The sequence below is a fragment of the Crinia signifera genome, chromosome 9, assembly GCF_055691185.1.
Source record: "Crinia signifera chromosome 9, ASM5569118v1, whole genome shotgun sequence".
NCBI classification, from domain to species: Eukaryota; Metazoa; Chordata; class Amphibia; order Anura; family Myobatrachidae; genus Crinia; species Crinia signifera.
The window spans coordinates 13922410-13994498 of NC_139225.1; the positions used below are offsets into that span (position 1 = coordinate 13922410).

At 51.1% G+C, this 72089-nt stretch overlaps 2 protein-coding genes across 4 annotated transcripts in view; both read right to left on the bottom strand.

The window, feature by feature from the left end:
• FAM50A (family with sequence similarity 50 member A) overlaps window positions 1–19067 on the bottom strand; it is a 21214-nt gene extending 2147 nt beyond the window's left edge. Inside the window, exons 1-11 of the mRNA XM_083161066.1 lie at window positions 18856–19067; window positions 16513–16597; window positions 15163–15262; window positions 13298–13473; window positions 12118–12194; window positions 11591–11657; window positions 11453–11514; window positions 10777–10853; window positions 3190–3244; window positions 3061–3109; window positions 2628–2698 (exon numbers count right to left, since the gene is read on the bottom strand). Of these exons, the coding sequence (XP_083017192.1) occupies window positions 2628–2698; window positions 3061–3109; window positions 3190–3244; window positions 10777–10853; window positions 11453–11514; window positions 11591–11657; window positions 12118–12194; window positions 13298–13473; window positions 15163–15262; window positions 16513–16597; window positions 18856–18966 (930 nt within the window). The 5' untranslated portion in view covers window positions 18967–19067. The remainder of the gene's footprint in view (window positions 1–2627; window positions 2699–3060; window positions 3110–3189; window positions 3245–10776; window positions 10854–11452; window positions 11515–11590; window positions 11658–12117; window positions 12195–13297; window positions 13474–15162; window positions 15263–16512; window positions 16598–18855) is intronic.
• A 15581-nt stretch (window positions 19068–34648) lies between these two features.
• Window positions 34649–60388, bottom strand: GDI1 (GDP dissociation inhibitor 1). Of its 3 annotated transcripts, none has more exons than XR_014460988.1 (12): window positions 60100–60388; window positions 51191–51298; window positions 49146–49245; window positions 45853–45987; window positions 45498–45696; window positions 43592–43723; window positions 42238–42337; window positions 40973–41144; window positions 40747–40891; window positions 39717–39771; window positions 35189–37709; window positions 34649–35026 (listed from the first exon to the last, which is right to left on the bottom strand). XR_014460988.1 is itself a non-coding variant. In XM_083161067.1 (11 exons), exons 1-11 carry the CDS (start codon window positions 60142–60144, stop codon window positions 37557–37559), a joined length of 1344 nt encoding a protein of 447 aa, XP_083017193.1. In that variant the 5' UTR covers window positions 60145–60388; the 3' UTR covers window positions 34649–37556. The 3 variants fall into 3 exon arrangements, 1 of the variants encoding a protein (XP_083017193.1); XR_014460987.1 differs by having other exon boundaries at window positions 35181–37709; XM_083161067.1 differs by having other exon boundaries at window positions 34649–37709.
• Between the last annotated feature and the right edge of the window lie 11701 nt (window positions 60389–72089).

The following is a 72089-nucleotide window of genomic DNA, read 5'->3' on the forward strand; positions in this document are numbered from 1 at the left end:
CCCCCACGTTCCACGCCGCTCCCCACGCTTCAGGTTGGCGTGGATAGTGGGGCAACGCTGCGCTTGCAACGCTATGGGGTGGTATGGATAATAGGGGGGTACCTACAATAGAAGGGATTAAATTATTTAGTAATATTGTATCGCATTACACGTTTTAGGGGGGTATTCAATGTCAGGGGCACGGCTGTCGAGCTAGCGTGACAGCCGTGCCCCTGTCCCGTTCTCGTTTTGCTCGCCTGGAGCTCGGCAGTCGGGATTCAATGTCCCGGCTGCCGAGCAGCGAGAAGGGGGCGTGGCCGCGAGTTGAGGACGGAAATGGACGAGCTCCGGCCGGGAGCTCAGCTATTTCCGGCTTTTCTCGGCAGAACGAGCCCGACAGCTTGTGATGTTGGGCTCGTTCTGCGGAGAACCCCTGTTCAATGCGGTCAGGGAAAACAGCATTAAATAGGGCCCCGCAGCCATCTCCCGATGGGAAGCACGACCAACATTGCATACCCCCCCCCCCCCCCTTAGGGTCATAAAATGTGTGCTGAACGATGCGATGATAGCAGGAAAAATAAGACCGGCAAAAAAAAACATTAATTAGTAATATCGCATCGCACGCATAGAGTGACACTAAAAGTGCACATGCGATTTCCTTACGCTGAATAGCCCACTAAGCAAATAGCTTAGTGGGCGCATAACTAACATATAAGTACCGGATGCCTCTATTTGTATATTTCCAAATTCGCAGCTAAGTAACTAACTTACTGACCAAACTTCCTCCTTCTGAAAATTGGTGTTTGGACGATATGCTGTCTACCCTACTGTGTCTTTCACCACTTCATTGCTTTATGGTTACATTCCGCATAAGATAGACTTGGCCTCGGAAACAGCTGGTATTAGTAAATAGAACGTTACGTTCCCTATCATATATATGACCAAAATTCTTAAATCATTTATAAAAAAAACCTTAAAATTGATTTCTGCATCATACACAGAAATGCAGTATAAACTATTGCACCATGAAAATTATAATCCTAAAAATTGAGATTACTAGGGTCTCTGCAAACTCCTGTTACAAACTCACAAACCGTTGCAGACTTTTAGCATGTTGCTGAAAACCCCGTCCAAAAACCCTTTAGCTCTCAACAGGGAGGTTTCAAATCAAAGCTAGACAGGGCAGGCCCGGGTGGAGGCATGGACCTGACTGAGAAGGTCCGACCGCTGAGGAAGCCGGATCAGAGCATCTTTGACGAGGTGGAGGAGGTCTGCATACCAGACCTGTCTCGACCAATCATCAGTCCACCCTCCGCTTTCAACTTGCAGTATTCAGGGGAGGAGTGAGATCAGCAGAAAGGCATACATCAGGCGGAATGGCCAAGGCCGACAGAGTGCCCATGAGGCAGATGCCCGGGTCTCTGGTCCAAGACCAGTACAAGGAGACCTTGAAGCTGTGGGGAGATGCCAATAAGTTCACCTCAGTAATACCCCATAAACGTCCTAGCCTTTAAAACACGACCTTATGTAGAGCCCACTCGCAGGCATGAATTGTTTGGTGGCTGATAAAGTCCGCCTCCCAATACAGCACTCCTGGTATAAAGGCTGCCAACAAGGCTGGAATGTTCCTTTCTGCCCACTGGAAGATGCAGCTAGCCTCTGCCATGTCCCTCTGGTTGTGAATGCCGTCCTGGTGATTTATGTAGGTGACGGTCGTCGCATTGTCAGACTGTACCTGAACAGGGCAGCCCTTAAGCAACGGCCGAGCCGGACAATGGGCCCAAAACACAGGCTGTAGTTCCAGAAGATTTATGGAAAAGTGACTCTCGAAGTGTCCATAGGCCCTGTAAGAAATGCCGATAAGGGACTACACCCCACCAGTGCAAACTCGCATCTGTGGTGGGGAGCACCCACCCCAGAATCCAGAAGGGACGGCCTTCCTGCAAGATCAGATCCAGAAGCCACCAAGAGAGGCAACTTCCAGATAGAGAATGATCAGCTGGGTATGAAGGCAGAAATGGGATACTGACTACTGAAATGAAGCTGAGCACGACTGAGAAGTTGTTCCCTGATCTGTACCTACAGAGTCCCCTGGAGGCACAGCGTGGCACACCGAAAAAATAAATAAAAAAATCAAATAAATAAATTAAAGGCTGCATAAAGGTGCACTGGCTGCCTGGGGGTGGAGGAGCCAGAGGCAAAAGTTTTAACCTGTTTGGTGCCAGGACCTACATACAACCTATACCCAGTGTCAGCCCTGTGGAGTAATGAATAAACACCCAATGGGCAACATGGCAGCCAACAGGAGCAATCCAATAGTCCATGGGATGAAAGGGAACGGGATAAACCAAGTCTACATGAGAGCAGGGGTGGGATGGGAAGAACAGAAGTCCATGAGAGTGCAGGGGGGGACGAAATCATGTCTATGAGAGAGCAGGGGAGGGGGGGGGGGGGGAATACCAGGGTCTACGAGAGTGCAGGGTTGAGAGGGATAAGAAGAAACCAAGTCTATCAGAGTGTAGGGGTGGAAGGGATTGGAAGAAACCATGTCTACCAGAGTGTAGGGGTAAGAGGAGTGGAATACAATAGAATAGATGGATACAGACAATATATCAGGCATCAGTTTATGAGAGACACTCAGCTCACACCTCATCTTTCTCCACTGTGGCATCGCTCAGCAGACGGACATCTTCATGCACATCAAAGTTGAACAGAGGACCTATGGAAAAATGAAGGGTGGTAATTGTATTTATGAAGACGAGAGTTGAAGACACAGCAAAACCTATTAGAATAATACAGTATGTTACATGGCCGCCTGTGTAGCCACACTCAGTCCTTATTTCATGGTGAGCGGTCAGCTCATTGATATATCAGATTGGGTTGGATTAGCCAGACCACAAAGCCACATGGCAGAGAGGCGGCTGCACTTAGTACTCAGGGTTATAGGATGGCCTCAATCCCCCGCCGCTTTTACCACTGGCCTCACTTCCCTGCAACTCTTGCCCCTGGCCTCACTCACTTACCGCTCTTGCCCCTAGCCTCACTCACTTACCGCTCTTGCCCCTGGCCTCACTCACTTACCGCTCTTGCCCCTGGCCTTTGTCACAATAAAATCATAGAAGCTGTGATGCTGGAAGAGAGAAGAGGAGAGGGGTCACAGTGCTGTACACGCACATACGGAGAGATCACACAGACACTCATTCTACTTACATGTGGGATGATCAGATCTTCCTTAATGTACATCAGCTGCTCAACACCTGCTGACCTGTGGGAATTATAGACATACATCAATACAGTCCATGTAATAAAGGGATACAAAGTGCAGTGCGTGTTATACATCATACATATACAGTAACCCGGTATATGCGGCAGTAGTGCCAGCCATACATAGCGCAGTGTGTAATACATCAGACATATACAGTGATCACAGTAACCCGGTATATGCGGCAGTAGTGACAGCCATACATAGCGCAGTGTGTAATACATCAGACATATACAGTGATCACAGTAACCTGGTATATGCGGCAGTAGTGCCAACCATACATAGTGCAGTGTGTGTAATACATCAGACATATGCAGTGATCACAGTAACCCGGTATATGCAGCAGTAGTGACAGCCATACATAGTGCAGTGTGTAATACATCAGACATATGCAGTGATCACAGTAACCCAGTATATGCAGCAGTAGTGACAGCCATACATAGTGCAGTGTGTAATACATCAGACATATGCAGTGATCACAGTAACCCGGTATATGCAGCAGTAGTGCCAGCCATACATAGTGCAGTGTGTAATACATCAGACATATGCAGTGATCACAGTAACCCGGTATATGCGGCAGTAGTGCCAGCCGTACATAGTGCAGTGTGTAATACATCAGACATATACAGTAACCCGGTATATGCGGCAGTAGTGCCAGCCATACATAGTGCAGTGTGTAATACATCAGACATATGCAGTGATCACAGTAACCCGGTATATGCAGCAGTAGTGCCAGCCATACATAGTGCAGTGTGTAATACATCAGACATATGCAGTGATCACAGTAACCCGGTATATGCGGCAGTAGTGCCAGCCGTACATAGTGCAGTGTGTAATACATCAGACATATACAGTAACCCGGTATATGCGGCAGTAGTGCCAGCCATACATAGTGCAGTGTGTGTAATACATCAGACATATGCAGTGATCACAGTAACCCGGTATATGCGGCAGTAGTGCCAGCCGTACATAGTGCAGTGTGTAATACATCAGACATATACAGTAACCCGGTATATGCGGCAGTAGTGCTAGCCATACATAGTGCAGTGTGTAATACATCAGACATATACAGTGATCACAGTAACCCGGTATATGCAGCAGTAGTGCCAGCCGTACATAGTGCAGTGTGTGTAATACATCAGACATATGCAGTGATCACAGTAACCCAGTATATGCGGCAGTAGTGCCAGCCATACATAATGCAGTGTGTGTAATACATCAGACATATACAGTGATCACAGTAACCCGGTATATGCGGCAGTAGTGCCAGCCATACATAGTGCAGTGTGTGTAATACATCAGACATATGCAGTGATCACAGTAACCCGGTATATGCGGCAGTAGTGCCAGCCATACATAGTGCCGTGTGTGTAATACATCAGACGTATACAGTGATCACAGTAACCCGGTATATGCGGCAGTAGTGCCAGCCATACATAGTGCAGTGTGTGTAATACATCAGACATATGCAGTGATCACAGTAACCCGGTATATGCGGCAGTAGTGCCAGCCATACATAATGCAGTGTGTGTAATACATCAGACATATACAGTGATCACAGTAACCCGGTATATGCGGCAGTAGTGCCAGCCATACATAGTGCAGTGTGTGTAATACATCAGACATATACAGTGATCACAGTAACCCGGTATATGCAGCAGTAGTGCCAGCCATACATAGTGCAGTGTGTGTGATACATCAGACATATACAGTGATCACAGTAACCCGGTATATGCGGCAGTAGTGCCAGCCATACATAGTGCAGTGTGTAATACATCAGACATATACAGTAACCCGGTATATGAGGCAGTAGTGCCAGTCATACATAGTGCAGTGTGTGTAATACATCAGACATATACAGTGATCACAGTAACCCGGTATATGCAGCAGTAGTGCCAGCCATACATAGTGCAGTGTGTGTAATACATCAGACATATACAGTGATCACAGTAACCCGGTATATATGCGGCAGTAGCGCCAGCCATACATAGTGCAGTGTGTGTAGTACATCAGACATATACAGTAACCCGGTATATGCGGCAGTAGTGCCAGCCATACATAGTGCAGTGTGTGTAATACATCAGACATATACAGTGATCACAGTAACCCGGTATATGAGGCAAAAGTGCCAGCCATACAAAGTGCAGTGTGTGTAATACATCAGACATATACAGTGATCACAGGTGCCCGGTATATGCAGCAGTAGTGCCAGCCATACATAGTGCAGTGTGTGTAATACATCAGATATATACAGTGATCACAGTAACCCGGTATATGCGGCAGTAGTGCCAGCCTTACATAGTGCAGTGTGTGTAATACATCAGACATATACAGCGATCCCAGTAACCCGGTATATGCGGCAGTAGTGCCAGCCATACATAGTGCAGTGTGTGTAATACATCAGATATATACAGTGATCACAGTAACCTGGTATATGCGGCAGTAGTGCCAGCCATACATAGTGCAGTGTGTAATACATCAGACATATACAGTAACCCGGTATATGCGGCAGTAGTGCCAGCCATACATAGTGCAGTGTGTGTAATACATCAGACATATACAGTGATCACAGTAACCCGGTATATGCGGCAGTAGTGCCAGCCATACATAGTGCAGTGTGTGTAATACATCAGACATATGCAGTGATCACAGTAACCCGGTATATGCAGCAGTAGTGACAGCCATACATAGTGCAGTGTGTGTAATACATCAGACATATGCAGTGATCACAGTAACCCGGTATATGCAGCAGTAGTGACAGCCATACATAGTGCAGTGTGTAATACATCAGACATATGCAGTGATCACAGTAACCCGGTATATGCGGCAGTAGTGCCAGCCGTACATAGTGCAGTGTGTAATACATCAGACATATACAGTAACCCGGTATATGCGGCAGTAGTGCCAGCCATACATAGTGCAGTGTGTGTAATACATCAGACATATACAGTGATCACAGTAACCCGGTATATGCGGCAGTAGTGCCAGCCGTACATAGTGCAGTGTGTGTGTAATACATCAGACATATACAGTGATCACAGTAACCCGGTATATGCAGCAGTAGTGCCAGCCATACATAGTGCAGTGTGTGTAATACATCAGACATATGCAGTGATCACAGTAACCCGGTATATGCGGCAGTAGTGCCAGCCATACATAGTGCAGTGTGTAATACATCAGACATATACAGTAACCTGGTATATGCAGCAGTAGTGCCAGCCATACATAGTGCAGTGTGTGTAATACATCAGACATATACAGTGATCACAGTAACCCGGTATATGCAGCAGTAGTGCCAGCCATACATAGTGCAGTGTGTGTAATACATCAGACATATATAGTGATCACAGTAACCCGGTATATGCAGCAGTAGTGCCAGCCATACATAGTGCAGTGTGTGTAATACATCAGACATATGCAGTGATCACAGTAACCCGGTATATGCAGCAGTAGTGACAGCCATACATAGTGCAGTGTGTAATACGTCAGACATATACAGTGATCACAGTAACCCGGTATATGAGGCAGTAGTGCCAGCCATACATAGTGCAGTGTGTAATACATCAGACATATACAGCGATCCCAGTAACCCGGTATATGCAGCAGTAGTGCCAGCCATACATAGTACAGTGTGTGTGTGATACATCAGACATATACAGTGGTCACAGTAACCCGGTATATGCGGCAGTAGTGCCAGCCATACATAGTGCAGAGTGTGTAATACATCAGACATATATAGTGATCACAGTAACCCGGTATATGCGGCAGTAGTGCCAGCCATACATAGTGCAGAGTGTGTAATACATCAGACATATATAGTGATCACAGTAACCCGGTATATGCGGCAGTAGTGCCAGCCATACATAGTGCAGTGTGTAATACATCAGACATATACAGTGATCACAGTAACCTGGTATATACGGCAGTAGTGCCAGCCATACATAGTGCAGTGTGTGTAATACATCAGACATATACAGTGATCACAGTAACCTGGTATATACGGCAGTAGTGCCAGCCATACATAGTGCAGTGTGTGTAATACGTCAGACATATACAGTGATCACAGTAACCTGGTATATACGGCAGTAGTGCCAGCCATACATAGTGCAGTGTGTGTAATACATCAGACATATGCAGTGATCACAGTAACCCGGTATATGCGGCAGTAGTGCCAGCCATACATAGTGCAGTGTGTGTAATACATCAGACATATGCAGTGATCACAGTAACCCGGTATATGCGGCAGTAGTGCCAGCCGTACATAGTGCAGTGTGTAATACATCAGACATATACAGTAACCCGGTATATGCGGCAGTAGTGCTAGCCATACATAGTGCAGTGTGTAATACATCAGACATATACAGTGATCACAGTAACCCGGTATATGCAGCAGTAGTGCCAGCCGTACATAGTGCAGTGTGTGTAATACATCAGACATATGCAGTGATCACAGTAACCCAGTATATGCGGCAGTAGTGCCAGCCATACATAATGCAGTGTGTGTAATACATCAGACATATACAGTGATCACAGTAACCCGGTATATGCGGCAGTAGTGCCAGCCATACATAGTGCAGTGTGTGTAATACATCAGACATATGCAGTGATCACAGTAACCCGGTATATGCGGCAGTAGTGCCAGCCATACATAGTGCCGTGTGTGTAATACATCAGACGTATACAGTGATCACAGTAACCCGGTATATGCGGCAGTAGTGCCAGCCATACATAGTGCAGTGTGTGTAATACATCAGACATATGCAGTGATCACAGTAACCCGGTATATGCGGCAGTAGTGCCAGCCATACATAATGCAGTGTGTGTAATACATCAGACATATACAGTGATCACAGTAACCCGGTATATGCGGCAGTAGTGCCAGCCATACATAGTGCAGTGTGTGTAATACATCAGACATATACAGTGATCACAGTAACCCGGTATATGCAGCAGTAGTGCCAGCCATACATAGTGCAGTGTGTGTGATACATCAGACATATACAGTGATCACAGTAACCCGGTATATGCGGCAGTAGTGCCAGCCATACATAGTGCAGTGTGTAATACATCAGACATATACAGTAACCCGGTATATGAGGCAGTAGTGCCAGTCATACATAGTGCAGTGTGTGTAATACATCAGACATATACAGTGATCACAGTAACCCGGTATATGCAGCAGTAGTGCCAGCCATACATAGTGCAGTGTGTGTAATACATCAGACATATACAGTGATCACAGTAACCCGGTATATATGCGGCAGTAGTGCCAGCCATACATAGTGCAGTGTGTGTAGTACATCAGACATATACAGTAACCCGGTATATGCGGCAGTAGTGCCAGCCATACATAGTGCAGTGTGTGTAATACATCAGACATATACAGTGATCACAGTAACCCGGTATATGAGGCAAAAGTGCCAGCCATACAAAGTGCAGTGTGTGTAATACATCAGACATATACAGTGATCACAGGTGCCCGGTATATGCAGCAGAAGTGCCAGCCATACATAGTGCAGTGTGTGTAATACATCAGATATATACAGTGATCACAGTAACCCGGTATATGCGGCAGTAGTGCCAGCCTTACATAGTGCAGTGTGTGTAATACATCAGACATATACAGCGATCCCAGTAACCCGGTATATGCGGCAGTAGTGCCAGCCATACATAGTGCAGTGTGTGTAATACATCAGATATATACAGTGATCACAGTAACCTGGTATATGCGGCAGTAGTGCCAGCCATACATAGTGCAGTGTGTAATACATCAGACATATACAGTAACCCGGTATATGCGGCAGTAGTGCCAGCCATACATAGTGCAGTGTGTGTAATACATCAGACATATACAGTGATCACAGTAACCCGGTATATGCGGCAGTAGTGCCAGCCATACATAGTGCAGTGTGTGTAATACATCAGACATATGCAGTGATCACAGTAACCCGGTATATGCAGCAGTAGTGACAGCCATACATAGTGCAGTGTGTAATACATCAGACATATGCAGTGATCACAGTAACCCGGTATATGCGGCAGTAGTGCCAGCCGTACATAGTGCAGTGTGTGTAATACATCAGACATATACAGTGATCACAGTAACCCGGTATATGCGGCAGTAGTGCCAGCCGTACATAGTGCAGTGTGTGTAATACATCAGACATATACAGTAACCCGGTATATGCGGCAGTAGTGCCAGCCATACATAGTGCAGTGTGTGTAATACATCAGACATATACAGTGATCACAGTAACCCGGTATATGCGGCAGTAGTGCCAGCCGTACATAGTGCAGTGTGTGTGTAATACATCAGACATATACAGTGATCACAGTAACCCGGTATATGCAGCAGTAGTGCCAGCCATACATAGTGCAGTGTGTGTAATACATCAGACATATGCAGTGATCACAGTAACCTGGTATATGCGGCAGTAGTGCCAGCCATACATAGTGCAGTGTGTAATACATCAGACATATACAGTAACCTGGTATATGCAGCAGTAGTGCCAGCCATACATAGTGCAGTGTGTGTAATACATCAGACATATACAGTGATCACAGTAACCCAGTATATGCAGCAGTAGTGCCAGCCATACATAGTGCAGTGTGTGTAATACATCAGACATATATAGTGATCACAGTAACCCGGTATATGCAGCAGTAGTGCCAGCCATACATAGTACAGTGTGTGTGATACATCAGACATATACAGTGATCACAGTAACCCGGTATATGACGCAGTAGTGCCAGCCATACATAGTGCAGTGTGTAATACATCAGACATATACAGCGATCCCAGTAACCCGGTATATGCAGCAGTAGTGCCAGCCATACATAGTACAGTGTGTGTGTGATACATCAGACATATACAGAGGTCACAGTAACCCGGTATATGCGGCAGTAGTGCCAGCCATACATAGTGCAGAGTGTGTAATACATCAGACATATATAGTGATCACAGTAACCCGGTATATGCGGCAGTAGTGCCAGCCATACATAGTGCAGAGTGTGTAATACATCAGACATATATAGTGATCACAGTAACCCGGTATATGCGGCAGTAGTGCCAGCCATACATAGTGCAGTGTGTGTAATACGTCAGACATATACAGTGATCACAGTAACCTGGTATATACGGCAGTAGTGCCAGCCATACATAGTGCAGTGTGTGTAATACATCAGACATATACAGTGATCACCGTAACCCGGTATATGCGGCAGTAGTGCCAGCCATACTTAGTGCAGTGTGTGTAATACATCAGACATATACAGTAACCCGGTATATGCAGCAGTAGTGCCAGCCATACATAGTGCAGTGTGTGTAATACATCAGACACATATACAGTGATCACCGTATATGCAGCAGTAGTGCATATACCGTGCCATACATTGCAGGAGCACAGGTGTAATCCCTGTTCAGTGACCAACTCCCTATGTCACATAGCAGGGGCACAGGTGTCCTCACTGCTCATTGACATTTCCGGGATCACACAGAAAGCGCACAGGGTTGTGGGTGTACATTCCGTCCTCACCTGAGCTCACTGAAGTCCTTGCGTAGAATCTCCAGAGCTTTCTGCAGGAACTGTTGCATAGTATTCCCTTTCTTCATCTACAAGGATAAAGCGTTTAGATCAGTGGTTCCCAAACTGTGTGCCTAGGCACCCTGGGGTGCCTCAGGACAATTGCAGGGGTGCCTTGGGTTGGTGGACCAGGATCAATTCATATTATTAATGGTCAATGTATGGCAAAACCAGTGGTGGTGGCTGCCAATCATAATATATGTGGACAAACAAAAGCAAATCCTGTCCCTCACCAGATAACTGTGACATATAAACACAATGCACTTCATTTAATATTTTTTTTTTTCTGAATTTCTCGATAAGAAGCATTTGGCCTAGGGGTGCCTTGAATATATTTTGATGTTCAAGGGTGCCGTGATTCAAAAAAGTTTGGGAACCACTGGTTTAGATGGAAATGATGAATGCAGATGTCCCCGTGTAGATCTAGCGAAGCTTCCGGTATTCCCAACTTCAGCATTAAATGAGAACCATGTATATGTTGGAAGTAGGGGGGGGGGGGGGACTACAGCGTTCTCTCTACACAGGAAGTGGCCATGATATAGACCAATAAGGTTTATGTCCTTGCAGAATACAATCCCGTGCGCTGGGTAAGAGCGCCGTTACTGCAGACAGAAAGGAATACTCTTACCTTGACTGTTCTGCGGTGCCCAGATCCATCCCAGTAACTGAACGTAATCTCTATCTCTTCACCTGCGCAGAGACGGACAATGTATAAATCTGTGGGCGTCGCTGCGGACAGAGCCTAATCCTCACATTTCTCTCTTACTTTTGATCTTTTCTTGCTTGCGCTCCCATTCCTGTCTCAGCTCCTCGCGCAGACGATTCTCTTCCTCCTGAGGGTGAGATGGGCGAGGTGAGTCCCATGTGCCACACACACAGGCTCAGATGCCAACGGTGATAGAGGTCCTGTACTATCGCTACAGCTGGGAACGCATCTCCTAGAGCAGGCATGTCCAAACTGTGGCCCTCCAGCTGTTGTGAAACTACACATCCCAGCATGCCTTGCCATAGTTTTAGCATTCCCAAATAGTAAAACTGTGGCAAGGCATGATGGGACTTGTAGTTTCCCAACAGCTGGAGGGACATAGTTTGGACATGCCTTTACTAGATGTGGTCACAAAACAGACGCCAGCGTCCCAACTACCGCTACGATTTTCACCCAATTTCGACTTTGATCTGAAGCATGGTCCCGTGGAGGGATTGGTTTAGCGTCAGGTTGCGGGGAGGGGGATTAGGGTCAGGCTGCATGGTGGCGGGGTTAGGTGGCAGCAGGGCATTATGTATAAACTCTACCTCCCGGTCTCTGTCCGGTAGGAAACTGGTGTCCACGTCTGGATTCTTCCCCAGCTTCTTCTTTTTCTTTGGCAGCTCTGTGAGGTGAGGAAGATACGGTCAGAGATGCAGTTCAGGACAACTCCTCTGATCTCATTATCGCAGAATGGCCCCTACCTGGGCGGCTGACAATCCTTCCCTTACACAGAAACCGCCCGACTGTCAGCCAATCAGGGGACCATGCTCGCTCTGTGTATACTGTCTGGTGACTGAACTACTGCAGGGACAGGGGCCCCAGCACAGCCAACAAGCAGGTAAGTGTGAGAGTGGCGGGAGGTTTCTGAGCTCGCCTTAGGACAGCTGTGTTATGGTGTACTGCCCAGCCAGGTTACCCACCGGCCAGAGTGGGCCCTTAATGTCTGAGCATGCTGGTGCTTCTGGTTCTCCAAGTGCTGCTATTCTAAGGCAGGCCTGCTGGGACATGTAGTTCTACTGTGAAGAACAATATTACAATCTACTTTTACACATTAACCCTGCATTCACCGCCCACAGTCCCCACTTCCCAAGGAATTCCAGACCTAGGCTGACTAGTTTGGGGGTTGGTTACGTGATGGCAGGGTCACGTAGGGTGATGTGTGCCTCTGGTACAGCCGGATGCCAGATTCCACCACATTTTCTGTACAATATGGGGCAATATGACTGAACTCGCAGACAGCTGAAACTGAAGAGTAATCAGCACAGGTGTAATAGAAATGTGTTATTCTGTTCTTGTTTATATACTCTGCGGATCCATGTGGGGCCATATAAAAATAGTGTTCATTCTAGCACCCGCCATATTTGAAAGCCCATGCAGTTCCTCTTCCCTGCCTGGGGTGTCGCTGTCTGCTGTGGTGTTTCTAGCACAGGTCTGGTTTGCATATCAGTGCTGATATACAGACCACACTGTGCTAGAAGCACTACAGCAGACAGCGTCACCCCAGGCAGGGAAGAGGAACTGCATGGGCTTTCAAATATGGCGGGTGCTAGAATGAAAGATAATAGTAATAATAATAATAAGTGATAGACTCCACGCACAGGGGAAAGGGGGCCACATCTTACAAGCCGCATGGAGGCCATCACAGACGTCGCACACCCAGCCGGCACCCCCCTATATACCAAGCACAAGTGCCTGAAAACAACAACACAGCTTTGTATTTATTACCTTCCTTCTCCATTTCTTCCTCTTCCACCTCCTCATCGTTGTCATCATCCTCCTCCTCCTCCTCATCATCATCCTCGTCATCTTCCTCTTCATCCTCCTCCAGATTAAAGGACAAGCTGGCAATTTTCCGCTTCTGCTCATTCTTTCTGTCTCGCTCTCTCTGCTTCTCCAGCTTCCTGCAGACACAGATAAGTACCCAACACGAGGTGACGCTCTCAGCCGTCTCTGCACACAGTGGGGAGGATTCGTAATCATCAATGGTTTATGGCCGATGTCAAATATTTTTGCCATCGATGGGGGAGAACCAAATGGTTGCATGGTGCCAGGACATGGAGAATACCTCCGCTCCGGACAACCCAGAAGTCAAGCACCCCCCCCCCCCCCCCCCCAACACACATATACTCTCTCATTGGCCCACGGGACAGTCAATCAAAGAGAATGGATGGCCACCGATAGCTAAGACTGTCGATGGTTATCCATGGCACAGTTTGTTACCATCGATGGCAAATGCACCGATGGCCATCCCTAGCTCACAGGTGTCTATACACTAGAGCAGTGATTTTCAACCTTTTTACCTTGCGGCACACTAAATAAGATCTTACAACTGCCAAGGCACACCATGAGATCTCCACAGGGCAAAACACATTGGTCCCCACAGAAAAAACAAACAAACAAAAAACCTATTGGCCCCCACAGGAAAAAAAAAAAACAATCGCACAGGTAACAAAAATAAAATACATTGGCCCTTTACATGAAAAGAAGACACTCGCGACCCCCCACACATGGCGCACGGAAACACTCACAGCCACCCATACGCTGCGCACAATGATATACACAGCACATGGCGACGCTCACAGCCGCCCATACGCAATGCATAGTGATATACACAGCACATGGTGACGCTCACAGCCGCCCATACGCAATGCATAGTGATGCTCACAGCCACCCATACGCTGCGCACAGTGATATACACATCACATGGTGACACTCACAGCCGCCCATACGCTGCGCAGAGTGATATACACAGCACATGGTGACGCTCACAGCCACCCATACGCTGCGCACAGTGATATACACAGCACATTGTGACGCTCACAGCCGCCCATACGTAATGCATAGTGACGCTCACAGCCACCCATACGCTGCGCACAGTGATATACACAGCACATGGTGACGCTCACAGCCGCCCATACGTAATGCATAGTGACGCTCACAGCCACCCATACGCTGCGCACAGTGATATACACATCACATGGTGACACTCACAGCCGCCCATACGCTGCGCAGAGTGATATACACAGCACATGGTGACGCTCACAGCCACCCATACGTAATGCATAGTGACGCTCACAGCCACCCATACGCTGCGCACAGTGATATACACAGCACATGGTGACGCTCACAGCCGCCCATACGCTGCGCACAGTGATATACACAGCACATGGTGACGCTCACAGCCGCCCATACGCAATGCATAGTGATATAAACAGCACATGGTGACGCTCACAGCCGCCCATACGTAATGCATAGTGACGCTCACAGCCACCCATACGCTGCGCACAGTGATATACACAGCACATGGTGACGCTCACAGCCGCCCATACGCAATGCATAGTGATATACACAGCACATGGTGACGCTCACAGCCGCCCATACGCAATGCATAGTGATATACACAGCACATGGTGACGCTCACAGCCGCCCATACGCAATGCATAGTGATATACACAGCCGCCCATACGTAATGCATAGTGATATACACAGCACATGGTGACACTCACAGCCGCCCATACGCAATGCATAGTGATGCTCACAGCCACCCATACGCTGCGCAGAGTGATATACACCGCACAGGTGATGCTCACAGCTGAAGGTCCTTAAACTGTTCCTTCTTTGCCAACTGCTTCTCTCGCTCCTTTACCAGGGCCTCCTGCTTCGCCTTCATGTCATTGAGAGTCACCAGCCCTATGGGGAGAGGGGAGACGCTTAGTTACAGTCACCTACGGGGAGACGCTTAGTTACAGTCACCTACGGGGAGACGCTTAGTTACATTCACCTACGGGGAAAGGGGAGGTACTTAGCGGCAGCCACCTACGGGGAGAGACGCTTAGCGGCAGCCACCTACGGGGAGAGACGCTTAGCGGCAGCCACCTACGGGGAGAGACGCTTAGCGGCAGCCACCTACGGGGAGAGACGCTTAGCGGCAGCCACCTACGGGGAGAGACGCTTAGCGGCAGCCACCTACGGGGAGAGACGCTCAGCGGCAGCCGCCTACGAGGGGAGAGGAGACGCTCAGCGGCAGCCGCCTACGAGGGGAGAGGAGACGCTCAGCGGGTCGCCTACGAGGGGAGGGGAGACGCTCAGCGGGTCGCCTACGAGGGGAGAGGAGGAGACGCTCAGCGGGTCGCCTACGAGGGGAGAGGAGACGCTCAGCGGGTCGCCTACGAGGGGAGAGGAGACGCTCAGCGGGTCGCCTACGAGGGGAGAGGAGACGCTCAGCGGGTCGCCTACGAGGGGAGAGGAGACGCTCAGCGGGTCGCCTACGAGTAGAGAGGAGACGCTCAGCGGGTCGCCTACGAGTAGAGAGGAGACGCTCAGCGGGTCGCCTACGAGGGGAGAGGAGGAGACGCTCAGTGGGTCACCTACGAGGGGTGAGGAGAAGACGCTCAGTGGGTCGCCTACGAGGGGAGACGCTCAGCGGGTCACCTACAAGGGGAGAGGAGACGCTCAGCGGGTCACCTATGAGGGGTGAGGAGGAGACGCTCAGCGGGTCGCCTACGATGGGAGAGGAGACGCTCAGCGGGTCGCCTATGAGGGGTCAGGAGGAGACGCTCAGCGGGTCGCCTACGAGGGGAGAGGAGACTCAGCGGGTCGCCTACGAGGGGAGGGGAGACGCTCAGCGGGCCTTCACAGACTCATTGTGTCAGCGTCTCTCACATACCATGTGCACTTCCAGGATATTCACAGCACAAGTGACCACATAGTAAGTGGCTGCTGAGCTGACCGTAAAAGGTTCCTGGTGGAATTATTATATGATAATGTTTATAGTCATCAGTCTCTCAGGCTATGGAGGAACCTTTCCCTTTATATCTATAGGTGCCACTGATAAAACAGCGTGCGCTTTGTGTTTAGCACATGTAACACAGGAGAAGAGGTGAGAGGCATGGGGGTGGGATTGGAGCCGGCGCGCCCATGTAGGGGGTCTCTATACTCACCAACAGTGCTGGATTTCAGCTCCGCTTCCACAGCATCATAATGGGCTGAGAACTTCTTGTTAATATTTGCTTTAACCACATTCTCCTGCAAAGAACACAGAGGACACAAACATCTGCTTATTGTGCAGTGTAAAGGTGTGACAGGGGCAGGATGTTGGAGCACTGGTGGGGTGCCCCCGCGCAGGGTGTAGGGTTACAGTGCAGCACAGGTGGGATGTAGTGTCACAGTACGGCACACAGGTGGGGTGGGACGCAGTGCAACACAGGTGGGGTGGGATGTAATGGACGCAGGGCAACGCAGGCGGGGTGGGACGCAGGGCAACGCAGGCGGGGTGGGACGCAGGGCAACGCAGGCGGGGTGGGACGCAGGGCAACGCAGGCGGGGTGGGACGCAGGGCAACGCAGGCGGGGTGGGACGCAGGGCAACGCAGGCGGGGTGGGACGCAGGGCAACGCAGGCGGGGTGGGACGCAGGGCAACGCAGGCGGGGTGGGACGCAGGGCAACGCAGGCGGGGTGGGACGCAGGGCAACGCAGGCGGGGTGGGACGCAGGGCAACGCAGGCGGGGTGGGATGTAGTGTCACAGAGCAGCACACAGGCGGGGTGGGATGCAGTGACACAGAACAACACACAGGCGGGGTGGGATGCAGTGACACAGAACAACACACAGGCGGGGTGGGATGCAGTGACACAGAACAACACACAGGCGGGGTGGGATGCAGTGACACAGAACACCACACAGGCGGGGTGGGATGCAGTGACACAGAACACCACACAGGCGGGGTGGGATGCAGTGACACAGAACACCACACAGGCGGGGTGGGATGCAGTGACACAGAACACCACACAGGCGGGGTGGGATGCAGTGCAACCCAGGCGGGGTGGGATGCAGTGCAACCCAGGCGGGGTGGGATGCAGTGCAACCCAGGCGGGGTGGGATGCAGTGCAACCCAGGCGGGGTGGGATGCAGTGCAACCCAGGCGGGGTGGGATGCAGTGCAACCCAGGCGGGGTGGGATGCAGTGCAACCCAGGCGGGGTGGGATGCAGTGCAACCCAGGCGGGGTGGGATGCAGTGCAACCCAGGCGGGGTGGGATGCAGTGCAACCCAGGCGGGGTGGGATGCAGTGCAACCCAGGCGGGGTGGGATGCAGTGCAACCCAGGCGGGGTGGGATGCAGTGCAACCCAGGCGGGGTGGGATGCAGTGCAACCCAGGCGGGGTGGGATGCAGTGCAACCCAGGCGGGGTGGGATGCAGTGTCATAGAGCGGCACACAGGTGGGGTGGGACGCAGTGAGGCACACAGGTGGGGTGGGATGTAGTGACACAGAACAGCACACAGGTGGGATGCAGTGCAACACAGGTGGGGTGGTACGCAGTGTCATATAGCGGCACACAGGTGGGGTGGGACGCAGTGAGGCACACAGGTGGGGTGGGATGTAGTGTCACAGAGCGGCACACAGGTGGGTGGGATGTAGTGTCACAGCGCGGCACACAGGTGGGAAGCAGTGCTGCACAGGTGGGGTGGGATGTAGTGTCACAGAGCAGCACACAGGTGGGATGTAGTGTCACAGAACAGCACACAGCTGGGGTGGGATGCAGTGCAACACAGGTGGGTGGGATGCAGTGTCACAGAGCAGCACACAGGTGGGGTGGGACGCAGTGCAACACCGGTGGGGTGGGACGCAGTGCAACACCGGTGGGGTGGGACGCAGTGCAACACCGGTGGGGTGGGACGCAGTGCAACACCGGTGGGGTGGGACGCAGTGCAACACCGGTGGGGTGGGACGCAGTGCAACACCGGTGGGGTGGGACGCAGTGCAACACCGGTGGGGTGGGACGGGACGCAGTGCAACACCGGTGGGGTGGGACGGGACGCAGTGCAACACCGGTGGGGTGGGACGCAGTGCAACACCGGTGGGGTGGGATGTAGTGTCACAGAGCGGCACACAGGTGGGGTGGGACGCAGTGCTGCACAGGTGGGGTGGGATGTAGTGACACAGAACAGCACACAGGTGGGGTGGGATGCAGTGCAACCCAGGTGGGGTGGGATGTAGTGACACAGAACAGCACACAGGTGGGGTGGGATGCAGTGCAACCCAGGTGGGGTGGGATGTAGTGTCACAGAGCGGCACACGGGTGGGGTGGGACGCAGTGAGGCACACAGGTGGGGTGGGATGTAGTGTCACAGAGCAGCACACAGGTGGGGTGGGACGCAGTGCTGCAAAGGTGGGGTGTGATGCAGTGTCACAGAGCGGCACACAGGTGGGGTAGGACGCAGAGCAGCACACAGGTGGGATGTAGTGTCACAGTGCAGCACACAGGTGGGGTGGGATGTAGTGTCACCTCCGCTATTTTCAGCTTCAACTGTTCAAGCTGCTCCCGCTGCTTCTCACGCTTCTTCATCAGCTGCATGGCTCTGCCGGCCTCGCTGGCTGCTCCCTTGTACTGCGCCATGTCTAACACCGGAGCCGACCGACTACAGACACCGGGGAGATTTGGACACCGCTACAGTGTTTATTGAGCCTGTGCTGCGTCACAAGCAAGCGCCTGCGACTCCGCCACTAGGGGGAAACCATGCGTCACTGTTGTGTCCGCACTACGCTGGCTCCGGCGCCATCTTGCCTGAGATTCGCTACCACAAACCCCTGCCCGGCCATCTCCAAGTGTATCCGGTCGACAATCATGCACTGGTTCAACCACCACAAATGGTAGACAGTGAGTAGGTCGACACCTAAAAATGGTCGACATACTTTAGGTTCATATTGACAGAATGTCAACACAACACAAGCAAAAGTTCAACATGAATGAACATAGTCGACACATGAAATAATCGACATGCATTTTTCGTGATTTCTTTTAAACCAACTTGTTCATACGTTACCATCCCCATAAACCATTGATGATTATGATTCATCTCTGGCCTATGGCCATCCCTATGGCTAAGCACCTCTACTCTGGTGACTATTGCTGTTACCGCGTAATGGGCCCTATTCAGACTGGGAGAAGAAGTGTGGAAATCGCGATCCGGAAGATGCGCAAGCCCTGAATCTGTGATCACAGGACAACACAGTTTCAATGCCACCCAGGATGGTGACTGATTGGTGATGAAGCATTTTGTGGGAGCGGTTCTGACACCATAGACATGTGTTTCGAAGCACTCACACTTTAGCGATGTGCCTGCCAAATTTTGAGGCACATGGTGGGAGGGAACCGGTGAGCAGGAGTGGCTTTGCCCGGTGAGGGGTGTCCGCCCTGCAGCCTAGCGTCGGGAGTCACAGTTTTGCAAAACTGTAACTAAGGGGTAGATTTATTATAGCAGCGAACAGTTCCTGCTTAGCCTCATTAGCGAGGCGAAGCAGGAGGGGAGACCGACAAGATTTATCAAAAATCTTATCCGCCGAAGCGGGGGAGCGCTAGCTCCCTGGAGACAGCGCATCAGTTAATACTGACGCGCTGTCTCCTTTCCCCCCGGCCAGCTGGACTGCGCATGCACGGGATCTCGCTACTCTCGCGAGATCCCCAGCGCAGCTCAGAGCCAGCAGCAGGGACAGCGCTGTCCCTGCTGTGGGCATAGGGTATCGCCGTCTGCAGCTGTCAAAGTCGATAGCTGCAGGCGGCGGAACGGTCAGCGATGCTGACCATTCATAAATTAGGCAGGAGGCAGGCACGCAGTACGAAATATTGTAGCTGCGCTATGCCTCCTGCCCCACACCGCCGCACGATAGACACTCGCTTGACGGGTGTCTTAGATCAGGGGAAGCGGTATCCCCTGCTTTAGCGCATGGAGACAGAGCAGATTCCCCTGATCGACCATTGATAAATCTACCCCTTAGTCTGAATCAGGCACATTACACCAATAACCTCATGGGGCTGATTCAGCTTCGATCGATAGTGGTAAAGTGGACCACTAAACATGGCTAAAACTGAACTTCTAATCTTCCATTCCCCGAACATCCCCTCTTCTCCCACTATCTCCATCAGCATTGGTGAAACCGAGATCACCTCCACCAACCAAAAGCGCTGCCTTGGTGTCATCATTGACTCCTCCCTCTCTTTCACCCCCCACATTCGTGCTCTCCCACAGTCTTGCCGCTTTCACCTCAACAACATCTCGCGCATCAGACCATTCCTCTCCACTGACGCGACCAAAATTCTCATTCACTCTCTTGTCATCTCCCGCCTTGACTACTGCAACATCCTTCTCTCTGGGCTACCTCCCGCCCGCCTCGCCCCTCTCCAATCCATTCTTAACGCTGCTGCTAGGCTCATCTTCCTCTCCCGCGCTCTACCTCAGCCTCCCCCCTCTGTCTATCTCTTCACTGGCTCCCCATTCCTTTCAGAGTTCTCTTTAGACTCCTCACCACCACCTACAAGGCTCTCTCCTCCTCCACCGCTCCCTACCTCTCTTCACTGATCTCTATCCACACTCCCTCCCGTCCTCTTCGCTCCATCGCTGACCGCCGACTGACCTCTCACCTAATCACCTCCTCCCACTCCCGTGTCCAAGACTTCTCTCGCGCTGCCCCCTGCACTGGAAAATCCTCCCGCCACCCATCAGGCTTTCTGATTCCCTTACCTCCTTCAAGTGCTCCCTCAAAACCCACTTATTTCGACTAGCCTATCCCTCCTCCTCCTAACCTCTTTCGCTCCTCCTATCCTAGCAAGGAAATATAACAATGATTTCACCACAGCGCAAAAATACCTTCAGCCCAGGGTGACACCAAAAAAGCTTTCACCATAAGCTTATAGATACAATAGACAGAATGATATATATAGGTGCACCCACTGGCAAAAGTGAGTAACTTACACAAAAGGATTTGACTATATTTTATCCTGTTGTAAAGTGATTTAATCTGAAATGACTCAAACAAAAAGAAAAAACCATTGTACAATATCGTCAAGTACTGGGATTTGATTAATTTTAGTCAGTCCACTCACATTGATCCACAATACATGCGCATATCACAGGGTCTTTTTAGGGAATGTTCCTCCTAAATTATCTTGTTCCTATAGGACTGGTAGGAAACTCAAATAGTGCAATATTGTCGGGTAAAAAACTTAACAATTTTATTGGTGCACTCACATAGTAAAAGATTAAAAAAGCATATCACCCATTCCGGGGTAGCAGGGTCCGGCAGGTGCGTCACAAGGATGGTACAGGTATTTTCAATGTCCACAACACAAGTGTGTCCGGACCGGTCGGGGATGACAGAAAGCTTAAGCGCGCTTTTGGGCTCCAAAAGCCCTTCTTCAGAAGAGTTGTGTCATCATTGATAAAATACAGTCAAATCTCCAGTGGGTGCACCTATATTCATTCTGCTCCTCCTATCCTGCCTACCCTACCCCTCCATCTGTTCCCATCCGTTCCTACTTATCCTATTGTTTTTCGTTCGTCCACCCACCTGCTTTTAGTCTGTTACCTCTTATGAGTAGGGCCCTCCTTCCTCACGTACTCACCCTACCTCTTTACCTCACCAGTGCTCCTGCCCTGTTCTTCCCTTCCTCTACTTCATCTTCAGTCTCCTCAACTATTTCGACACCTACTTCAGAACTGACGCTGTTTTTAGTTCTACCAGCTATACCCCTATTTATGCTGTATTTTATCATCACACCCTGTACGTTACCTTGTAATTTGTTTTTCTGCTTGCTATGTACGGCGCTGCCGACACTTTGTGGCGCCTTATAAATAAACGTACTACTACTACCACGAGGAGAAAGCCACCACCCAGATAAAAAGAGAAGAAGCCCCTGCTAAACTGCGAGAGAATTGCATATTTTTTTTATTTATTACCAGTTTCCTACATCGCACACACATATTCTGCAGCGCTGTACAGAGTATAGTTGAACAATCACATCAGTCCTTGCCCCAGTGGAGCTTACACTCTATGGGGCTCATTTATCAAGTAATATTTGCGGCTAAATCCCCCAAAACACCGCAAATATTAAGAGTCACCTAAATCTATTAAAGGGGGACCGCAGCAGGAATCTCCGATCCCTGCTGCAATCCCCCCCTGCAGCGCCGCCGGCCCCATCCCTAATAGGTTTCTATGGGGGATGCGAAGTTGCCCGATGTATCATCGGGCAGCCCGGCTTCGCACCCCTGGGCTGTTGCCATTCTGATATGGCGATAGCCCATTGTAGCCTACGGCTACACATCGCACTGCCCGAGCGGTCAGCGGGGTCGTGGGGGGGTCAGCGCGTAACCGCGCATGTGCAGACCCCCCGGCTTCCGGCTCCGGGCATCGCAGGGACAGGCTCGTTTCAGAGCCCTGTCCCTGCGCCTGCCAGATGATAAATCCCGGCGGTATTGCAGGGTACCGCAATGCGATGTCCGGCGATGTCACCGCGCCGGCATCGCGTTCTAATGATAAATGTGCCCCTATGGCCCTTATTCTGGTTAACTCAGAAGGCTGAACAATTTAGAGACTTGCGAGTCCCCCAGATGCCGCTCCTCGCCCGCATCGGGGAGAAATCCTCCGCTGATGTCAGTTGCCAACCCCCCGCACCCGCCATTTGCATGGGAATGCCCTGCAAATTATTCAGAATCACCCCCTATATTCCCTACCACATGTACACACACAATCATTTGTTGGGAGCCAATTAACCTACTGTACCACCATATTTTTGGATTGTGGGAGCAAACCAGAGCACCCGGAGGAAACCCACGCAAGCACGGGGAGAATATACAAACTTAGGGCCAAGGTGTAATTAAACCCATGACCTCAGAAGCATCTTAGTGCTGGCAGGAATTGTGTCACGTTACGCTCGCTCCACTGAGTGCTGTTTGTGGCAATGTGGGAGATATGTTCATGGATAACTGCAGTTTTTGTCTTTCTGCATCCCGCCAGCTCTGGCCCTCCTCACCCCCTGTCCTGGTAGCCTCTCAGCATGCTCCCCAAATCCAGTAACCTCTTCCTCCCTAGCAACACAGCCTACCGGGTGCAGGGAGGAGCCTGGGAGTCACTGCAGACTGCACCAGCAGGAGGTTCCTGGGGCTCGGAGGCAGAGGCCACCCACAGGCACCCTCTCACACGTAGCAACGCTTTTCGAATATATACATGTTAGTACATATGTCATTTGCTTCATTTCAATGTTTGGCGGGATGTTTTTTGCGCTCTTAATACATCCCGCGATAGGTGAGCCTGTGATAGGTGAGCCAGCCATAAGTGAGCCTGCGATAGGTGAGCCTGCGATAGGTGAGCCTGCCATAAGTGAGCCAGCGATAGATGAGCCTCCGATAGATGAGCCCGTGATAGGTGAGCCTGCCATAAGTGAGCCAGCGATAGGTGAGCCAGTGATAGGTGAGCCTGCGATAGGTGAGCCTGCCATAAGTGAGCCAGCGATAGGTGAGCCAGTGATAGGTGAGCCTGCAATAGGTGAGCCAGTGATTGGTGAGCCAGTGATAGGTGAGCCTGCAATAGGTGAGTCTGTGATAGGCAAGTCTGCAATAGGCGAATTAGCGATAGGCGAGCCAACGATGAGTGTCTGCACAGTTTTTGGCACCACTGTTGCTGTCCAGCCCATAATAAACCTACTGGATAATGAGATTTATATCTTACCTGGTAAATCTCTTTCTTCGAGGACACCAGGGGCCACAGGCTAACGCTGGATAGTAAAAGTGGGAGAGGTAGCCTCCAGCAGTGAAAAGGTTAAACTTCTTCTGCCTTCCAGGCAGACCAGGCTCCTCCCCTCCTCTACCCCACCTCCAGGCCAGGCAGCTCAGTTTTTTACAAAGCCAAGGCAGGAGACAAGGTAGAAAGAAGAGAAGCACCATACAGATACACATTCTGAACACGTTAGTTTGCACAACAGAGGAACTAAGTAACTATAACAGTAACGGTAAGTAAAGCAGGTGTGGCAGGGAGGAATCCCTGTGGCCCCTGACATCCTCAAAGAAAGAGATTTACAAGGTAAGACATGAATCTCGTTTCATTTTTCGGGACATGCCAGGGGCCACAGGCTAACGCTTGGATGTCCTAAAGCAGCCACCTAACCACCTAAGGGTGGGGACGCGCCTGTGCCGCAGCAAGTACACTCTGGCCAAAGTCTGAGTCCTAGGAGGCAAATGTATCAAATGCATAAAAGTGCAAGTAGGTATTGGCAGACGACCAAGTCGCCAGCCTGCAATTTTGCTCAGTTTTGCACCACCCCGAACAGCCCAAGACACACCCACAGACCTAGTGGAATGAGCCTGGACCTCTGCAGGAACCGGGAGAGAGGCGTCTAAATATGAACGCTGGATGACAGAGCGAATCCAGCGGCCAATCGTCTGCTTAGTAGCAGGCCAACCTCTCTTTTGAGACCCATATAGCACAAAGAGAGAGTCCAATTTCCAGAAAGACTTAGTGCGGCGCACATAGATGCGTAAGGCACGGACCACATCCAAGGAGAATTGTGTAGGAGAAGCATCCGGCCCTCAAAAGGCTTGGACCACAATCTCCTGGTTGGAGTGGAACCTGGACACCACTTTTGGGAGGTAAGAAGGAACCGTTCTAAGGACCGCCCAGTCAGAATGAAAGATCAGAAACAGTGACCGACAAGACAGAGCGGACAGATCAGACACCCTCCGGGCAGAAGCAATCGCCAACAGAAAAACAGTTTTCCAGGTGGGCCAACAAAAGTCCACAGACCGCAAGGGCCCTGAAGAGCAGTGAGTACCAGGAAAAGGTCCCATGGGGTAACTGGGGGAACAAAGGGAGGCTGGATATGCAGGAAACCCTGCATGAATGTGTGGATATCCAGCAACAACGCCAACCTTCTACAAAACAAGATGGACAAAGCCAAAACCTGTACCTTCATAGAAGATAAGCGCAATCCGGCCTCCAGGCCCTTTTGCAAGAAGGATGGAATACTGGACAAGCGGTAAATTCTGGGATTAAAACGGCGAGCACGACACCAAGCAAAGTACGCCCGCTAGATGTGATGGTAAGCAAAGGCTGAAGAAGGTTTGCGTGCCCTGAGCATGGTTCAAATTACTCTTCAGTTGAAGACTCTGGCTCTTAAAAGGGAGGTCTCAATAGCCACCCTGTCAAAGCCAGACACCCCAAATCTGGGTGTAGACCCGGGCCCTGAGAGAGTGGGTCGGGGTTTGGAGGTAGACGGATTTGAGGGGCCACTGACAAGGTCTGCAGATCTGAAAACCAGATCCATCTGTGCCTATTGGGAGCCACCAGGATCAACGTGCCGCCCTCCGCCTTCAGCTTGTGGATCACTCTGAAGAGGAGTGAAATCGGAGGGAAGGCGTACATCAGAGCAAAAGGCGGGCGTGCACCATGCAAGCCCCTGAGTTGCAAGTTGTGGACCCGTATAGGGTGACATTGTCTTTGTGGTGCATTGCCAGCAGGTCCACCTCGGGTCTGCCTCAGTGGTGTACCAGCATCTCGAACACCTCTGGAAGGGTTTATTCGCCGGCATCCAGAGTCTGTCGGCTCAGGAAATCCGCTTCCCAATTGAGAGCGGATAGCTGAGATCTTTTTCTCCGCCCATTGAAAGATGTGGAAGGTCTCTGCCATGGCAGCCCGACTGTGAGTGTTGCTCTGGTGGTTGATATAAGCCACTGTCGTTGTATTGTCCGACTGGACCTGTACTGGGCCACTTTGGAGCCAGGGATCCACGAGCAAAGGGCCAGGAAGACTGCCCTCAGTTCGAAGGACATTGATGGGTAGTCAGCATTTCTGTGAGTTCCACAGACCCTGGAAGGATCGCTGGCAAGTCACCTCTTCCCACCCAGCAGAGGCTGGCATCCGTGGTGAGGAGAGTCCACTGTTGGATCCAAAATGGTCTCCTTACTGTGAGGTTCTGGTCCAGAAGCCACCAGGAGAGTGAGAGACGAACTTCCGGGGATAATGCTATCAGCTGTGACCGGAGGCTGGAGAGGATCTCTCGCTGTAGCTGTGAGTGGAATTGTGCATATTCTGCCATGTCGAAGGTCAATACCATCAACCCTAAGAAACTCATGCAGGCATGAACCGACACCTGTCTGTGTGAGAGAAGACATCGTGGGGGAAATTTACTAATATGATTTCATAGAAAGAATTTTTTGGGTGTATTCATATTTTTGGCATTTACTATGCCAAAAATACAAATATTCGTATTCATATTGATGGGACATTCGTATTTGTATTTACAAATACGAATGCATACATCATCGATAGAATACGACAGGAATCACCATTCAAAAGAATGGTGGTTCCTGATTTACTAAGCAGCCGTATTGATAATACAGCTGCTAATTGGGGAGAAACGGCTGCGAATATACGGCAGGAAAATACACTTGATTGTCCTGTCGTATTTGCTTTAAGCCTGCACGGATCAGTCAGATCCATGCAGGCTTTAGTGATTAAAAAATTGTAAAATAAATAAATAAAAAAAACAGCGTGGGGTCCCCCCCCACAGCTGTAACCAGCACCAGGCTGAAAGAGCCGGGGGCCGGTAATAAAAAATCAGGAAACCCGACAAATAGGGGTTCCCTGATTTTTTAAAACCAGCCCCAGACTCCAGGTCCGGGGCTGGTTCCCAAAATACGGGGGACAAAATGACTAGGGGTCCCCCGCATTTTAAGAACCAGCCCCAGGCCAAACCAGCCAGCAGGGTAATGTCACAGCCGGGGGACACTTATTAGATAAGGTCCCGCGGCCAAAACATCACCCTACCGACCAGTCAGCCTGGCCAGGGGCCCTGGGGGAGTGGGGACCCCCCCAATAAAGGGGTCCGTCCCCTCCAGGACTTACCTGACCAGGCTGAAGCCTGGTGCTGTCCCCGGAAGCCCTGTGCGGTGGCCACCGGGCTGACTGAGTGTAAAAAAATAGAATTAAAAACTATTGTTTTTAACTGTGGAACTATGAGTCCCAGCAAGCCTCCCCCGCAAGCTGGGACTTGGAGAACCACAAGTCCCAGCCTGGGGGGCATTAAAGGGCCTGCTGGCACTTGTAGTTCCACAGTAAAAAAAATAGTGAAATAAACACACACTGACACACAATAAAAATAAAACTTTAATACATCCAAAGCCCATACATACTGATACTTACCTATCTTGAGCCCGTAGGTAGGTCCCTGGGTCTTAGTCCGGTGCCTTGTCCTGCTCCATGGCGGCGGTCGGCTCCATGTCAACGGCGTCTGTGTCAGCGGCGTCTGTCGGCGTCCATCCGGGTCCGAAGAAATTCATGGGGGACCTGTGGAAGGAAATCCAACTCACCCAGGTCCTCCTGTGAAGGCGGCCAATCAGGAGCAGGGCCGTCTTAACAGCAATGTGGGCTCCTGGGCAAAGCAATGTACTGGGGCCCTTACCAGTGTGCGCGCGCACACAACCCGACGAGCGTGCGCACAGACATTACAACAGAGCGCACAAAGCAGCAGTGGTCCGTTTTTGCAGTTGTGGACTCAATTAATGTGTGTTTCACCCATTAACTACATTGTGTGCTGTGTTTTGAATGTTTAAATGTTTAATATCATTTTGAAGTAAAGTTAACACATGTGCTGAACGTCATTTTCCAGTTATTTATAAGTGACGCACAAAAAATTTAAATTTCCTTCCAAAGTTGCACAGCCAAAATCTTTCGCCGCACACAGCCTTCGTAAAATTAGAGGGAACATTGGCCCTTACCCATTCTCCCCTCCTAGGGGTGGGGGGTGCTAACAGCAGCAGATTTGATGTCCCACGGGTGGCAGGGGGTGCTCTATCTTCCACTCAACATATAGGACCTGGAGGAGTAACTTCTGCTAATTACTCCTTTACTGCACAGGTGGTGGGAGGGAGAACACTAACGTGTGTGTTTTATACACAGGGAACGGTTGTATAATGGAGTGGGCTTAATATTCGTTATTTTCCGGTGGAAGGGCAGCTTGTTTGACTACAGATATCGCCATTATCTGGAAATAGATTTCTTAGCCTTCAATGGTATAAAATCCTAGAGTCCCAACTTTCAGGAGGTGCTGGGAACTTGGGGATCAGAGATCAGGAGCCAGAGCAATGCATTGACCAAAATATAAAACCGTAAACCAGATGTTTGGAGCTGGAGCAGGGACCGGCTGCTGAAAGGGAAGAGTCCCAACTTTTTGGAATATACTCTCAGTCAGAGAAAAAAAAACCCTGCGTACACATGGGGGGGGGGTGGGGGCAATTTTGTGTAATATCGCGGGAAATATGGTCGCGACCATATTGCCCGCGATGGTAGTGTGCACCGGCGATATATCGCCAGGTGCGCGCTCCCGTTTTTACCCCTGTAGTGATCGCTGGTCGCAGGAACATGCTCCTACGACCAGCTGATTTCTACCCCCGGCAGTTTCTTTTTCATCAGCGACCATCTCTGGTCGCTGATGAAAAGGAGAAACTGAGCAATATATTGCTCAGCAATATATTGCTAGCAATATATTGCTGAGCAATATATCTCACCCGTGTACGGGTCTAGTGTCAGAGAAAACCTGAGAAATATGACTGGGAAGTGCAATTAACAGGTGGGATGTGGACTGCTGCTTTGAAGTTGGATATCTCCAGTTCCCCAGGGCCGATTTTCAAAATTCTGGTATCTTTGGAAAAAGGGGATCCTCAGCTATCAGGCTAGAATCATTCTATAGAGAGGCGCGGAAGATGAAGGATCTCTGCGCCTGACAGTCCGATGTGGGGTGCCGATGGAGTCACCAGCGTGTCACAGAAGGTGACAGAAGTCCAGGACTACGGCGGATCAAGACTACAGATCTTCACAGGAGGACCTGGGTGAGTTGGATTTCCTTCCACAGGTCCCCCATGGATTTCTTCAGACCCGGATGGACGCCGACACAGACTCCACCGACATGGAGCAGGACAAGGCACCAGACCAAGACCCAGGGACCTACCTACGGGCTCAAGATAGGTAAATATCAGTATGTATGGGCTTTGGATTTATAAGTTTTATAGTGCCAGTGGGCCCTTTAATGCCCTGCAGGCTGGGACTTGTGGTTCTCCAAGTCCCAGCTTGCGGGGTAGGCTTGCTGGGACTCATAGTTCCATGGTTAAAAACAATAGTTTTTAATTCTATTTTTTTACACTCAATCAGCCCGGTGGCCACCGCACAGCACCAGGCTTCAGCCTGGTCAGGTAAGTCCTGGAGGGGGGGGGGCTTTATTGGGGGGTCCCCACTCCCCCAGGCCAGTCAGGGGGTTAATGCTTTGGCCAGGGGGACTTGTATAAAAAGTCTCCCCCCGGCTGTGGCATTACCCTGCTGGCTGGTTTGGCCTGGTTCTTATAATACGGGGGACCCCTACTTATTTTGTCCCCCGTATTTTGGGAACCAGCCCCGGACCTGGTTGTTAAAAATCAGGGAACCCCTATTTGTCGGGTTCCCTGATTTTTAATTACCGGCCCTGGCTCTGTCAGCCTGGTGCTGGTTACAGCTGTGGGGGGGGACCCCACGCTGTTTTTTATTTATGACTGACTGATCCGTGCAGACTGCCTCCACAAATTCGTATTAGCGGCCGTATATACGGCCGTTAATACGAATTTATACGCCATCGGAGGGTTACAAAGCAGTCGTATTTGACTACTTTGTAAATCCCCCTCCGGAACACGACTTAGCTTACGCCGTATGCAGTCGTAGCCATTCGTATTAAGAATACGAATGCAACTTTTTGCATTTGTATTCTTAGTAAATTTCCCCCCGTATGTGGGACTGCAGGGTCCGGCGACGGTCTTCCGACAGAGATATCCTCTGACGCACTGTATCCAACTGAGCTCCCAGATGGATCATAGTCTGTGCGAGAACTGTGGACAACTTGGGCCAATTGATAATCCAGCCATGCCTTTGCAAGATCATTAATATTATGGCAAGATGGTCCCTTGGAATCTCTGCAGACTGAGCCAGAATTAACAGGTCATCCAGATATGGGAGGATCCGGATGCCCTGGTTGTGAAGCCTGCTGTGCATCACTGCTATGACCTTCGTAAAGACGCAAGGGGCAGTAGAAAGGGGCAGAAAGTTAGCAGAGCCCGAAACTGGAAGTGACGGTCCTACAACACAAACCGCAGAAACCGTTGATGTTCCGGTCTGATCGGGATATGCAGATAAGCATCCTGGATGTCCATGGATGCCATGTACTCCCTGGGCTTAAAGGCCCAGACTATGGATCACGAGGTCTCCATCCGGAACTTCAGGACCTGAACGTATCGACTGAGTTGTTTTAAGTTGAGGATGGGACGGTAGGACCCCTTGGGCTGCTGGACTAGAAAGAGGCTGGCATGGATTCCAGAGCCTCTCTGAGACGAAGGGACCGGTACAATGACTCCCGACTGCAGGAGCTTCTGGATGGACTGCTCCAGAGCCATGGATTTTCCTAAGTGCTTTGGAGAACTTGTGGAAAAGAAGCAGTTCGGTGGACGATTCCAGAAAGTTAGGGAGTAGCCTCGGGAGATGACATCCCGAACCCACGTGTCTGTTGTGGATGCTAGCCAGATGTCTAAAAATCCCAGGTGGAGGCCCGCCCCGTCATGTGGAGGGGTTTGTCATCAGGCTTAGGGTCAGGGTGCCTGGTGGCCCAGGGATGCTTACCCTTGGGTTTGGAGGACCTGGCAACTTGGGGCTGAGTTCTAGAAAAGGAATGTCCCCTGTCCAGGAAGCAAAAGGACTGGAAGGCAACATGGGGAAGTGGTGTTGGAGTGGATGGTAGGAAAGCTGCCTTAGAAGCTACTACCATAGCCACTATTTTATCCAGTTCAGACCCAAACAAAAGGGAACCCTCAAAGGGAAGTGTCTCTAAGGTTTTCTTAGAGTCAGGGTCCGCCTTCCAAGAGAGCAGCCACACGGATCGTTGCGCTGCAACAGTGGAAGTCGACACTCTATAGGTCAGGGTAGCAGCATCAAGCGCTGCCTCCCCTAAATAGAGGATTACATGATGTACCTTAATGTAAATAGTAGGTTGAAGGTTCTCTACTGGCGGGCCTTCGGTTGCATCAGCCGCTAGAGTAGTTGCCCATTCCACCAAGGGAGGTAAACCGTCTATGTAAGGTAAACTTCCTATTTGGTACCTCCCAGGCCTCCGAGAGGATGTTTTCCAAGTTGTTGGACTTAGGGAATAAAGCAAGAGTCCGCTTAGGGCGTTGGGAAATAGGGCCAGAAGAGTTAGGCGGTTCAGCTCATTCCTCTAAACTAAGGGCCTATTTGACCGCAGTAACTAATGCCACCACAACAATGCGTGACGGGGCCCCCTAATTTCCTGAGGCGTCCTCCTCATCAGCGTCTACAGGTTCCTCCTGTTCATCCTCCCAGTCCATGTCAGAGTCATGCTGACCATAGCCCTATGCTTATCAGGTCTACCCTGTAAGGTGTTTTGTAAGCTCTGAACAAAGGCGGATAACGCGCTCACCCAAAGTGGTTCCAACACCGTGGGGGCCAATCCAGCCAGGGATGATGATGGCATCACATGCTGCTGGGGTTGTGCCTATCTACCAGCTGTGCCATCACCTTAGTAAGCGATGCTGCCCAAGCAGGCTCCTGTGAGAAGGATGAAGCTATGGGCGGTGCTTGCGCATTGTAGCAGCTTGTGCATAAGCTGTCCTGGACATAGTCCTGGGGGGACAGGCCAGCATTATAGGCTGTGCAAGACAGCAGTGCTGGGGCCCGTCTTGGCTGCCCAAGGATCCATCTCATGAAGCTGGTAAAATGGTGGGGATCCGGCGCTCGCTGGGCAGCCCCGCTACCGGCGTTGCTGTCCACACACTATTTCCCTGGTGGTCCAGCAGGACAGAGTGGCGAACCAGCTCGCCACTTGTTAACGCAGTCCCCAATGCCGGGCTGAGCAGCCACAATAGCCCCTCACGCATGCGCGCGATCATGGCGGGGAGTGGTACCTGAAAGATGTCCCGAGTCTCCCAAGTGCCCGGGGAGGGCTGCGGTCACACACAGATGCAAGGTGCTGCAGCCACCGAGCACGGGTGAAGGAGCAGCAGCGCTGTTGTCTGATAGACCCCCTGCACTGCTGCTCTGTCACTGACCAAAGTCAGGGTAGAAATAAGAATAAAAAAATCTAAATAAAAAAGAAGAAATGCTGCATACAGCAGCCCCTCTCACTGGTGCATCAGCACCGCAAAAAAACTGAACTGCCTGGAGACGGGGTAGAGGAGGGGAGGATCCTGGTCTGTCTGGGAGGCAGAAGTTGTTTAACCTTTTTTTGTGCTGGAGGCTACTTCTCCCACTCCTACTACTCAGCATTAGCCTCTGCCCCTGACATGTCCCGAAGAATAAAGAATGATCTGAAACCCATATTATCTGCTGTGATCTATTAAGATGCTCTTTGTACTGTATGGCTGTCACTGTAATGACCTTGTACTGTATTGTGGTCACTGTAATGTGCTTGTACTGTATGACGGTCACTAATGCTCTTGTACTGTATTGTGGTCACTGTGATCTCTTGTACTGTATGATGGTCACTGTAATGCCCTTGTACTGTATGGTGGTCACTGTGATGCCCTTATACTGTATTGTGGTCACTGTGATCTCTTGTACTGTATGGTGGTCACTGATCTCTTGTACTGTATGGTGGTCACTGTGATCTCTTGTACTGTATGGTGGTCACTGTGATCTCTTGTACTGTATGGTGGTCACTGTGATTTCTTGTACTGTATGGTGGTCACTGTGATCTCTTGTACTGTATGGTGGTCACTGTGATTTCTTGTACTGTATGGTGGTCACTGTGATCTCTTGTACTGTATGGTGGTCACTGTGATCTCTTGTACTGTATGGTGGTCACTGTGATCTCTTGTACTGTATGGTGGTCACTGTGATCTCTTGTAAAGTATGATGGTCACTGTGATCTATTGTACTGAATGGTATTCATTGTGATGCCCTTGTACTGTATAGTGGTCACTGTGATGCCCTTGTACTGTATAGTCGTCAGTGTGATGCCCTTGTACTATATGGCGGTCACTGTAATGCTCTTGTACTGAATGGTGGTACTGTAATGCTCTTGTACTGTATGGCGGTCACTGTAATGCCCTTGTACTGTATAGTCGTCAGTGTGCTGCCCTTGTACTGTATGGCGGTCACTGTAATGCTCTTGTACTGTATGGTGGTACTGTAATGCTCTTGTACTGTATGGCGGTCACTGTAATGCCCTTGTACTGTATAGTCATCAGTGTGCTGCCCTTGTACTGTATGGCGGTCACTGTAATGCTCTTGTACTGAATGGTGGTACTGTAATGCTCTTGTACTGTATGGTGGTCACTGTAATGCCCTTGTACTGTATAGTGGTCACTGTGATACCCTTGTACTGTATGGTGGTCACTGTGATGCTTTTGTACTGTATGATGGTCACTGTGATGCCCTTGTACTGTATGGTGGTCACTGTGATGCCCTTGTACTGTATGGTGGTCACTGTAATGCCCTTGTACTGTATGGCGGTCACTGTAATGCTCTTGTACTGAATGGTGGTACTGTAATGCTCTTGTACTGTATGGCGGTCACTGTAATGCCCTTGTACTGTATAGTGGTCACTGTGATACCCTTGTACTGTATATTGGTCACTGTGATGCCCTTGTACTGTATAGTCGTCAGTGTGCTGCCCTTGTACTGTATGATGGTCACTGTGATGCCCTTGTACTGTATAATGGTCACTGTGATGCCCTTGTACTGTATGGTGGTCACTGTAATGCCCTTGTACTGTATGGCGGTCACTGTGATACCCTTGTACTGTATGGCGGTCACTGTAATGCTCTTGTACTGAATGGTGGTACTGTAATGCTCTTGTACTGTATGGTGGTCACTGTAATGCCCTTGTACTGTATAGTGGTCACTGTGATACCCTTGTACTGTATGGCGGTCACTGTGATGCCCTTGTACTGTATGATGGTCACTTTAATACTCTTGTACTGCATGGTGGTCACTGCTTATCCTGCACACTAACAGTCCAGATTTACAGAATATCCATGCATACCTCTGTGATTTTTATCTAAGCACTTCTCCTTAAGCATACTTCCAACCTGGACTGTTGGTGTGTCCTGAGCATTGCTGGTCTAAAGTCACTGTTAATGAGTAGCAATCTGCTACATGGCTATTACACTGCTATTAGATACTCTTTTGGATGCACCAAAAAAAAAAAATGACGTTACTTAATTTTGCAACTTGAAATGTTTCAGAAATGCAGCCGCTCAACACAAAACAGGACAAAAACGTTCCCACAACATTTTTACTTGATATTGTTTTTGCCAAACACAGTAAATCAATAATATCTACTAGTAAGAAGATCATTTATAAGGGTCAGACAATGCGAAAAAGCTGATAAATAGATCGAGGCAAACAAAACAAAAGGTTCAAAAAGAAATAACACAGACTTCAAAATGGAATAAGCAGGATCCAGAAGAAGCCCATCACTCGAGAGGGGATCCATGATCTATGTGGTGGTCTTCAGAACAGCTCAGGTCTGTACCCTACCATGATCACACCAGACACATCATCGATACTGCACAGATCCCTACCATAGAGTGAATACCATATGGGACTAGATCAATAGTCTGCATGGAACCCCTAGAATTATATCATGGATGGGGAACCTTTGGCCCTCCAGCTGTTGTTGAACTATGCATCCCAGCATGCCCTGCAACCGTTTTAGCTTTGCCAAATAGAAAAACGGTAGCAGGGCATGCTGGGAGTTGTAGTTCAGCAACAGTTAGAGGGCCAAAGGTTCCCCATCCCTGGATTAGATACATGGAAACCCCTGTGTGCCAGCATCCATATGATGTCATGACCACTGAAGATCCGTAAGCTTTTGGTGACCACCACAAAGGTTTTATGCCCTAACGCAGGATTCCCCAAGTTTTTCTTATGTTTTCCAAAAGACACCATTATTTTTAGATTTTTTTTTTTTTTAGTGAAGAGGTATTTTAAATTAAAGGTGCTGTGTATGACCCAGGCTGTAAAAACCTGCTTTATAGTGACAATGGGAGACATTGTCACTATACAAACATCATATGTCACCAGAGAAGACAATATATATATATATATTCATATATGACGCTAAAAGAGAACAAACCCATACACTATATAGTGACCACCTCTGGGTGACCTGCGGTAGGATTAGAACTCCAAATGGTAAGTCCCCTACAGATATTTTATCTTAGATACATTTTGAGGGGAACCTTACGTGAGTGGAATGTAAACGTCTCCTTACTGGAATGGACCATTTCTCTGCATTGCCCATAAACATGAAATACACAGGAAATAAACAAAACAGCCTTTTAGCAAGTCCTTTAGTGTTATCCATAGTGTAGGAACCTTCTCCCAAATCTGTCTTGTATAGTGTTCGTAGTCATGGGTGATTTATTGACACTGGCCGTTTTCTGGGCTCAACCAACAGTCAATGAGATCAAAGCGAAATCCACTGAGGTGAAATGGAGGCAGCCATTTTGTTCATGAGAATGTAACCTATCAATTTACTAGAAAACAGTGACATCATGAAATCACATTCTCATGAAAACGTTCCACAAATTGGCTTCTTCCAAAATGACGGCTTTGTTTGACAAACTTAGCTTACTTTGTCATGCCAGATAGAACAATATACCTCACATCTGGTGACAGCGGAGTCAGGATACGGGTTACTAGGATCATTAAAGGCTGAGGATAATCCCGGTCTACTTTCCCCATAACGCCTGTATACTGGCTTATGGTCTGTTCTCTAATAAGTTAAATAAATTAGGATAGGGAGATAACTTTCACGTAACTTTTTAAGCCACTTCTTGGAGAAACACTTGAGATGGAGGCAACAAAGCAATGCTGGAGTAGAGGAGATGAAGTCTCAAGTCTCCAATGTAATTAGTCAAGGCCTACTGTAGATAAGGAATAACTTTGCTATAAAACACTCTACATCTGTTTAAATACATTGGGTCTATGTGTGACATATGCCTATCTAGCTAACCTCTGGAAGCCACTCGTTGGAATGCTATAACATAGGTTTCCATTTGATGGGATACCCAAGACACTTTATGACCATAGCGCATTAGCTAAGGGATGAACCTTCCTTCTGATGAGTTCTAAGTACAGACTCTATAATGCTTGCTCTAGTTTTGCTGAAGGCACTCTACGTAACTAGTCTGCCCACCTTCCTGTACATGGTACAGTGCTCTCTGGCAGTAGGACCTGGAGATGACCTAGGTCTTTAGAACCTGACGTATGAAACTCTTGTTCTGCCTATTTTCCAATGACAATCTTGGCTTCGCCACTTGTAAATCAAAATGTCCGTTTTCCTAAAGACATGAACAAATGAGTGGGGAAAGGGTCCTATACTTTTGCCGTCCACAGAAAAAACTGCACGTCACAGTAGAATCCTTGTATTTTTGTGTTTCAAATTCTGAAGCTTAGACAAAGCAACTTCTCTAAGGGACATGAACCCCACCAAGCCAGCTGGTTAAGACTTCTACGTGACACTCAGCCAGCTGACCGCAGGACTACCTGGCTGTAGGACCTGTAGGAGTCGCTGGCTGCAGGATCTGCTTATATTATGAAGATGACATGGAACCAATGAGCTCTGGAACCTTTACAACTAACTGGTTGAAGGAGCTCTTCGTTACAATGCCCAGCAACTTCAGACACTGCCCAATTTACGCGTAGTATTAGCCAGAAGGTAATATGATTAATATGATAATGTATAAATCCAAATAAAGCCCACGTCCATCACTGTAAGACTCCTCTAGGCAGTAGTAGGTTAGTGAAAAATAACAAACTGCTAATACGGGTGCCGCTCGGTGTGAGACCAGGAATGCCCGGGCAAGATGTACTATCAATATCAACTTTATATCAGCAACTATTTGGCTGTTTTCACAACTGAGATACTTTGAGAACTGGACCCTGCAATGCTCTATAGGTTGAAGCTCCACCACAGTGTTTAGCCCAAGGCTTAAAAAGTTAATTTGGAGTCATGAGGAGCAAAGGACGAATGGAAGCTATATGTTCCCACAACCTACACAACCTCCATTGTCATCACTGATACAGGATTCCACACATGCTAAAAACTTTCCTTCCCAAAAAATCCTAGATGTTTTTCAGTTACACCTGACCATTAGCCCACCCCCATATCCAACACCCTGTTCACTGGTCTTCTTCCCCATAAACGTCATTCTGCTTGCGCTTCATGTTCTCGAAGTCAAAGTCTGTTCCAGTCATTCTCTTGTAGATATCCTTGATGTCGTTGCACGTGGTCTCGAAGTGTGTGGTGGCATCATAGGAGCGTGAGCAGAAGACCTGAGACACAGAGAAGAGCATTTCCATAGATGTCCATACAGGTTTCTCTTATCACTTCACTAGTTGGGAGAGAGTTTGTAAGGGGGAGACTCAACCCTCTACAATGGAACCAAGAGCTTTAGGGAAACCCCATGGAAGAAGCGCTCGTGTTCCCTAGCACCACATAGAAGTGCGCAGGACATGTGTGTTATCAGACTACTGTAATATACAACCATCACAGCGAAGGAACTCTGAGAACTTTATCCTCAGTGATGTCACTAGGCCGCAGTGCATGAGAGGCTATAACCTAGGCATCTCAGTGATGTCACTAGGCCGCAGTACATGAGAGGCTATAACCTAGGCGCCTCAGTGATGTCACTAGGCCGCAGTGCATGAGAGGCTATAACCTATGCGCCTCAGTGATGTCACTAGGCCGCAGTGCATGAGAGGCTATAACCTAGGCACCTCAGTGATGTCACTAGGCCGCAATACATGAGAGGCTATAACCTAGGCGCCTCAGTGATGTCACTAGGCCGCAGTACATGAGAGGCTATAACCTATGCGCCTCAGTGATGTCACTAGGCCGCAATGCATGAGAAACGATAACCTAGGCACCTCAGTGATGTCATTAGGCCGCAGTACATGAGAGGCTATAACCTAGGCACCTCAGTGATGTCACTAGGCCGCAACGCATGAGAGGCTATAACCTAGGCACTTCAGTGATGTCACTAGGCCACAGTGCATGAGAGGCTATAACCTAGGCACCACAGTGATGTCACTAGGCCGCAATGCATGAGAGGCTATAACCTAGGCACCTCAGTGATGTCACTAGGTCGCAATGCATGAGAGGCTATAACCTAGGCACCTCAGTGATGTCACTAGGTCGCAGTGCATGAGAGGCTCTAACCTAGGCACCTTAGTAATGTCACTAGGCAACGGTGCATGAGATGCTATAACCTAGGCACCTCAGTGATGTCACTAGGTCGCAACACATAAGAGGCTATAACCTAGGCAACAGTGATGTCACTAGGCCTTAGTACATGAGAGGCTATAACCTAGGCACCTCAATGATGACACTAGGCCACGGTACATGAGAGGCTATAACCTAGGCACCTCTGTGATGTCACTAGGTCGCAATGCATGAGAGACTCTAACCTAGGCACCTCAGTGATGTCACTAGGCAACGGTGCATGAGAGGCTATAACCTAGGCACCTCAGTGATGTCACTAGGCCGCAGTACATGAGAGGCTATAACCTAGGCACCTCAGTGATGTCACTAGGCCGCACTGCATGAGAGGCTATAACCTAGGCGCCTCAGTGATGTCACTAGGCCGCAGTACATGAGAGGCTATAACCTAGGGTACCTCAGTGATGTCACTAGGCCACGGTGCATGAGAGGCTATAACCTAGGCACCTCAGTGATGTCACTAGGCCGCGGTGCACAAGAGGCTATAACCTAGACATCCTCAGTGATGTCACTAGGCCACGGTGCATGAGAGGCTATAACCTAGGCACCTCAGTGATGTCACTAGGTCGCAGTACATGAGAGGCTATAACCTAGGCGCCTCAGTGATGTCACTAGGTCGCAGTACATGAGAGGCTATAACCTAGGCACCTCAGTGATGTCACTAGGCCGCAATGCATGAGAGGCTATAACCTAGGCACCTCAGTGATGTCACTAGGCCGCAGTACATGAGAGGCTTTAACCTAGGCACCTCAGTGATGTCACTGGGTCGCAGTACATGAAAGGCTATAACCTAGGCACCTCAGTGATGTCACTAGGCCGCAGAGTACATGAGAGGCTATAACCTAGGCACCTCAGTGATGTCACTAGGCCGCAGTACATGAGAGGCTATAACCTAAGCAGCTTATTGATTTCTGTAATTACTTCTAAATGTTATTTTCCATTACTCATCTCTTTATATCTAACTCATTCTATTGTACTTTAAAATGAGATGAGAAAACCGTGCCTGACACATGATATGACTGGACTGTTCGTATGCCAATGTTATTGTGGCCTCTCATTACCTGGCTTTCGCTGCCATCTTCCGTTGGTTCGTACAGATCACTGATTGCGACAAATCTATAATGAGAAAATGGTGGCCATTGTCAGATGTCAGGAGAACGTTTATACTTGGCAAGCAATGAAACACTACTGCATACAAGGAAACATAGGGAAGTACCCAGCCCACAAGGTGAAAATGGCAGCCACATCGCTGAAGGAGTTAACCGTTGGGCTGTGGTGCCACAGTTGTAGAAGGACATATTTATATGTAAGGACTATACACTTCTAGAATGTATTTATTATATAAGGAATCACCTGGTTTATGACATACTATAGGAATTATCCCAAGCTAGAAGAAGTTCTGTTATCCATTTATCATTAATTGTATATTCAATGGGACCCGGGTGTGATATTAGCGCCTGCTGTAGGGGTGGTGGGTGTGAGGGGGGTGCAAATATCCAGCATGCTTCTCATTCCGGCAACTGGTAAATCTGGCAGCAGCACATCTTCCATATAAACCTATGGGGTGGGGATGGAGGGATCGCAGTTGGTATCGGTGGGATTGGCTGCGGTCCCTTCTACGTACATGCAGGGGTAGTCAATATGGCTGGGTGCCGGACGGGTTCCGACAGTCGGGATCCCGACAGTCATTTACCCGACGTCGGGACCCCGACAGTCATTTACCCGACGTCGGGATCCCGACTGTCAAAACGCAGACAGCCGGGTGCCCGACGGCCACCCGCTATTTTCCCTCGTGGGGGTCCACGACCCCCATAGATGGAGAATAGTGGCGAGCGCAGCGAGGCCGCAAGGGGCTTTTTTGCGCTCGCCATGCTGTCTGACTCCGGGCAATCGGGATCCCGATGTCGGGATAATGACTGTCAGGATCCCGACTGTCGGAGTCACATACCACACCCAAAAGGCCCTTATTCTGTCTTTTTAATGTCGCAGTCACTAGCTAGAATTTTCTCTCTCCAAGTTACTAATGATGTCACTAATTTGTGGTATGCCAACACTTAGAGGATAATGATGTCATGCTCTCAGAGTCCTTACTTCTGGTCTATAGGTTCCAGCAGCTCCAGGGCCGGCTCAATCTCCTTTTCAGGTTCAGCGGTCTCCACCGTGGTGCTGACGATAGCGATGTACTTCCCTTGTGCGGCCACGTTGTGTGCGTATGAAATCATACAGACATAAATATCTGTAATGGGCACAGACACTGATGAGATCCTCCTCCCCTGCTGAGGGTCCTCACTCACTCACATCCTCTCCTCCAGCTCACCTGATTTCCTGTTCACCTGGTTCTGTGGTATTATAATTTGGCAAGAGTTGGCATCATTGGTGTTTTTGATGGGATGGCTGAGGATGCAGATGAGACGGATCACCTGGCCAGCCTTGTGCACACGATCGGTGATATAGCTGGGGTCACAGATGAGCTGCTTGCAACGTGCTACCTGAGGCAGACAATGAGATTTATGTCCAAAACACAGGACAGGATGCACCAGTAACGGATGTTACACCCCAAAGTTTACATTCACTTTCTCACTTAATTATTTGCTTATATACATTTGCTCATGGGCTTGCCAGACACCTGGACTCTGCTCAGAGACTCACCAGACACACAGACTCTACTCAGGGACTCATCAGACACCTGGACTCTGCTCAGATACCTGGGAGGAAATTTACAAAGATGGGAGTTCTATTTCACATGGGATGTTGCTATTGGCAACCAATCAGATTTCTTCTAGAAGGTGCTAAATAAATAAGTAGAAGCGTCTGATTGGTTGGCCATAGCAACATCCAAAGTGAAATAGAACTCCCATGTTAGTAAATGTCCCCCCTGGACTCTACTCAGGCAATCACCAGACACCTGGGCTCGGAGACTCGCCGGGCACCCGGACTCTGCTCTGGTACTTGCTGGGAACCCGAACCCTGCTCGGGACTCGCCGGGCACCCAGACACTGCTCGGGGACTCACCAGACACCTGGATTCTACTCAGGTACTCACAAGACACCTGGACTCCTGCTCAGGGATTCGCCAGACACTCGAACCCTGCTTGGGGACTCACCGGGCACTTGGACTTCACTCATGGACTCTCCAGACACCTGGACTCCACTCAGAGACTCAACAGAAACCTGGACTCCACACAGGGACTCTACGGATACCCAGACTCATGGACTCGCCAGGCACCCGGACTCTGCTCGGGGACTCGCCGGGTACCAGAACCCTGCTCAGGGACTCGCTGGGCACCCGGACTCTGCTCTGGGATTCGCCAGGCACCTGGACTCTGCTCTGGGATTTGCCAGGCACCCGGACCCCGGTCGTGGACTCACCGGGCACCCGGACCCTGGTTGCAGACTCACCGGGCACCTGGACTCTGCTAAGGGACTCACCAGACACCCGGGCTCTACTCAGGGACTCACCAGACACCCAGGCTCTACACAGGGGCTCCCCGGACACCCAGGCTCTACACAGGGGCTCACCAGACACCCAGAGGGACTCATAAGACATTTCAGGCACACCAACTAATCACTCCTAAGAACTTACCTCTCCCTCTGACTTTACACCAACTACTTTTCCTTTCTCCATCACAATCTCATCGACACTCTTGTTTAACATGTACGTCCCCCCATATATGGCACTAAGCCTGTACCACAAGAGGGAGACAGAGACACCAGTTATATGTAAGTAACATTGTGTGACACAACATATGTAACTGAACAAATCTGCCTCTACTGTTCACCCTCTGCCTCTCACACACTACCTCTCCCTTTCACCCTCCTTATCAGTTACTGCTTATCAACCTCTCTGTGTCACCCTCTATCTATCCCTTTCACCCACCCTTGGTCACTCTTTGCCACTCCCTATTACCAACTGCTTCTTCAGTCACCCCGTTTGTCATCCTTTCTCCCTTTCTCTCCCCAACACCCCCTGCCTCTCCCTTTCATTCTCTACCTCCATCACCCACTATCCTGCTTGGCCACACCCTTTGCAGTAAAATTACACCCCTTTTCTGAGTGTGTGCACCCTGGCACCGCTAACCACCCCATTGCCCTATAATGTGCCCCTTCATTTTTTAATGGATCCACCCCTGCCTGGTATCAGCAAGAAACCCGTAACAACGAGCATGTATGTAAGCAGCACATGTGGCATAATATGTAATAGGCATTACAGCGTGTGGTATTATATGTAATGGGCATTACGGTGTTTGTTATAACGTGCAATGGGCATAATAAGCCCTGGTTCAGGTGTACACAGCTACCCATTTGCATCAGGTGTCCCTGCTGTACAGAATCCCTAATGGCCTAGCGTTTAAGCCCACAGCGTGCCATGCGCAGCGCCTGGGGTTCGGATACCGGTAAGGAACAAATCTTTATTTTTTTATTCCACTGTATTATTGTTTTATATTTGTACATTAAAATGTGTCTATAATGTATTTAGACTTTGCTTCCACTTGTGCACCGGGTCAGTTTCTCCAGAATGCGTTCTACTGTCTGCATGTGGACTCTGCTCCTCTGTTTCCATACTGTAGCTCTCCTCTTGCCCCCCAGACTTTACACTCTATGCTGTGCCGCTCTCAGCCCACATTGGACGCTGCACCGCTAGCTGCAATGTACAGCACCTGCGCAGCTCTACATCCTCTCACTACACAAGCCCACCCAATGAGTTTTCCTGTATAAAGAGCACACCGAAGTGGTCTCAGATCTGATTGCCAGCACTACAGCCTCTCACTAAACATGGAATTATAAATGCACATTTCTCTCTTCTGCATCTTATTAAATATCTGTATCATTTCATTTTAGCACATAGCACCAGCCCAGCAGCTCTGTTGTGCCCATGTGGTGGTGGGGTCTATACCCTTCCCCTGAAACAGGTGATGGAAGAGGAACATAAAGCCAACCTTGCAAATCCTTGTGGCAGCTCCCCCAGCCCATACAGGGGGTACAGGTATGGGCTCTTGCCGTATCTTGCCAGAGATTCGCTATACAGCTTGATACGATTGATAGTTTCCAGACATGGCTGATCCAGATACCTGAAAGAACATGGAACACGTGTAACACAAATCAACAGACATCATATAGGGAGGGAGGAGGCTGGGATGGAAGAGATAAGGAAATAGAGAAGTGAAGGCAACACAGTATAGTGATGCAGATGCTACATCAAGCAGAAGAGATTAGTACAAGAAATACTCCATACTCCTCCCCTGGCCTCAGCCTAGGGCCTGTCCTCTTCTACTCACAGCCTTCCTCTAGGCTTAGCCTGGCACCTCCTCTGGCCTCAGCCTAGTGCCTGTCCTCTTCTACTCCCAGCCATTCGCTAGCCTTGGCCTAGCGTCTGTCCTCTTCTACTCCCAGTCATCCTCTAGCCTTAGCCTGGCATCTCCTCTAGCCTCAAGCTAGCGTCTATCCTCTTCCACTCCCAGCCTTCCTCTAGCCTTGGCCTAGTGCTTGTCCTCTTCTACTCCCAGCCTTTCTCTAGCCTTAGCCTGGCACCTACTCTGGCCTTAGCCTAGCACCTGTCCTCTTCTACTCCCAGCCATCCACTAGCCTTAGCCTGGCACCTCCTGTAGCCACAGCCTGGCACCTCCTCTAACCTCAGCCTAGTGCCTGTCCTCTTCTACTCCCAGCCATGCTCTAGCCTCAGCCTGGCCTCTTCTATTGCCAGGCATCCTCTAGCCTAAGCCTGGCTCCTCCTCTAACCTCAGCCTCCCCCGTTCCTTATCTATTGCCAGCCATTCTCCAGCCTCATTCTGACCTCTCCTGTAGCCTCAGTCTGGCACCTCCTCTACCCTCAGCCTCGCCTCATCCTCTTCTATTCCCAGCCATCCTGTAGCCTCAGCCTGGCCTCTTCTCTAGCCCCAACCTGTCCTTTCCTGTAGCCCCAGCTTGGCCTCTTCTCCAGCCACAGCCTGGCCTTCCCGGTAGCCCCAGCCCAGCCTCTTCTCTAGGCCCAGTCAGACCTCTCCTCTAGCCTCAGCCTGACCTCTCCTCTAGCCTCAGCCTGACCTCTCCTGTATCCCCAGCCTAACCTCTCCTGTAGCCCCAGCCTGACCTTTCCTCTAGCCTCAGCCTGACCTCTCCTCTAGCCTCAGCCTGACCTCTCCTCTAGCGCCAGCCTGACCTCTCCTCTAGCGCCAGCCTGACCTCTCCTCTAGCCTCAGCCTGACCTCTCCTGTAGCCCCAGCCTGACCTCTAGCCTCAGCCTGACCTCTCCTGTGGCCTCAGCTCGACCTCCCTTGTAGCCCCATCCCGGCCTCTTCTCTAGCCCCAGCCTGACCTCTCTGTTAGCCTCAGCCTGACCTCTCTGTTAGCCTCAGCCTGACCTCTCCATTAGCCCCAGCTTGACCTCTTCTCTAGCCCCAGCCGCACCTCTCCTGTAGCCCCTCTCTAGACTCAGCCTCGCCTCATTTCCAGCCTCAGCCTCGCCTCCTTACACTGTACATGTCACCCCAGTTACAGTGCTGGCTTAAAAGGATAAAACACAAAAGTCCTTGTTCCCGTGTGATTAACAGACAAAGGAGCCGATTCTGGATGCAAAGCAAAATGCAGTAGGTGTCTTCACACGAGGGGGCAATTATGCGTAAAAATCTTTTTCATGCAGGGTAAATACTGGATGCTTTTGCATTTAGCCCACAAATGCAAGACTGCAGTTTACACAGATTTCAGTTTAAATCCACCCTTCCCAAATTTTTACACTCTGCACATCTTACCCCCCACCCCCCACAGCAGGTGTTACCCTGTGCAATGTTATTGATTGCTTTGCACCCCTCAGAATCACCCCTGGGCCTTCAGTGATTGTGCACCTACTCGTCAGTCCGATACAGCGCCAGTGCATGACCTGTGAAGTCAATGACATCCTGTCCTAAGTCAAACTTCTTGTATACATCCCGCATGTTGGTGCTTTTTGGATCCACCCCTTCCAAGGTCTTAGGATCATTCTCATCAAAATTGGCTACAAAGACCAGAAACTTGCGGAACCGTCGTTTCTCGAACATGCCCATGAGGTCTGTGGGAGAGAGCAATGAGCTTAGAGACTCCAGAGAGAAGCTCTTTGGCCACACAGATCAGGACACGTTACGTAGGAGAACCCCTGCACAACAGCAGCCAGAATGGTGTAAGAATAATGCTACAAAACTACTAGTAGGCCAAGAGATTCACTTACTGGAGGCCAGAGCCTCGGTTTCGGTTGACGGCACTTTGTAGATCTTTCCTCCTTTGTACACAAAGCTTCCTTCTACCACTTTGAAGTCCAGATAGCGGGTGACTTCGGTGTACAGCAGCATTTTCACCAACTGCCCTGGAAGTTACAGGGACAAATATTAAATGATAAATGTTCCTCCTGTACAAGGTGCATTCTATCATTCTATGTGTGATACTTAGCTGCGTACACAGTACACGGCCCTCCTATAGTGTGTACCCCCAATACCACCATATTCATCATTTGCAATATTGTGTGGTCACATCTTTCCAGCTGATACGCTGCACAACATACAACACGGTGTATTACATTAAGCATGTAATTATATACTGCACCATTGTACAGGGGGCCATGTAGTACAGGGCTAGTCAACTGGCAGCAGCGAATCAGAAGTCGGCTTTTGCGAGATTCTGGTCATGTGCTGTATACAAGGAAGCAGCTGCTGGGCCATAAGTGTCACCTATGAATCAGCATCAGAGCCTTTAGGCCGGGCAATTAAGGCCCTTTAGTAAATGAAGCTGGGTGTGTTCTGTGCTCACTGCGGGTGAGTTTAGTAGTTTCGCTCAGCTGACGGATGCACGAGGCTGCGATCTCGGGATTTCCTCTCCAGTTCTGAGGTATTGTCTGATTTGGTTTCCTGTTTCGGACAAGGAATGTTTTGTCATCTGTAATATTTCTAACCATCAGTACTAAAAGTATACCCCAAACGTCCACACGGTCTAGAACGGAATTGACAGGCCTGTGGATGCTATGATTCTCCTGCGCTCTCCCCGTGGATGCTATGATTCTCCTGCGCTCTCCCTATGAATGGTATGATTCTTCTGTGCTTTCCCTGTGAATGCTATGATTCTCCTGCGCTCTTCCTGTGGATGCTATGATTATCCTGCGCTCTCCCCGTGAATGGTATGATTCTCCTGCGCTCTTCCTGTGGATGCTATGATTCTCCTGTGCTCTCCCCGTGGATGCTATGATTCTCCTGCGCTCTTCCCGTGGATGCTATGATGCTCCTGCGCTCTCCCCGTGAATGCTATGATTCTCCTGCGCTCTCCCCGTGAATGCTATGATTCTCCTGCGCTCTTCCTGTGGATGCTATGATTCTCCTGTGCTCTCCCCGTGGATGCTATGATTCTCCTGCGCTCTCCCCGTGAATGCTATGATTCTCCTGCGCTCTCCCCGTGGATGCTATGATTCTCCTGCGCTCTCCCCGTGAATGCTATGATTCTCCTGCGCTCTCCCCGTGGATGCTATAATTCTCCTGCGCTCTCCCCATGGATGCTATGATTCTCCCGCACTCTCCCCGTGAATGCTATGATTCTCCTGCGCTCTCCCCGTGGATGCTATGATTCTCCTGCGCTCTCCCCGTGAATGCTATGATTCTCTGCGCTCTCCCCGTGGATGCTATGATTCTCCTGCGCTCTCCCCGTGAATGCTATGATTCTCCTGCGCTCTCCCCGTGAATGCTATGATTCTCCTGCGCTCTTCCCGTGGATGCCATGATTCTCCTGCGCTCTTCCCGTGGATGCTATGATTCTCCTGCGCTCTCCCCGTGGATGCCATGATTCTCCTGTGCTCTTCCCGTGGATGCTATGATTCTCCTGCGCTCTCCCCGTGAATGATATGATTTTCCTGTGCTCTCCCCATGAATGGTATGATTCTCATGCGCTCTCCCCGTGAATGCTATGATTCTCCTGCGCTCTCCCCGTGGATGCTATGATTCTCATGCGCTCTTCCCGTGAATGCTATGATTCTCCTGCGCTCTCCCCATGAATGGTATGATTCTCCTGCGCTCTCCCCGTGGATGCTATAATTCTCATGCGCTCTTCCCGTGAATGCTATGATTCTCCTGCGCTCTCCCCATGAATGGTATGATTCTCCAGCGCTCTCCCCGTGGATGCTATGATTCTCCTTCGCTCTCCCTGTGGATGTTATAATTCTCCTGCACTCTCCCCGTGGATGCTATGATTCTCCTGCACTCTCCCCGTGAATACTGAGATTCTTCTGCACACTCCCCCTGAATACTAAGATTCTCCTATGCTCTCCCTGTGGATGCTACGCTTCTCCTGTGGATGCTCCGTTTCTCCTGCGCTCTCCTGTGTATGCTCCATTTCTCCTGCACTTTCCCTGTGAATGCTGCACTTCTCCTGTCCTCTCACCGTGGATGCTACGCTTCTGCGCTCTCTCCAAGGATGCTATGATTCTCCTGCGCTCTCCCCGGGGATGCTGCGCTTCTCCTGCACTCTCCCCGTGGATGCTGCACTTCTCCTGTGCTCTTACCGTGGATGCTACACTTCTCCTTCACTGTCCTGTGGATGTGCTGTTTCTCCTGCGCTCTCCTGTGGATGTGTTGTGTCTCCTGCGCTCTCCCCGTGAATGCTGCACTTCTCCTGCACTCTCCCCATGGATGTTATGATTCTCCTGCGCTCTCTCCATGGATGCTATGATTCTCCTGCGCTCTTTCCATGGATGCTATGATTCTCCTGCGCTCTTTCCATGGATGCTATGATTCTCCGGCACTCTCCCCGTGAATTCTGCACTTCTCCTGCACTCTCCCCATGGATGTTATGATTCTCCTGCGTTCTCTCCATGGATGCTATGATTCTCCTGCACTCTCCCCGTGGATGCTATGATTCTCCTGCACTCTCTCCATGGATGCTATGATTCTCCTGCGCTCTTTCCATGGATGCTATGATTCTCCTGCACTCTCCACGTGGATGCTGCACTTCTCCTGCGCTCTCTCCATGGATGCTATGATTCTCCTGCACTCTCCCCGTGGATGCTGCACTTTTCATGCACAGGGGCAGCTGCAGTCCAGAACTGCTGGAACTACTGCAGCCCTGTCTCTGGCTGGGGGGCCCCTACACACCTGCTTGTGCTTTTCTTGATCTGCAGCTAGTGCTGCAGAACTAATGCACGGTCATTCTGCCAGACTGCCTCCTGCAGCCATGATGGTTGCTCATTGTTCCATACTGCCCACAACCCTTGCATGCAGAGACGTGCCGCTGCATGGAGGTACATACTCAACCTTTTCTAAAGTCTTATCTGTTGGGTGTTTATAGCGTTATGAAAATGTCGGCGATTGTGGGCTGGGTGAAATTTGCGCGTTCTGGCTACAGGTGTTTGGCTCACATCATAGTCACCGTGATCTGCAGGTCATCCTGATACTGTGAGCTCCATACTTCACATACAGACAAGTATAATAACTATATTATCACCCACACACCCACACACCCACGCAGATACCACCCTCAGAACCTCACCATTAGCCATGAGAAACTTGGGGATTAGGTCCACGTTCCAGTCTCGTCCTCTCCCCATGCTCTCAGCAGGTCCATCTGGAATCTCAAAGCGTTTATAGAGCTGTAGGAATAAAAGACGGAGTTTGGTGGGGGTGCATCTATGCAAACGGACATACAACTATTACACACAGCGGCTTGTTTGTGGAAGGTGTGTTGTGTGCTCATCACACTGCGCACTCTGCAGTGCAGAGCAGATGTAAGTAATGCATCCACACTGACTTCAGTGGCAATGCTGCCTGGGACATAGGAATACCTTATATAGGGTAGGTCAAACCAAGCATATGGAAACATACACAATATTCATGCCTTCTGGTCTTTTCATTCTGACGCATCAAGAGGTGTCCCTGTATAATACAACAGTGGAAGAAGCCCCCTCTGCTGAATAAGGACTCTCTGTATAATATAACAGTGGAAGAAGCCCCCTCTGCTGAATAAGGACTCTCTGTATAATACAACAGTGGAAGAAGCCCCCTCTGCTGAATAAGGACTCTCTGTATAATATAACAGTGGCAGAAGCCCCCTCTGCTGAATAAGGACTCTCTGTATAATATAACAGTGGCAGAAGCCCCCTCTGCTGAATAAGTGTTCTCTGTATAATACAACAGTGGAAGAAGCCCCCTCTGCTGAATAAGCTCTCTCTGTATAATATGAGGAAGAAGCTCCCTCTGCTGTATAAGTGCTCTCTATAATATAACAGTGGAAGAAGCCCCTCTGCTGAGTAAGTGCTCTCTGTATAATATAACAGTGGAAGAAGCTCCCTCTGCTGAATAAGGACTCTCTGTATAATATAACAGTGGCAGAAGCCCCCTCTGCTGAATAAGGACTCTCTGTATAATATAACAGTGGCAGAAGCCCCCTCTGCTGAATAAGGACTCTCTGTATAATATAACAGTGGCAGAAGCCCCCTCTGCTGAATAAGTGTTCTCTGTATAATACAACAGTGGAAGAAGCCCCCTCTGCTGAATAAGCTCTCTCTGTATAATATGAGGAAGAAGCTCCCTCTGCTGTATAAGTGCTCTCTATAATATAACAGTGGAAGAAGCCCCTCTGCTGAGTAAGTGCTCTCTGTATAATATAACAGTGGAAGAAGCTCCCTCTGCTGAATAAGCGCTCTTTGTATAATATAACAGTGGAAGATGCCCCCTTTGCTGAATAAGTACTCTCTGTTTAATATAACAGTGGAAGAAGCCCCCTTTGCTGAATAAGTACTCTCTGTATAATATAACAGTGGAAGAAGCCCCCTCTGCTGAATAAGCGCTCTCTGTATAATATAACAGTGGAAGAAGCTCCCTCTGCTGAATAAGCGCTCTTTGTATAATATAACAGTGGAAGATGCCCCCTTTGCTGAATAAGTACTCTCTGTTTAATATAACAGTGGAAGAAGCCCCCTTTGCTGAATAAGTACTCTCTGTATAATATAACAGTGGAAGAAGCCCCCTCTGCTGAATAAGCGCTCTCTGTATAATATAACAGTGGAAGAAGCACCCTCTGCTGAATAAGTGCTCTCTGTATAATATAAGTGGAAGAAGCCCCCTCTGCTGAATAAGTACTCTCTATAATATAACAGTGGAAGAAGCCCCCTCTGCTGAATAAGTACTCTCTATAATATAACAGTGGAAGAAGCCCCCTCTGCTGAATAAGCGCTCTCTGTATAATATAACAGTGGAAGAAGCACCCTCTGCTGAATAAGTGCTCTCTGTATAATATAAGTGGAAGAAGCTCCCTCTGCTGAGACAGATGACTAGAAGCTATATCTTAACTCAGATACAACTCAGTTCTGACAAAGAAGAGTATTATTGTCACATGTTTTAACATCTAACTGTGGGGAAACGCTAGACCCTCTGTATACTGCTCTTCAGGAACCACAGGGGTTAGCCAACTTCAGAATAAGATTATGGGAGTGCCCAGTATGTACACGTGTATTATGCAGTATGGCTGCTTCTAAAGCTAGGCTACATGTGTAAAGGTGTGTCTGCCGTAAAAGAAACCCCCTCAGAATACTGTACCTCCTCTAATGGGGTGATGGAGGAACTTTCTCCTCCGTAGTACGGGTTCCTGTCCATGTGTAAGACCTTCTTCCCGTTCACAGACATGATCCCAGACAAGATGCATTCCTGTAAGAAGGAACAGACAGCAATGAGCAGCAGGATATTGGGCATTGTACCCATCTGCATAGAAAAGGTCATTTGTGTAGATTTTGTACTTGTAAGACTTTAGCGCTAAACACACCAGAGGACCTGTATGCTGGTATTCCTTATATTCTGTGTCCGTGTGCTCCTCATTAACAAGCAGACACATATAGAACAACTGGTTCAAATGATCTGAATAGTCACAGAAGTGAAGAATATTTCAGGATGGAAGTGAATTGATCCAACAACCCTATAGAAGCAGATGAGTAACAATTTTATAGTTATCCTCATTGGCTTATAAAAGGCAGCTTCTGATTGACTGCCCATTAATACATTGTATTTCTATAGGCTGGGTGGTTATTTGAACTGCTTTACTACGTTGGATGGAGAGAAAAAAAAAAAAACAGGATTTTTGTTACTTACCAGTACATCCTTTTCTCCAATTCCACAGGGGACACTGGAGTCATACATACAGAGGAATATAGATTGGTAGTCACTGGGAGCTGGCACTTTAAGAATTGTAAATAATGTGACTGCTCCTCCCCCTCTATACCCCTCCCCCAAGCCAGTCTTGGTAACAGCGCCCGAGAAGAGCTGGGAAATTGAGGGAGAGAACAAGAACACAAACAAAAACTAAAGAACATATACATTGTAAGAGAAAAACAGATAACACAGCACATAACACCAGTGTCCCCAGTGAAATCGGAGAAAAGGATTTACCGGTAAGTACCAAAATTCCGTATTCTCTTTCATCCAGCAGGGGAAAATGGAGTCATACTTATAGTGGGGATGTCCCAGCGCTCCCAACCAGGGCAGGAAAGTGCTGAGAACCTTGCAGAACCGCACAGGTAAACTGCAACACAAAAGTTGCAAAGGTGTCAAATCTGTTACCAACAGAGGAACCTTGGAGGCAGCCAGATAAGCTTGTTGAATCATAAGACGAATACAACTTCCTGGAGTAGAAAATAGAAAGGACCGAAACCTGTACTTTTAACAAGCCAAGACACTAACCAGCAGTTAAGCCCATCTGCAGAAAAAGGAGTAGTCGAAATGTCTTGCAAGTAAAAGGGTCAAGCCTCTACCTTCACTCCAGGAAATATAAGCTTTCCAAATTCGGGATGTGAATTCCTTATTGGCGCTGAGCATTGTAGGGATGACCACCGATGGAATACTTCTCTTCCTTAGGAGGCCCTGCTCAACAACTACACCGTCAAACAAAGCTGCTTCAAGTCTGGAAAGACTAAAGGACCTTGTTGTAACAGATTGTACCTTAGAGCAGGGGTTCCCAATCTTTTTCTAATCAGGGCACCTTAGAGTATCAGAATTTTTCCACGGCACCCCTAGGCCCCAAAAAATATATATGAAATGAAGTAGATTGTGTTTACATGTGCTTCTTAGGTTCAGTTATGTGGTAAAGGGCAGGATTTGGTTCTGATTGTACAGATTTTATGATTGGCAGCCACCAGCACTGTTTTTTTCCAGAAATAATTGATCATAAATAATTTGAATTGGTCCTGGACGACCAACCCGAGGCACCCCTGCAAGTGTCCCGAGGCACCCCAGGGAGCCTAGGCGCACAGTTTGGGAACCACTGCCTTGGGAAAGGGTCATGGTTCATCCACCAACAGACAGCGTAGACTGGAGTACCAAGCCCTGCAGAGCCAGTTTGGAGCTATCAAGAGCACTCTGAGGGGGAACCCCTTGATTCGCTGGAGAAGACGAGACAACAGAGGAAATAGATAGATGAACTGAAACTCCCAAGAAGATACTAGCACCTCCACTGCCACCACCTCAGGATCTCAAGAGCAGGAGAGATACAGTGGAAGTTTGAGAGTTTTTTGAGGAATGCCCCACCTGCGAGTCAGCAAAACATGAGGGTGTAGAGACCATTCCCTTGAGTCCACGTCCTGCCATCTGAGGTAGTCAGCATCCCAATTCTCCACCTATGGGATGCATATGGCAGATAGAGCTTCGGCATTGGGTCTCCACCCACACTAAGATCCTGGACACTTCTCGCATGGCTGCGTGACTTCTTGTGTCGCTTGATGATTGATATTCAATTCGACTGGAATTAAATCGCGCAGCCTTGCAGAAGATAATGAGCTTGTTGGAGAGCCAAAAAGACCACTCTCGACCAAGATGTTGATCAGTGACCGCACCTCCTGAGGCGCTCGCTGCAGGGGGGTTGCACATGCACATTATCTCATATGTGCAGACCCCCACCGTCGTGGACAAAGACAATTTGGACCTGTCCAAAATGTCTGAATTGGCCCCTTTGTGTTGTGGAAGAGAAATACGGTTATGGTATACTTACCATGGTTAACTCCTTTTCCTCGAAGTCCACAGGAGTCGCATTGGGGTGTGCTGGTAGGTTGTGTCCGGAGCACCAACAGTTAAACTTTTAGTCCCAGGATGCTCCGGTCCACCTCCCGCACACCCCGCCCCCTGACCTCAGGCACTCAGTTTTGTAAGTAAGCCCAAGGCAGGAGCCGGAAGGGCAGAAGGAAGACTGATCGACTAAAGAACACATTCTCTCACACAGACAGGAAATGTACAGTTGAGTATAAAAAAAACCGAAAGGCCAGGTGCGTTCAGGGTGGGCGTCCTGTGGACACTGTGGACCTCGAGGAAAAGGAGTTAACCATGGTAAGTCTACCATAACTCCGTATTTCTTCTGCAGGGTCCACAGTGCTCCACAGGAGTCACATTGGGGATGTTCCAAAGCAGTTATTTAAGGGAGGGAACGCCCCTGAGCATCCTGAGAAGGCATCAAAGGCATAAAACCTAAGGAAGGTATTGATTGATGACCAAGTGGCAGCTTTGCAGAGCTGTTCTGCTGGCCAATTAAGGCCCTACTGACCGTGTAGAGTAGGCCGAAATGGAATCTGAAACTGATAGATTCGCTCTTGTATAAGCTTCGGAGATTGTAATGCGAAGCCATCGAGTCAGCATTTGTTTTGTAGCTGGCCATCCACGCTTGTGAAAGCCAAAAAGTATGAACAGGGAATCTGTACATCTAAAGACGTAGTGTGATCTACATACATTCTGAGAGCCCGTACCACATCCAAGGAGGCTCCCCAGCAGAGACGCTAGACGACAGAAAGGCTGGAACCACAATTTCCTCATTGAGGTGAAACTTAGACACCACTCTAGGGAGATAGCCGCCCTATCAAGATGAAAAATAAGGAGCGGTGAACGTCAAGATAGAGCACTTAGATCAGAAACTCTATGTGCCGAAGCAATACAGAAGAAACCCTTTCTTAACAGTTAGCCATTTAAGATCAGTGTCCTGCAAAGGTTTAAACGGAGGACCTTGCAATGCTTTTAGAACTACACTGAGATCCCATGGAGCAACAGAAGGAACAAACGGAGGCTGGATTCGCAGCTCTGCCTGCATGAAACCAAAGAGACAGAGCTGAAGCTTGAACTTTAGTCCAAGCCGGACTGAAGAAACTCCAGAAGTCTGAAAACTTTGAACACTCACGTATTATAAGTACATGTAGTGCACCACTCTGTCATATATGAGGGAAGAGACTAGTTTTCTTGCCTGGTATCCATGGTGAGGAGTACCCAGTACATGCCATCATGTTAACGTGTGACTCCCGGCAGTGTCACATACATACATGCTGTCATGTTGCCGTGTGACTCCCGGCAGTGTCACATAGATGCTGTCATGCTGCCGTGTGACTCCCGGCAGTGTCACATACATGCTGTCATGCTGCTGTGTGACTCCCGGCAGTGTCACATACATGCCATCATGTTAACGTGTGACTCACAGCAGTGTCACATACATGCTGTCATGTTACCGTGTGACTCCCGGCAGTGTCACATACAGGCTGTCATGTTAACATGTGACTCCCGGCAGTGTCACATACAGGCTGTCATGTTACCGTGTGACTCCCGACAGTGTCACATACATGCTGTCATGTTAACGTGTGACTCCCGGCACTGTCACATACAGGTTGTCATGTTACCGTGTGACTCCCGGCAGTGTCACATACAGGCTGTCATGTTACCGTGTGACTCCCAGCAGTGTCACATACAGGCTGTCATGTTAACATGTGACTCCCGGCAGTGTCACATACAGGCTGTCATGTTACCGTGTGACTCCCGGCAGTGTCACATACAGGCTGTCATGTTAACGTGTGACTCCCGGCAGTGTCACATACATGCTGTCATGTTACCGTGTGACTCCCAGCAGTGTCACATACAGGCTGTCATGTTACCGTGTGACTCCCAGCAGTGTCACATACAGGCTGTCATGTTACCGTGTGACTCCCGGCAGTGTCACATACATGCTGTCATGTTACCGTGTGACTCACAGCAGTGTCACATACATGTGTCATGTTAACGTGTGACTCCCGGCAGTGTCACATACATGCTGTCATGTTACCGTGTGACTCCCGACAGTGTCACATACATGCTGTCATGTTACCGTGTGACTCCCGGTAGTGTCACATACATGCTGTCATGTTACCGTGTGACTCCCGGCAGTGTCACATACATGCTGTCATGTTACCGTGTGACTCACAGCAGTGTCACATACATGTGTCATGTTACCGTGTGACTCCCGGCAGTGTCACATACATGCTGTCATGTTACCGTGTGACTCCCGACAGTGTCACATACATGCTGTCATGTTACCGTGTGACTCCCGGTAGTGTCACATACAGGCTGTCATGTTAACGTGTGACTCCCGGTAGTGTCACATACAGGTTGTCATGTTAACATGTGACTCCCGGCAGTGTCACATACATGCTGTCATGTTACCGTGTGACTCCCGGCAGTGTCACATACATGCTGTCATGTTACCGTGTGACTCACAGCAGTGTCACATACATGCTGTCATGTTACCGTGTGACTCCCAGCAGTGTCACATACATGCTGTCATGTTACCGTGTGACTCACGGCAGTGTCACATACATGCTGTCATGTTACCGTGTGACTCCCGGCAGTGTCACATACATGCTGTCATGTTACCGTGTAACTCCCGGCAGTGTCACATACATACATGCTGTCATGTTACCGTGTGACTCCCGGCAGTGTCAGATACATGCTGTCATGTTACCGTGTGACTCCCGGCAGTCACATACATGCTGTCATGTTACCGTGTGACTCCCAGCAGTGTCACATACATGCTGTCATGTTACCGTGTAACTCCCGGCAGTGTCACATACATACATGCTGTCATGTTTCCATGTGACTCCCGGCAGTGTCACATACATGCTGTCATGTTACCGTGTGACTCACAGCAGTGTCACATACATGCTGTCATGTTACCGTGTGACTCACAGCAGTGTCACATACATGCTGTCATGTTACCGTGTAACTCCCGGCAGTGTCACATACATACATGCTGTCATGTTACCGTGTGACTCCCGGCAGTGTCACATACAGGTTGTCATGTTACCGTGTGACTCCCGGCAGTGTCACATACATGCTGTCATGTTACCGTGTGACTCACAGCAGTGTCACATACATGCTGTCATGTTACCGTGTGACTCACAGCAGTGTCACATACATGCTGTCATGTTACCGTGTAACTCCCGGCAGTGTCACATACAGGCTGTCATGTTGCTAGGTAACAATGTAGCAGGGAGATTTGCATGAATGGCTGTGTACAGCTTGAATTCCAGGATGTGACACCCTCCCTGACAGCAAACATGATTCGTGAATAAGCAGAATGTGGGGCCGGCTCACAGTCCTTCAGCCATAAACCAGACGCAAGCCCTTATTTCCACCTCCGGTCTCAAGGTGCAGTCACCTGTTTAGGAAATACCTGGAATGGTACCAACTGAAATGATTAAGCCACTGAAACATCAATACCCCTATTATATTAACTAGACCAACACCCAAAATGGGATGTGAAAGACATTATCTAATTCAGCACCAAGGAGAGAGCATAAAACATACTATCTTCATCACCAACAGAGTACTGCTCCCCATCTCACCTGCTGCACCCCATTCCCCTACACCGCTCCCCATCTCACTCCCCTGCTGCACCCCATTCCCCTACACCGCTCCCCATCTCACCTGCTGCACCCCATTCCCCTACACTGCTCCCCATCTCACCTGCTGCACCCCATTCCCCTACACCGCTCCCCATCTCACTCCCCTGCTGCACCCCATTCCCCTACACCGCTCCCCATCTCACTCCCCTGCTGCACCCCATTCCCCTACACCGCTCCCCATCTCACCTGCTGCACCCCATTCCCCTACACCGCTCCCCATCTCACTCCCCTGCTGCACCCCATTCCCCTACACCGCTCCCCATCTCACCTGCTGCACCCCATTCCCCTACACCGCTCCCCATCTCACTCCCCTGCTGCACCCCATTCCCCTACACCGCTCCCCATCTCACCTGCTGCACCCCATTCCCCTACACTGCTCCCCATCTCACCTGCTGCACCCCATTCCCCTACACCGCTCCCCATCTCACTCCCCTGCTGCACCCCATTCCCCTACACCGCTCCCCATCTCACTCCCCTGCTGCACCCCATTCCCCTACACCGCTCCCCATCTCACCTGCTGCACCCCATTCCCCTACACCGCTCCCCATCTCACTCCCCTGCTGCACCCCATTCCCCTACACCGCTCCCCATCTCACCTGCTGCACCCCATTCCCCTACACTGCTCCCCATCTCACTCCCCTGCTGCACCCCATTCCCCTACACCGCTCCCCATCTCACCTGCTGCACCCCATTCCCCTACACCGCTCCCCATCTCACTCCCCTGCTGCACCCCATTCCCCTACACCGCTCCCCATCTCACTCCCCTGCTGCACCCCATTCCCCTACACCGCTCCCCATCTCACCTGCTGCACCCCATTCCCCTACACCGCTCCCCATCTCACTCCCCTGCTGCACCCCATTCCCCTACACCGCTCCTCATCTCACTCACCTGCTGCACCCCATTCCCCTACACTGCTCCCCATCTCACTCACCTGCTGCACCCCATTCCCCTACACCGCTCCCCATCTCACTCCCCTGCTGCACCCCATTCCCCTACACCGCTCCTCATCTCACTCACCTGCTGCACCCCATTCCCCTACACCGCTCCCCATCTCACTCCCCTGCTGCACCCCATTCCCCTACACTGCTCCCCATCTCACTCCCCTGCTGCACCCCATTCCCCTACACCGCTCCTCATCTCACTCACCTGCTGCACCCCATTCCCCTACACCGCTCCCCATCTCACTCCCCTGCTGCACCCCATTCCCCTACACCGCTCCCCATCTCACTCACCTGCTGCACCCCATTCTCCTACACTGCTCCCCATCTCACTCACCTGCTGCACCCCATTCTCCTACACCGCTCCCCATCTCACTCACCTGCTGCACCCCATTCCCCTACACCGCTCCCCATCTCACTCACTTGCTGCACTCCATTCTCCTACACCGCTCCCCATTTCACTCACCTGCTGCACCCCATTCTCCTACACTGCTCCCCATCTCACTCACCTGCTGCACCCCATTCCCCTACATCACTGCCCATCTCACTCACCTGTTGTACCCCCTCTCACTCACCTTCTGCACCCCATTCCCCTATACCGCTCCCCATCTCACTCACCTGCTGAACCCCATCTCACTCACCTGCTGCACCCCATTACCCTACAGTGCTCCCCATCTCACTCACCTGCTGCACCCCATTCCCCTACAGTGCTCCCTATCTCACTCACCTTCTGCACCCCATTCCCCTACACCGCTCCCCATCTCACTCACCTGCTGCACCCCATTACCCTAAACTACTCCCCATCTTACTGACCTGCTGCACTCCATTACCCTACATCCCTGCCCATCTCACTCACAGGCTGCACCCCATTCCCCTACACCGCTCCCCATCTCACTCACCTGTTGACCCCCATTCCCCTACACTGCTCCCCATCTCACTCACCTGTTGACCCCCATTCCCCTACACCGCTCCCCATCTCACTCACCTGCTGCGCTCCATTCCCCAACACTGCTCCCCATCTCACTCACCTGCTGCAGCCCATTCCCCTACACTGCTCCCCATCTCACTCACCTTCTGCACTCCATTCCCCTACACTGCACCCCATATCACTACACCCACTGCACCATATTCCCCTACACTGCAACCCATCTCACTACACCTGCTGCACCCCATTCTCCTACACCCCATATCACTACTCCTGATGTGCCCCATCTCACTGCACCTCATCTCACTACACCTGCTGCACCCCATTCCCCTACACTGCACCTGCACCATATCTCACTGCTGCACCCCATTACCATACACTCCATCTCACTACACCTGCACCCCATTTAACGATTCCCCTAAACTGCACCGCATCTCACTACACCTGCTGCATCCCATTCCCCTACACTGCACCTCGCTACACCCCATATCGCTACACCTGCTGCACCCCTTTCCAATACACTGCTCCTTGCTACACCCCATATCACTACACCTGCACCCCATTTAACGATTCCCCTAAACTGCACCGCATCTCACTACACCTGCTGCATCCCATTCCCCTACACTGCACCTCGCTACACCCCATATCGCTACACCTGCTGCACCCCTTTCCAATACACTGCTCCTTGCTACACCCCATATCACTACACCTGCACCCCATTTAACTACTCCCCTAAACCGTATCTCATTATACCTGCTGCACCACATGCCACTACACCTGTCCCCCATCTCAGTCCCCCCACACCCCGCTATAGAGCACTGCACGGCCGGTAAGGACATTATATAATGACTTGCACAATGCACAGGGAGAGACGCCGCTGCACCGACACCGGTCTGTACCGGAACACTCACCGTAAGGCCGGTGCCCAGGACGATGACATCGTACTCCTCATCCATCCTGCCCGCAGTCCGCAGCCGCCGCCCTCAGCACAAGAGCCTCTGCCGCTGCTGCTGCTGCCGGATAATGGCTGGACCAAAGATGGCTACACAGCTGCACCGCCCTGTCTTCCTCCGCGACGGTAAAAAGTCCCTGGCTATGACCCGGGCCCCAAAGCTACAGTGAAGCGTAGAAGGGGCGGGGGGACTGGGGGAGGACCGGACCAGTCTGGTGTGGTCCGAGGGCTCGGGGATCAGTCACTCGTAAACACTGCCAGGAACCCTCCGTTCTGTCATACGGGGATGGACAGGGTGGGTGACCTCGGTGATACGTCCCTAGATGAATATCACTCCGCGCCTGCATCATCTGTTGGGAGGATGCTCTAATGTCATTTACCTCACTCACAGTAGTGCTCATCACTTAGCATCCCCATACCCTGTACACTGATGTAGTATCATCCATATACCCTCTATACAGACGTCATTAGATCAGTGTACAGGGTATATGTGTGGTATGACGTCTGTGTAGAGGGTATATGGATGATATTAGATCAGTGTACAGGGTATATGTGTGGTAGATCATCCATATACTCTCTATACAGACGTCATACCACACATATACCCTGTACACCCGGGGTGTCCAAACTTTTTGCGACGAGGGCCTGATTTGGTGAAGTGTAAATGTATGGGGGCCGACCATTCAGCCTGACATTCTTTGAATCATTAATCACATCAGAATGGTCCCCCACTCTGCCGCCATTCACGCTATTTCCCCAAGCCTACCCCTCCTTCACTGTATGTCCCCCATTCACTGTATGTTACCCACTCTGCACCCATTCAGGCTGTCCCCAAGCCTGCCCCCCTTCTCTTAATGTCCATCAGTGCCTCCATTCAATGTATGTCCCCAAGCCTGACCCTCCTTCACTGTATGACTCCCATTCACTGTATGACCCCATTCACTTTGTACCTCACTCTTCCCCCCATTCACTGTATGTCCCCCAGCCTGCCCCTGCTCCCCCTTCTCTGAATTGCCATCACTGCCTCCATTCACTGTATGTCCCCCAGCCTGACCCGCCTTCACTGTATGTCCCCCACTCTGCCCCCTCCCTTCTCTGTATGTTTCCCAGCCCCTTGTGTGAGCCAGAGGAAGGAGAGGCAAAGCAGGCACTGCAAGGACAGGAGATGCTTGGGCTCCCGCTGCTGCCCTACTCCGCTCTGCATGTTATGGGAGCAAGCTTCCCCCTTGCTGCTCCCTACCCAAACACTGCTGTCACTGTGATTGTGGAGTAGGGTGATATACGATTGCAGCAGCAGGGGTAGGACGCCAAACACATCTGTCTGTGGTGGCCAGCACCTCCTCACTGCAGCAGACAGCAAGGTAAAGGCGCGCTCGCCAGGGCCCCACCTTTAGTGTCCCGTGCTTCCCACATCTGATGCTCTGCTCGCTTCCAGCTGGAGGCCGCTTGAAATGCCAGCACGGGCCGCAATTGGCCCCCGGGCCTGACTTTGGACATGCCTGCTGTACACTGATCTAATATCATCAATACCCTCTATACAGACATCATACCACACATACATACCCTCCAACATCTGAAGGGCAGAAATCGGTACACATTTAGAAAGGGGGTGTGGCCACATGTAAATGGGGCGTGGTCATAGTTAAATGGGGGCGTGGTCATGCCTCCTTTCCAAATGTGTACTGGGCTTTTTTTTTTATAAGGGGATACTCTGTCTTAACTTTAGGAGCGTGCTGTTGGGGCAAATTCCTTTAATGTGACGTGCTGCAGCTCAGTCTTATGACATGTGATGGCTGCTGGCATATTAAATAATGAATTTATTTTCAATGTTCTGCCTACAATAACTTATGAATAATCTTTTTTTTTACATTCTAGATTATTCATAATATTGTAGGCAGAAGATCTCTTATATATTTGGCTACATCTGTCACTCAAAGTGTGTCTGAAGCTGTAACGCTGGGTGGAGACTCTGACTCACATGACAGAGAACCAGCCCAGTGAGCCCACAGTCATAGGAGGGACACAATGCTCTGCTCCTGCACTTTCCTTTTAATGTATGATTGCCATCACCTGTGTTGAAGCACCTTTCCTATCAATTAACCTGTTCAACACAGATGGAGGTAATCATACATTAGGAAGAAAGTCCAACGGCAGAGCATTGTGTCCCTCCTGGCATAGGTCATGTTGGGAGGTATGCACAGTGCCAGACACCCTCTGCCTCCTTATGTTACCCAGCAAAGACACAGCTACTCACCAGACACACCAGGTGAGCGCCCCACATACCTCCCAACATGACCCTCTTCAGGAGGGACAGAATGCTCTGTTTGTGGACTTCCATCTTAATTTAGGATTGTCATCACCTGTTTTAAACAGGGTAATTGATAAGAAAGGTGTTTAAGCACAGGTGATGGTAATCCATAAATTAAGAAGAAAGTCCAGAATTAGAGCAATGTGTCCCTCCTGGAGAGGGTCATGTTGGGTATGCACCTCCCTCCCTCCCCCCCCCATTCACGGCATCCCCACAATTAAATGGCACATGCAAAACACTGACATGGCTATGGTCGACAATGAAAAAGGTTGACAAGATTTATTTTTCACTTTTTCAATGTTTTCATATTCATTCTCATGTGTCGACATTGACACCAATGAAGTGCCACACTTATGTCAACATTTACATGTGTTGACCTTTCTGTGTTGATTTTTTCTTGTGGCGATTCGCGGCACCCCCTGCAACCCCCCTCCTGCGATTTGCAGCACACCCCCCGCAATTCGCGGCACACCCGGTGACTCCCGCGATTCGCGGCCCCACCCCGTGACACCCCCAGCCCTCCTGCGATACGCGGCACCCCCTCCCGCGATTCGCACCAACCCCCTGGGCCCCCCCTCGCGAGGTTCACGGTGCCCCCCACGACCCCCCCAACCGCGATTCCCCACCCCCGACCCCCCCTCCTGTCATTGCGCCAACCACCCGCCCCGGCGACCCCCCCTCCAGCGATTCGCGGCACCCCCCCCCCGTGACCCCCCCTCCCGCAATTCACGGCATCCCCACGATTAAATGGCACATGCAAAACACTGACATGGCTATGGTCGACAATGAAAAAGGTTGACAAGATTTATTTTTCACTTTTTCAATGTTTTCATATTCATTCTCATGTGTCGACATGGACACCAATGAAGTGCCACACTTATGTCAACAATTACATGTGTTGACCTTTCTTGTGGCGATTCGCGGCACCCCCCGCAACCCCCCTCCCGCGATTTGCAGCACACCCCCCGCAATTCGCGGCACCCCCGGTGACTCCCGCGATTCGCGGCCCCACCCCATGACACCCCCCCTCCTGCGATTCGCGGCACCCCGCGACCCCCCTTCCCGCGATTCCCGCCAACCCCCTGGGCCCCCCTCGCGAGGTTCACGGTGCCCCCCACGACCCACCCAACCGCGATTCCCCACCCCTGACCCCCCCTCCTGTCATCGCGGCAACCCCCCGCCCCCAAGACCCACCCTCCCGCGATTCACTGCAACCCCCCGCGCCCCCCCCTCCCACGATTCGCGGCAACCACACACCCCTTCCGCGACCCCCCCTCCCGCAATTCACGGCATCCACCCACGACGCCTCCTCCCGTTATTCGCGGACACCCCTCACCTCCTCCCTCCCCCCCCACCCCCCGCGCGCGATTCACGGCAACCCCAGGATTAAATGGCACATGCACGGCTATGGTTGACATTGAAAAAGGTTGACATGAGTTTTTGAAGATTTATTTTTCTTTTTTTCAATGTTTTCATATTCATTCTCATGTGTCGACATGGACACCGATGAAGTGCCACACTTATGTCAACATTTACATGTGTTAAACTTTCTCTGTTGAATTTTTCGTGTAGCAATTTTTTTCCAGTGACAACTATGAACTATGTGCACGTCAACCTACACATCATCAACCAATTCTTTGTATAATATATAACACCTGTTCTGTTTACTGTAGGTGTTTTAAGTCAGATCTTTTACTGCTACTATTACTGTTTATGTAAATGCATTCTGAATGACAGCAACATCCTACCATCCTTCTACAAGAATATATAACCAACTAGGTGATTCATCGCGCCCCGTGCCCCCCCCCCTCCCGCAATTCACGGACCCCCGCGCACCCCCCCTCCCGCGATTCGCAACCCCCCCTCGCGCAATTCACGCCCCCTCCCACGCTTTGCGGACCCCCGTCCTCTCCCGCGATTCGCCGACACCTGCGCCCCCTCCCTCCCTTGATTCACGGCACCCCCCGCGCCCCTCCCGCAATTCACGGCACCCCTAAGCCCCTCTTTAGTCCCCCGTATACTCACACACCCCTATCACTACCCAGCTTCCTGCTCTCCTGAACCGTAACTTCCACCACTGGGGAGTCGCTGACGCTGTTTGGCCCACATGCCCCTATCATGCCTCATAGCCCAGCCTCCTGCTCTCATGCACCCGAACTCCCACCCAGTAGGAGGAGACACTTACTAAGGGCCACCATCCTGTACTGCCACGCTGGACCCTCACCCACTGGCAGAAGCTGCACAGTATCTCCCACACTCCTCTTTAGTCCCCCTTATGCCCACACACCCCTATCACTACCCAGCCTCCTGTTTTCCTGTGTCGTGACCTCCGCCAGTGGAGAGCCGCTGACTCAGAAACACCCTACTATACTATTGCACACACACACCTAAACAACATGCACACACAGCCCCCCACACCCACAAATGTCACTGTACCATCCACACTATGAATGTACATCTTACTCTGTAACCGCTTTTTAATTAAACAAAACAATACAATACACACCCACTCCACATCATATGCTCTCTATTTAACACATTTCACCTATAACTCAAGTTGCAATACAGGCCATCTTACATACAATTCTAACCATATTTCTCATATACAAATGTTCACAAATTAAGGGGGCGCAGCCCCTTACGACGGTGTGAAGAGCGCCCGTAGGGCGCGATGAATCACCTATTTAAAAATAAATGCATTATTTAATATGTCAGCAGCCATCACATGTCATAAGACTGAGTTGCAGCATGTCACAAGAATGAGAAGAGATTTATTTAAATAAAAGTTTAACCTACAGTATGTGCTCCAGCCTCCGGCCGCCGCTGGCTGCACCTGATGACCCGGGTCCCGCGGCCACTGTATTCCACGCTGTGTAACAGAAAGAGATAGCTGAAGCAGCTGCCAGCTATCTCTTCGCGCCCGGAGCCCTGTGTCCTGTCCCCTGTGTGCGACGCGATATGACGCGCCGCGGCCACACACACGCTGGTCCGGGAGTCCTCACTCCTCACTCAGCCTAAAGCAGCTATCTCTGCTGCACTTCGCACTTGGCAAGCCTGGGTGAGTCGGGTGCTTGGCGCACCACTGACAGCCTGGGGAGTCGGCTAAGGGCACAAAAACCGGTACATTTGGTACAGGTTTTATTTGCCGGTACAGACCGTTAAAAAAACGGTACTGTACCGGCAAATCCGGTACAGTTGGAGGGTATGCACATATACCCTGTACACTGACCTCATACCACACATACACCCTCTATACAGACGTCATACCACACATATACCCTATACACTGATCTAATATTACACATAAACCCTCTATACAAATGTCATATCACACATATACCCTGATCTAATATCATCACACACGTCATACCACATACCACACATATACCCTGTACATTGATCTAATATCACACATATACCCTGTATACAGACATAATACCACACATATACCCCGTACACTGATCTAATACCATCCATATACCCTCTATACAGATGTCATATCACACCAATTACTCTGTACACTGATCTAATATCATCCATATACCCTCTATACAGACGTCATACCACACACATACATACCTCCCAACTGTCACGATTTTAGAGGGACAGTCCCGATTTTCGGGTCCTGTCCCGCTGTCCCACCCGCGGCAGGCATTGTCCCGCTGCGGGGGTGGCAGTTGGGAGACCCCCAAATCTAGTAGAATAGACGCTGTGCGCATGCGCACAGCGTCTATTCTCGTACGAAAATGAGGTCGCAGCTAATTAGCATAAGCCGCGCCCTCATTTGCATACACCCACCCCCTTTTCGGGCGCCGCGCGAGTGTCCCTATTTCTTCAGGTCAAAGTGGGAGGTATGCACATACCCTGTACACTGATCTAATACCATCCATATACCCTCTATACAGACATCATACCACACATATACCCCCGTACACTGATCTAATACCATCCATATACCCTCTATACAAATGTCATACCACACATATACCCCGTACACTGATCTAATACCATCCATATACCCTCTATACAGATGTCATATCACACATATACCCTGTACACTGATCTAATATCATCCATATACCCTCTATACAGACGTCATACCACACATATACCCGCTAAACAGACATCATACCACACATATACCCCGTACACTGATCTAATACCATCCATATACCCTCTATACAGACGTCATTCACACATATACCCTGTACACTGATTTAATATCACACATATACCCTCTATAGAAATGTCATACCACACATATACCCTGTACACTGATCTAATACCATCCATATACCCTCTTTACAGACATCATACCACACATATACCCTGTACACTGATTTAATATCACACATATACCCTCTATACAAATGTCATACCACACATATACCCTGTACACTGATTTAATATCACACATATACCCTCTATACCAAATGTCATACCACACATATACCCTGTACACTGATCTAATATCATCCATATACCCTCTATACAGACATCATACCACACATATACCCTGTACACTGACCTCATACCACACATATACCCTCTATACAGACGTCATACCACACATGTACCCTGTACACTGATCTAATATCATCCATATACCCTCTATACAGACGTTATACCACACATATGCCCTGTACACTGATTTAATATCACACATATACCCTCTATACAGACGTCATACCACACATATACCCTATACACTGGCCTCATACCACACATATACCCTCTATACAGACGTCATACCACACATATACCCTGTACTCTGATCTAATATCATATATATACCCTCTATACAGGCGTCATACCACACATGTACCCTGTACACTGATCTAATATCATCCATATACCCTCTATACAGACGTCATACCACACATATACCCTATACACTGACCTCATACCAGCAACAGTTGCCAGGGCAAGCCTGGGCATGGCTGGGCATGGCAGGCGGCTGGAGGGCGCCAGGCCCCGCCCACTTCTGCTTTGGGCCCAGCAACAGTTGCCAGGGAAAGCATGGGCATGGCTGGGTATGGCAGGGGGCTGGATGCGCCAGGCCCCGCCCACTTCCGCTTTGGGGCCCAGCAACAGTTGCCAGGGCAAGCCTGGGCATGGCTGGGCATGGCAGGGGCTGGATGGCGCCAGGCCCGCCCACTTCCGCTTTGGGGCCCAGCAACAGTTGCAAGGGCAACCACGAGCATGGCAGGGGGCTGGAGGGCGCCAGGCACCGCCCACATCCGCTTTGGGGGCCAGCAACAGTTGCCAGGGCAACACAGGGCATGGCAGGGGGCTGGAGGGCGCCTATCCCCGCCCACTTCCGCTCTGGGGGCGAGCAACAGTTGCCAGGGCAAGCCTGGGCATGGCAGGGGGCTTCAGGGCGCCAGGCCCCACCCACTTCCGCTTTGGGGCCCAGCAACAGTTGCCAGGGCAAGCCTGGGCATGGCAGGGGGCTGGAGGGCGCCAGGCCCCACCCACTTCCGCTTTGGGGCCCAGCAACAGTTGCCAGGGCAAGCCTGGGCATGGCTGGGCATGGCAGGGGCTGGAGGGCGCCAGGCCCCGCCCACTTCCGCTTTGGGGCCCAGCAACAGTTGCCTGGGCATGGCTGGGCATGGCAGGGGGCTGGAGGGCGCCAGGCCCCGCCCACTTCTGCTTTGGGGCCCAGCAACAGCTGCCAGGGCAAGCCTGGGCATGGCAGGATGCTGGAGGGCGCCAGGGCCCCGCCACATCCGCTTTGGGGGCCAGCAACAGTTGCCAGGGCAACCCAGGGCATGGCAGGATGCTGGAGGGCGCCAGGCCCCGCCCACATCTGCTTTGGGGGCGAGCAACAGTTGCCAGGGCAACCGAGAGCATGGCAGGATGCTGGATGGCGCCAGGCCCCGCCCACTTCCGCTTTGGGGCCCAGCAACAGTTGCCAGGCAAGCCTGATCATGGCAGGGGGCTGGAGGGCGCCAGGCCCCGCCCACTTCCGCTTTGGGGCCCAGCAACAGTTGCCAGGGCAAACCTGGGCATGGCTGGGCATGGCAGGGCGGTGGAGGGCGCCAGGCCCCGCCCACTTCCGCTTTGGGGCCCAGCAACAGTTGCCAGGGCAACCATGAGCATGGCAGGGGGCTGGAGGGCGCCAGGCCCCGCCCACATCCGCTTTGGGGGCCAGCAACAGTTGCCAGGGCAACACAGGGCATGGCAGGATGCTGAGGGCGCCAGGCCCCGCCCACTTCCGCTTTGGGGCCCAGCAACAGTTGCCAGGGCAAGCCTGGGCATGGCTGGGCATGGCAGGGGGCTGGAGGGCGCCAGGACCCGCCTACTTCCGCTTTGGGGGCCAGCAACAGTTGCCAGGGCAACCCTGGGCATGGCAGGGGGCTTAAGGGCGCCAGGCCCCACCCACTTCCGCTTTGGAGACCAGCAACAGTTGCCAGGGCAAGCCTGGGCATGGCAGGGGGCTGGAGGGACACTGGCCCCGCCCACTTCCGCTCTGGGGGCGAGCAACAGTTGCCAGGGCAAGCCTGGGCATGGCAGGGGCTGGAGGGTGCCAGGCCCCGCCCACTTCCGCTTTGGGGCCAGCAACAGTTGCCAGGGCAACCAGGGCATGGCAGGATGCTGGAGGGCGCCAGGCCCCGCCCACATCCGCTTTGGGGGCCAGCAACAGTTGCCAGGGCAACCCAGGGCATGGCAGGATGCTGGAGGGCGCCAGGCCCCGCCCACATCCGCTTTGGGGGCCAGCAACAGTTGCCAGGGCAATTTCAGGGCATGGCAGGATGCTGGAGGGCGCCAGGCCAAGCCCACATCCGCTTTGGAGGCCAGCAACAATTGCCAGGGCAAGCCTGAGCATGGCAGGGGCTGGAGGGCGCCAGGCCCCGCCCACTTCCGCTTTGGGGCCCAGCAACAGTTGCCAGGGCAAGCCTGGGCATGGCAGGATGCTGGAGGGCGCCAGGCCCCGCCCACATCCGCTTTGGGGGCCAGCAACAGTTGCCAGGGCAACCCAGGGCATGGCAGGATGCTGGAGGGCGCCAGGCCCCGCCCACATCCGCTTTGGGGACGAGCAACAGTTGCCAGGGCAACCCAGGGCATGGCAGGATGCTGGAGGGCGCCAGGCCCCGCCCACTTCCGCTTTGGGGCCCAGCAACAGTTGCCAGGGCAAGCCTGGGCATGGCTGGGCATGGCAGGGGGCTGGAGGGCGCCAGGCCCCGCCCACTTCTGCTTTGGGGCCCAGCAACAGTTGCCAGGCAAGCCTGGGCATGGCAAGGGGGCTGGAGGGCGCCAGGCACCGCCCACTTCCGCTTTGGAGCCCAGCAACAGTTGCTAGGGCAACCATGAGCATGGCAGGGGGCTGGAGGGCGCCAGGCCCCAACAACATCCGCTTTGGGGGCCAGCAACAGTTGCCAGGGCAACACAGGGCATGGCAGGATGCTGAGGGCGCCAGGCCCCGCCCACTTCTGCTTTGGGGCCCAGCAACAATTGCCAGGGCAAAGCCTGGGCATGGCTGGGCATGGCAGGGGCTGGAGGGCGCAAGGACCCGCCCACTTCTGCTTGGGGGCCAGCAACAGTGGCCAGGGCAAGCCTGGGCATGGCAGGGGCTGGAGGGTGCCAGGCACCGCCCACTTCCGCTTGGGGCCAGCAACAGTTGCCAGGGCAACCCAGGGCATGGCAGGATGCTGGAGGGCACCAGGCCCCACCCACATCCGCTTTGGGGGGCAGTAACAGTTGCCAGGGCAACCCAGGGCATGGCAGGATGCTGGAGGGCGCCAGGCCCCGCCCACATCCGCCTTTGGAGGCCAGCAACAGTTGCCAGTGCAACGCTGGTCATGGCAGGGGGCTGGAGGGCGCCAGGCTCCGCCCCACTTCCGCTTTGGGGCCCAGCAACAGTTGCCAGGGCAAGCCTGAGCATGGCAGGGGCTGGAGGGCGCCAGGCCCCACCCACTTCCGCTTTGGGGCCCAGCAACAGTTGCCAGGGCAAGCCTGGGCATGGCTGGGCATGGCAGGGGGCTAGAGGGCGCCAGGCCTGCCCACTTCCGCTTTGGGGCCCCGCAAAAGTTGCCTGGGCATGGCTGGGCATGGCAGGGGGCTGGAGGGCGCCAGGCCCCGCCCACTTCCGCTTTGGGGCCCAGCAACAGTTGCCAGGGCAAGCCTGGGCATGGCAGGATGCTGGAGGGCGCCAGGCCCCGCCCACTTCCGCTTTGGGGGCCAGCAACAGTTGCCAGGGCAAGCCTGGGCATGGCAGGATGCTGAGGGCGCCAGGCCCCACCCACTTCCGCTTTGGGGCCCAGCAACAGTTGCCAGGGCAAGCCTGGGCATGGTTGGGCATGGCAGGGGGCTGGAGGGCGCCAGGACCAGCCCACTTCCGCTTTGGGGGCCATCAACAGTTGCCAGGGCAACCCTGGCATGGCAGGGGGCTTAAGGGCGCCATGCCCCACCCACTTCCGCTTTGGAGACCAGCAACAGTTGCCAGGGCAAGCCTGGGCATGGCAGGGGACTGGAGGGCGCCAGGCCCCGCCCACTTCCGCTTTGGGGCCGCAACAGTTGCCAGGGCAACCCAGGGCATGGCAGGATGCTGGAGGGCACCATGCCCCGCCCACATCCGCTTTGGGGGCCAGCAACAGTTGCCAGGGTAACCCAGGGCATGACAGGATGCTGGAGGGCTCCAGGCCCCGCCCACATCCGCTTTGGGGGCCAGCAACAGTTGCCAGGGCAATTTCAGGGCATGGCAGGATGCTGGATGGCGCCAGGACCTGCCCACATCCGATTTGGAGGCCAGCAACAGTTGCCAGGGCAACGCTGGGCATGGCAGGGGGCTGGAGAGCGCCAGGCTCCGCCCACTTCCGCTTTGGGGCCCAGCAACAGTTGCCAGGGCAAGCCTTAGCATGGCAGGGGGCTAGAGGGCGCCAGGCCCCGCCCACTTCCGCTTTGGGGCCCAGCAACAGTTGCCAGGGCAAGCCTGGGCATGGCAGGGGGCTGGAGGGCGCCAGACCCCGCCCACTTCCGCATTGGGGCCCAGCAACAGTTGCCAGGGCAAGCCTGGGCATGGCTGGGCAAGGCAGGGGGCTGGAGGGCGCCAGGCCCCGCCCACTTCCGCTTTGGGGCCCAGCAACAGTTGCCAGGGAAAGCATGGGCATGGCTGGGCATGGCAGGGGGCTGGAGGGCGCCAGGCCCCGCCCACTTCCGCTTTGGGGCCCAGCAACAGTTGCCAGGGCAAGCCTGGGCATGGCTGGGCATGGCAGGGGGATAGATGGCGCCAGGCCCCGCCCACTTCCGCTTTGGGGCCCAGCAACAGTTGCAAGGGCAACCATGAGCATGGCAGGGGGCTGGAGGGCGCCAGGCCCCGCCCACATCCGCTTTGGGGGCCAGCAACAGTTGCCAGGGCAAGCCTGGGCATGGCAGGGGGCTTAAGGGCGCCAGGCCCCACCCACTTCCGCTTTGGGGCCCAGCAATTGCTGCCAGGGCAACATTGGGCATGGCAGGGGCATGGCAGGGGGCTGAAGGGCGCCAGGCCCCACCCACTTCCGCTTTGGGGCCCAGCAACAGTTGCCTGGGCATGGCTGGGCATGGCAGGGGGCTGGAGGACGCCAGGCCGCGCCCACTTCTGCTTTGGGGCCTTGCAACAGTTGCCAGGGCAAGCCTGGGCATGGCAGGATGCTGGAGGGCGC

What these genes read in the sequence shown, in the direction of transcription:
- GDI1 (XM_083161067.1), bottom strand. Translation starts at nt 60,144, where the DNA reads ATGGATGAGGAGTACGATGTCATCGTCCTGGGCACCGGCCTTACG. An exon ending in TCCTGGGCACCGGCCTTACG is followed by an intron (nt 51,299 to 60,099) that starts GTGAGTGTTCCG and finishes TCCTTCTTACAG; the next exon opens with GAATGCATCTTGTCTGGGAT. An exon ending in GCGCTGTATCGGACTGACGA is followed by an intron (nt 43,724 to 45,497) that starts GTAGGTGCACAA and finishes ATGTTCTTTCAG; the next exon opens with GTATCTGGATCAGCCATGTC.